We start from the raw sequence: 72,089 nt of genomic DNA, 5'->3' as shown, positions 1-72,089 counted from the left end.
ATAGACAAGCTCTCTGGTTGCTACACTACTGAGCATGTTGTTTTTGATAAAAGGTGGGTCAATTGTAAGTCTGTTTACCTCAGTTTTTCACAAGTTGAATACACCGCCTATGTTGTCCTTATCCTATGTTGTAAATTATATTACGTCTTACTCCATTGCAAATTCTAAATATTATATAAACTGTCAAACCAGCAGCCGAGTACAAAACTGAAGCTGTGCCTACACCATCACAGAAGATTCATTGTTACCCCATTTTAACCCATTTCAACCAATTGCACACCGGTCGTTGTGAACACGTTTTAACCCATTGAAGGCCAGTCATCATGAACATGTTTTAACCCATTGAACACCAATCATTGTGACCCTGTTTCAACCCATTGAACTCCCCCAACTCATGGAAATTAGCAAGACTGTCATCAGAATTGTGTTTGTGTGTATTCTATGATTTTAATAATGTTCTTCAGTTCTCTGTATGATTTTACCTACATCATGTATTTACACATTATACAGAAACAAGAGCTTACTCACACAAATAACCTTTAATTGTGATCAAACACAACATACAATTTTGACAACTGTTTGAATTTCCTAGCTATAAATACAACATTTTTTTTCTAAAAACTGGCCACCATACAATACATACATCATTACTGTGTGACCCTCCCCTATGCATATGGGAAATCTTCTGAACAAAAAAAATATTAAAAAAGGAAATAAACAAGTTTAAAATATTTAATTATAGTTAAAATTTACTTAACAAGTCAGTGTAAACATGATCCACATATTGTGTTTGGCATAATTGACAACAAAAGAACAAACATACCAAGTACAATGTATTACGACATCTCTTTGAACAAAGCATACATACATACATACATGGATGGATGGATGGATGGATGGATGTTTTTCTAATACTATTATTAACCAATCATTTCAAAACATCAGCAGGTGTGCAATTTTTAATTGTTAAACAATTTCTTAGTTAAAACTGAAATTTCCAGACAAACAATTAAAATTTCAAAAACAGATTATTTATTCATGATTTAAAGATATTTAGTTTCGAGAAAATTACTTTTTGGAATTACCTTTTCTTCAAACGAATCTCCAGTACATTAAATTAATGTTTTCTATTACTGTGTTTACACAACAACATTTTATCAAAGCCTAACAACTCGATGCGACTTGAGCCACAAAAAATGAGCATGTAAACGCCTTCAGCTCAAGTCAAGATAAATTCCTGTTAATTAGTGAGAGAAGCAATAGTTTTCTCATCGATAAAATTCTGTTATATAAATCTAGCACGTTTCACCATTACCGTACTTCAATAAATGAAGAATGTTAACACGTCACTTGAACCGCCATGACACTGATCCATAGTCTCTATTGATAAACAGATTTTACTGAAAATATGTGAACAGTTATCTTGATACATATAACATAAGCTAATGTTATTAGCACCAAAAATAAACACATACATTTGTATAATTGTCAGTAGCAAATTGTCAAACACTTTTATTGCTGCACACTTTGATAGCACCCTTTTTGGATAAATCATTGCTATAGAAGGTGCACTTGAACCCCCTAATAATTGGTGTCAAGAAACTGAACTTTCTGGTGTTTAAGAGCAAGATAGGTTTAGGATTTATTTTAGTACATTTATCACAAGACCCCTGAAATAGATGTAAAATACCTAGTTCATCAAGTTCCTTCCACTGCCAAATTCTGAACAAAACAGACATGATCTTTTTTCAGTCAAAATTACCAGCAAAAGGGTTGGTCCTTTCAATGACAATTTTCCGACAAAAGACTTTGGTACAACATTTGCCATGTTATCTAATCTAACTTGTTTTCAACCAGACAAACACAATTTCTCATTGTCTTAATAAAAAATGTTTGTTGCAAAAATTATGCAAGTTTGTTTTGTGAAAAAAGACAAAAGTGACTTGGCATTCAGAAAGTTAAAACTCAAAGGGGCTAATCTAAAACAATGACATCACAGTCATTACTCTTACCGATACTATGTAACGAACTCCTTCCAGATTTTCTTCTTTTCTTTCTAGCCTTTGTACGACCTTCAAAGATTATTTCAATATCTGATGTCTGATTGTCACTGTCATCAGAGTCAATCAAAATCAACAGTTCATGTTTTTGCTGTTTTTTAACCTGGGTCTTTGGTATGATTTTACTAGAAGAAAGTTGACACCAAGGTTTATGCAATCTTTTTTGAAATTCTAAATCACTAACATTCACAGCTCCCACATTTGTCATACCATTCTGCAATTTGATGGCATCAGGTTTATCTCCACTTGCAATTTGGTTTGTATTTTTATGTTTGCATTGAACAGAACTACTTGGAGATAAACATATCACGTCGTGTGTTTCTTCATGTAATGATTCTGATTCAACATCATTCTTTTTGTTGCTTCTTTTTTGTATATCTGCAGACACATCAGAAGAACCAAGCTTGGTGTCAGGTTCAACTGGCTTGGCAGTTGGTAGATCTGGGCTAGTGCCAGGTGTTGCTGGACTTGTTCCAGGTGTTACTATATGAGTATTGGGTGTCTGTGGACTAGAACCAAGTTGATCTATAATGGTAGCAGGGAGACATGTGCTGAAACAAGATAAACTGGGATACACACTTGGAGTCAATTGGGGACTAACATTTGGTGTTGTTGGAACAGAATTTTCATTTTTTTTTAAGATCAAACCATCACGATCCTTGTTTGAGAGAGGAGACTCTTCGAAAACAAGTTTTCTAAGACTCTTCACCTGCTGTTTTCTTGCTGTCAAATTATTCTCAGAATCTGCATTAAGCACATCAATGTAGGAATCAACACAAGTATTCAAATTTGATGATCTCCTGCTTTCTCTATTGTGGCTGTGAAAACTTTCTTTAGAAGTTTTTGATTTTAGCTTACTCAATGATGATTCAACATCTAGCTTTCTAAATGGCAATGATTCAACATCTAGCTTTCTCAAAGGCAATGATTCAACATCTAGCTTACTCAATGATGATTCATCATCTAGCTTTCTCAAAGGCGATGATTCATCATTTAGCTTTCTCAAAGGCGATGATTCATCATTTAGCCTACTTAATGACGATGATCTAACACCTTGCTTTCTCAATGGCGATGATTCAACATCTAGCTTTCTCAAAGGCGATGATTCATCATTTAGCCTACTTAATGGCGATGATTCAACACCTTGCTTTCTCAATGGCGATGATTCAACATCTAGCTTTCTCAAAGGCGATGATTCATCATTTAGCCTACTTAATGGCGATGATTCAACACCTTGCTTTCTCAATGGCGATGATTCAACATCTAGCTTTCTCAAAGGCGATGATTCATCATTTAGCCTACTTAATGGCGATGATTCAACACCTTGCTTTCTCAATGGCGATGATTCAACATCCAGCTTTCTTAATGGCGATGATTCAACACCTTGCTTTCTCAAAGGCGATGATTCAATACCTTGCTTTCTCAAAGGCGATGATTCAATATCTAGCTTTCTCAATGGCGATAATTCAACACTTTTCTTTCTTAGTGACGATGATTCAACACCTTTCTCTCTCAAAGGCGATGATTCAACACCAGTGTCTGGCTTTTTTGTCTGCAACTTTTTCACATTTGGTAAAGCTTGTGTATGTTCTTTGCACAACCGTGAGGGAGATGAGCACAACCCACTCTCCAGGTGCTGATGCTTGACATTTTTGCGAGGAGATGTATGCGATGAATCACAAATTTTACCAGGTGAACTTGTACCAGGTAGCAGGCCAAAATAATCACCTAATGTCTTCATGCGTTTCTTAGTTGATACTACTGACTTCAATGGCGATCTTTTTTGTGGAACGAATATCTTAAAACCTCCAAGTAATTTTTTGGGAGTTTGGTGAATATTATCAGCATGCTTAAGATCATGTTTAGCTGGAGTTGTTTTCAAAGAACGTAATTTCCGCTTTGATGTTAAAGAAAGTGTTGATGAAAAATGATCCACAGGAGTATGTAAGTGTAGTTGTATTTGTGCTTCTTTATGCAAAATTCCCTGTAATTTATTAGCTGAATTAGGTGTGCTGGTTAGTTGTGGATTGGTGTTATTGAAGATCTTTGCTCTGTTGAATTCTGATGAAGGCATACCTTGTGACGACTGCAGGGAAACATTTTTTTGTACATTAGCAGCATGTGCGCAAGAAGATGTATTTGTAGAAGAAGTAGGTTTGTCTTTTTTAGACAAGGGCTCTGTAGCTTTACTTGTTAATGCAGATGCACTAGGTATGTCATTCTTATTGGCTTTACATAATGAAGAAGTAACTTCATTTCGCAACAGAGAAGACCGACTCTTTTGTTGTGGTGTGGCATCATATGTACTTGCAGAAGAACCAAACTTGTTCTTTTCATCAAATTTAGTTGGTAGTTCAGACATATTTGCTGAAAACATGGTGTTGCATGTTGATGCTCCATCCTCATGTGATGTCATGTCTGAACAAGAAGCTTTATTAGCAACTGAACAGTTACCATTTCTATCAGATTTTTCAGAGTTCCAAAGACTTTCAGAGGAAGAGGCAATTCTATTAAGTTGTTTATAGTAGTCTGAAGATTGCAATCGTCTTTTCTTAGCGGACACAGACAGCCGTCGTGTTTGCCATATTTTCCATGTCAGTGGTGAAGGATTATCAGGCACTCTGTCTAAGACAACCAATGGTGAAATAGACATTGCCCGCAATTGTTGTTGCGGTGTTTGAGGTGACGATGAAGACATGCCTTTGTGAGGAGTAACAACATTATTCGATTTGTCTTCATTCTGGTTATCTGGGAAAAGAAAATAACATATAAAATGTTAATCCATTGAAACTGGAGAAGACTTATGTGATGTAACGTCTTTTGTAATAACATATGGACTGGCAATATATAGGCTCATTATGAATAATACAGCATTACCTTTTCCAACAACAGACTCACAGTCACAACATATCCAGTCATCTTCAGGGGTTTTCAAGTTTGAGCACCTCAAGTGACTACCAACAGATCCACACATATCACACAAAATAATATCCCATATACTGAAATAATGAAACAACCATACAGTTAATTCTGACATGCTCCACCACCTTTCAATCTATTCAACACAAGCAATGAGGTGATATGTATGCAAAAACAATAACAGTCCAGTTTATTTATTTTACACTTTACCAGAATTCTTCCTAGATAACATTTTTTTTTTTTTAAACTTGAATTAGCCCATTTATTTTTTGATATATCAGTAAACCATAAAACTCATGCATCTACTTTGTCATGTTACCTGATTTTAAATTAAAACCAATGGTATCAATAAAGTTCTTATCAAAATTATGCATATTAAAAGTCCAGCGCATGCTATTAACTGGAAACCTTATTTGTTCATCAACGATAGCTGCTGTCTACATCATGACAACTATACCTGGTTGTTCATCATGTGAAAATATAGTTCAAGTATTTGTGTGTTTTTAACCCTTAGAAAACTAAAGTTTGAATCTCAAGAAAATACAACATGATCCTGATACAACATTGAAATAAAATCGCCCTGTTCATCAATGAGAAATGGTTTCACAATTTACCACGTTTGTGGACCAAAATGGCTGCAAGTCATATTTGATTAAATGGTAAAGAAAATCAATTTGCAAATATTGTATTAAATATCAATGTTCAAACCATGTCTAAGAAATGGCTCCAGATGAACAGATACACAAATGAACAGACAGAAACCATATTAATAGTCTCTGATTTTAGACTTTGAGACTGATAACCATGGTTGATATAAAAGTCATGTTAAGAACTTGCTTTTCTTACTGCTCAAATAATGTTAAAATCTAGTTTTCAAGTAAAAATGAAAGTGGTGTTCATGCATATATGATAATACATTAAACTTCTTTGACTTTTTGGCAAATATTTGTATTCATATATTCCTGACAACAATTCTTTAACAATGTTTGGAGATCACCCTCAAATAAAGCTAAAAATCAAGAGCTAAGGGGTCTATTCCACCACAATGCTTACCTAGCCTCTTCCTTAATATGCCTGCCTTGTGGGCACAAGCAATCGGCCACATCACACTGGTTATGTCTTGCCAATAAGTCTTGAAATGCATTTTCTTCTAATTCCCAAGAGGCATCCCTGGTGAAAAAATAGTTATAGGGAAAAAATGTGTTAACTCCATATTGGATTTTGCTAGAGTTGTGGGATGAAAAATTGAATTCTAGAGGGCGTTGGGGGAGGGGGCTTGTATCATCTCAATAAAGCCCCATGTTAAAATCAGCTTTTTCCCTCTCCTGTATTCAAGCAACATGTTTTTTTTTTAAATTATTATGGTTATATTGTTAGACTTGTCGCTAATTTTACTGGAAAGATAGTTTTCATTTTTTTTTTCTAGATTTTACTGCTTTTGCCTGTAATTATAGGAACTGTAGTGACAGGTACATACGTATCCGATTTCTACTCATCTATAGGAACTGTAGTGACAGGTACATATGTATCCGATTTCTACTCATCTATAGGAACTGTAGTGACAGGTACATATGTATCTGATTTCTACTCATTCATTCATACATTCTTATTTATGTTTGATTATTTTCTGTGTCATAGTGGAAAAAAAACATGCATCTATCTTGTCTACTAAAAAGTTTTGGTTGAATTTAACAACAACACCAACAACGCTGACAGACATCCCCTTCAAACCCTTCACTTTAGTTTTAGATGTATTGTACTTTATTACTAACATTTTATTGCTGTTCAACCAATGGAAATTATTTCTAAGGATGCAATAAATTCATTATTATTATATTAATATATGACGGCAAGGAGAAAATGGCATATAATTACCATGGCTACACATTAACAGATTTTCTGAAGTGTGACATCTAAAACTATCAAGACATTGTATTGAACTTAACTGCATTTTTTTCTGAAATTCACAAACAAGATCAGCAAAATTTCACTCCTGGTGCATATTATTCCCACAATTTTATCAGGTGTGATAAACCATCACAGCACAAATCAGAAGATTACAAATTTTTATAACTTATTGGATTGGGGAATTGTGTATTCTGAAATTGCATTCATCTTTTGCTTTTTGGGCCTAAGAATCAACTTTAATGAGAACAAGTCATTGTCAATGACACGTCCCCGTTCCGTTCATATTTGAGTGACATATACATTCAAAGCAGATCATGACCGAAATGCACCTGCATATGTACAACACATTGTGCTAAATCTGAACAAAATCCATCCATGCATGACTGAGATCCGGTTCTGGAATTGTGAAAATACGTGATTTTGATGCATTTTCAGTCTTAAAATGGCCATCATTCAGCTATTATTAAGCAGATCATGAAACAAATGCACATATCTATTTGTGACATGATGTACCATGTGTGTGTGAAGTTTGAACTTGATCAATCCAGACATGTCTTGGATACGGATCCAGAACTGAATTCTTTAACAAAATGGCCGCCAGTCGGCCATTTCGAACTTGATCCGAAAAAAAAAAAGACGTGCATCAAGGTCCTATTATGTTTAATGTATGTACCAAATTTGAACAAAATCCATCCATGCATAACTGAGATACGGGTCCGAAATGGTGAAAATGTGCGATTTCAATGCATTTTTGGCCTTAAAGCGGCCCCCATTTGGCTATCGTTAATGAGATCATGAAACAAATGCACATACATATTTGTGACATGATGTACCTTGTGTGTGTGATGTTTGAACTCGATCAATCCAAGCATGTCTCAGATACGGATCCAGAACTGAATTCTTTAAAACAAAATGGCCGCCAGTCGGCCATTTCGAACCCGATCCAAAAAAAAAATGACGTGCATCAAGGTCCTATTATGTTTAATGTATGTACCAAATTTGAACAAAATCCGTCCATGCATAACTGAGATCCGGGTCCGGAATGGTGAAAATGTGAGATTTTGATGCATTTTCGGCCTTAAAATGGCCGCTATTCGGCTATCGTTAATCGGATCATGAAAAAAATGCATGTGCATATGTCCCATATAATGTGTGATGTATGAGTGAAGTTTGAACTTAATCGGTCCATGCATGTTCGAGATACAGGTGATCACGGACGCACGGACGGACGGACGCACACAGGGCAAAACATAAGTCCCCGTTTTTGGACTGCGTCCGAACGGGGACTAACAAACAATGTAACTCAAGGACATCATTTGTGTACACAACCATATTAGTCCATAGCCACACACACAAAGACATTAAACTGCGGTTCTGGGTATATAAGAGGAAACATAGCCGCCAATTTTCAGTATGCAAATGACACATACATGTCTGTGGTGTGTTATTTTCATGTCGCACACAACCATGAATACATCCATAATACAATTTTGATGTTAAATGACAAGTTCGGAGCGATGTCAGAGTGATTTTTCATAAAAGCGACAGGAAAGCATGATTCAGACAGTTGTTTTGACTGCTCAAAATGACTGTCAGTCATGGGTTTATGCAAAAGCAAGGTGTCAATCCTGGGTTGTTTGCTCAATCTCTAGGTATGTGTGTGTATGTACATGTAATTACGGAGTTGATGATGTACGTGATACCATGGAGCTAATAAGAAATGATATTTGTTTGACCACTTCAGAAGCATTGTCAACACTCCACGAAATGGTCTGGCCCGAGCAAGTGCAGATGGTATGAGAACGGGGAATGTTCAACGAAAATAGTGGCCCAGCCATGCACTTTAGTGAGAAATGTTGAAATGTCGACAACTTGGTCTCAATGCACAATAATAATAATAGTTATAAAAGTTATATGTGTTGATGTAACATGACACTGCATTTTTTTTATATTACATAAACATTCCAAAAACTTCTTTATTCTATTTACAAAGAAGACATTTGTTGTTACAAGGTTTGTAAACTTTCTCGCATATTATTTTACCAGCAGCAACAGAGGAGAACTAGGTCACCCCATTGTTGATGAAAAGACAAGCCGTGGGTACTGGCCGAGATCAGTTTATTAGTGGTTGTGATGGGCCTGGTTGACATTAGGTGGTAATAATAATCGAAGGTCTCATCACATCATGCAATCACGTGTGTGTCAGTCGCCCCAGTCAGACAAAAAATAAGTCCCTGACAATAAGTGAAGTATGATTCTAAAATCAATATATGACGTTACCAACAGTACAAATGTGTCTCTAAATAAACATAATTGGTGTCTGACAACATTACATTTATGCATTTATTCATTTATGTTCAAGACTTTTTTGTAACATACGAGCCGCGCATATATTCGTGTATATTGGGGCATTGGACAACAGTCTTATCACATAACTACATTGTGTAGGTCATTCAAATAAACCACAATTATTTATAACGATGTGCTGTTTTGTACAAGCACAGAAATAAATTACAAGGTTCCTGTCATGTTTTTAGTGACTTTGTCAAACAACAAGCAGCTTGTCGGCTGAGATAGCTCTGCTGTTAGAAATGCACATTTCAATTAAAGAACTGAAGATATCATTAGAAAATGAACAACATGTATAGTATTCAAAGCAATCATACTAGCGTTTTTTAACATGAAGTCGAAAATATCACTTTTTACAAAAATGACAAAAATATTCATCATGAGCTATGCATGGCACAGTCCCAGTTAGTTATCAAATTTAAGATATATAGTTATGTTTATAGTAATATAGCTGGAATATAACCATGTCAGGACTATTATTTGTTTAACATTAAAATGATTGACATTTGTATCTGATCGTCAAACAAGTACTTGTCCATATTGAGAGACATTGCTCTGGAACAGCATTCAGCCATTTTGAATACATATATATATATATATATATAACATGATGTATAAGGAATATATAAAATTTGAATATAATCAGTCAAAGCATTTAAGAGATATGGCTCTAGAAGCCCAATCATTAAAACAAAATGGCCGCCAGTCAGCTATTTTGAATCCAATCTGAAAAATAAAATGACATGCATCAGGAACCTGTAATGTCTAACATGTGTTATAAGTTTGAACAAAATCCATCCATAAATGCAAGAAATGTTTGATATTCGAGAATTTTTTCAGCACAAAAATAGCACACTTTGAAAAAGATCATCAAACCAATATATCCGTATATCTGTGACATGATGTATAATGAATATTAAAAATTTTAACATAATCAGACAAAACAAGTCAGACATATGGGTCTGGAAACCCATTCATTAAAACAAAATGGCCGCCAGACAGCCATTTTGAATCCAATCCGAAAAATAAATGATGTGCATTTTGAATCCAATCTGAAAAATAAAATGACGTGCATCAGGAACCTGTAATGTCTAATGTATGTACCAAGTTTGAACAAAATCCATCCATAAATGCCAGAAATGCTTGATATTTGATGATTTTTTAGTACAAAAATGACAACCATTCGGCCTATTTGAATAGGATCGTCAAACCAATATATCTATGACATGATGTATAATGAATATTTAAAATTTGAACATGCACACTGGTGCCATCAAGTTCACATCACTTTCACTGATTATGCAGACTGGTGCCATCAAGTTCACATCACTTTCACTGATCATGCACACTGGTGCCATCAAGTCAACATTACTTTCACTGATTATGCACACTGGTGCCATCAAGTCAACATTACTTTCACTGATCACGCACACTGGTGCCATCAAGTTCACATTACTTTCACTGATCATGCACACTGGTGCCATCAAGTCAACATTACTTTCACTGATCATGCACACTCGTGCCATCAAGTCAACATTACTTTCACTGATTATGCACACTGGTGCCATCAAGTCAACATTACTTTCACTGATTATGCACACTGCGGTGCCATCAAGTTTACATTACTTTCACTGATCATGCACACTGGTGCCATCAAGTTCACATCACTTTCACTGATCATGCACACTGGGCTGGGGCCATCAAGTCAACATTACTTTCACTGATCATGCACACTGGGGCCACCAAGTCAACATAACTTTCACTGATCATGCACACTGGGGCCATCAAGTCAACATAACTTTCACTGATCATGCACACTCGTGCCATCAAGTTCACATCACTTTCACTGATCATGCACACTGGTGCCATCAAGTCAACATTACTTTCACTGATCATGCACACTGGTGCCATCAAGTCAACATTACTTTCACTGATCATGCACACTGGTGCCATCAAGTTCACATCACTTTCACTGATCATGCAGACTAGTGCCATCAAGTTCACATTACTTTCACTGATTATGCACACTGGTGCCATCAAGTCAACATTACTTTCACTGATTATGCAGACTGGTGCCATCAAGTTCACATCACTTTCACTGATCATGCACACTAGTGCCATCAAGTTCACATTACTTTCACTGATCATGCATACTGGGGCCATCAAGTCAACATAACTTTCACTGATCATGCACACTCGTGCCATCAAGTTCACATCACTTTCACTGATCATGCAGACTGGTGCCATCAAGTCAACATTACTTTCACTGATTATGCAGACTGGGCTGGGGCCATCAAGTCAACATTACTTTCACTGTATATGCACACTGGTGCCATCAAGTTCACATCACTTTCACTGATTATGCACACTGGTGCCATCAAGTCAACATTACTTTCACTGATTATGCAGACTGGTGCCATCAAGTTCACATCACTTTCACTGATTATGCACACTGGTGCCATCAAGTCAACATTACTTTCACTGATTATGCAGACTGGTGCCATCAAGTTCACATCACTTTCACTGATCATGCACACTGGTGCCATCAAGTCAACATTACTTTCACTGTATATGCACACTGGTGCCATCAAGTTCACATCACTTTCACTGATTATGCACACTGGTGCCATCAAGTCAACATTACTTTCACTGATTATGCAGACTGGTGCCATCAAGTTCACATTACTTTCACTGATTATGCACACTGGTGCCATCAAGTCAACATTACTTTCACTGATTATGCAGACTGGTGCCATCAAGTTCACATCACTTTCACTGATCATGCACACTGGTGCCATCAAGTCAACATTACTTTCACTGTATATGCACACTGGTGCCATCAAGTTCACATCACTTTCACTGATCATGCATACTGGTGCCATCAAGTCAGCATTACTTTCACTGATCATGCACACTGCGGTGCCATCATTACTTTCATTGATTGGTTAATTACGATTCATAGAACATGATGCTTGATCAACCATCAACATGCACATTCATAAAAAATAAATGGCCACTAGTCGGCTATTTTGAATTGAATCACACACAAAAAATGATGTAATCAGTAACCCATGAGGACAATGTCAAGTTTGAATGAAATCGATCAAAGCATGTCCAAGAAATGGTTGATGACATGTCCAAATGTTGATTTTTGGTGTTTTTTTAGGACAAAACTGCCAGTCGGTTGGTCGGTCGGTCAAAGACGGATGCCTGGACACATGGACGGAACCCAAAACATGAGTCCCTGTTTCAGACTAAGTTTCCATGACACACTAGTACAATTCCTGATATTGTGTAGCCGTGCTTTAAGATGACACAGTCCCTGTCAGAACTGAAATTGAGTCAATCATTTTGAATCAGAATTTAACATTCATTTTCACTTGGATTACAAACCAAATATATAATGCACAAGTGTGATATATTGTTTATTTTGCACTGCAGTCCAATTTTGCAAGAGACGTCTTGATACTATTTGGCAAGAGACGTCTTGATACAGTTTTGCAAGAGACGTCTTGATACAGTTTTGCAAGAGACGTCTTGATACAGTTTTGCAAGAGACGTCTTGATACAATTTTGCAAGAGACGTCTTGATACAATTTTGCAAGAGACTCTTGATACTATTTGGCAAGAGACGTCTTGATACAATTTTGCAAGAGACGTCTTGATACAATTTTGCAAGAGACGTCTTGATACAATTTTGCAAGAGACTCTTGACACAATTTTGCAAGAGACTTTTGATACAATTTCAATTTTTGAGCATAATTAATATGTAATGTGAAATCTGTATTAGAAGCCATGGTTTCTATGTAACAGAGGGGATACAGCTTCTATTAAAGCATTTATACATATGAGAAATGTTGATTAGTTTGTTCTCAATTGTTCAAAAAGAAGGTGTGATTTCTATTGGGGATGCAACTTTTAATGCAAATTTTACGACAGTTGTAATGTTATTTATTTCCTGCAATTTTTTTAATTATCTGCAGGTCTACCTGCAATTCAGAACTATTTTCAATTGGTTTCATAACATGTGTATTATCGTCAGATGATGAGACACATAGCTTGTAACATTTAAACATGTGCACTTAAGATCAATAACAAAAGAGGTCCAACTACTGTACCCTGTTGCAACTGATCACAGAAGATTGCTGAGATGATAGGTTGTATACACCTTTTCTAGAAAGATATATATTTGGATGAATACAAAACAACATGGTTTCTGCTTTAGAAAATCTTGTCTATCCCAGCTCCTACAACATTAATATAGGACACTTGATGAAATTGAAGCCAATCACAATGTAAATGTAATCTATTTAGACTTTGCTTTTGCTAAAGTTGGCCATTTCATTGTAGTTTATTATTTTGTAATTCTTTGTTGGCATTTTATTGAAGACTGTGTACGATTTCTTAGGATATTGTCTAGCCATGCTCCAATTTTCCCACCTTTATTTATTTTCTGAGTTTATGGCACAGGATTCCATGGTTAACTTTAGCAAAAGTAACTCTCATGACAGAGCAAAGTGAACAGTTCTGTGCTACGTCAGACTGTCAACAGCCCTGTTGAACGAAAGACTGTCAATACTTCTGTGTTATACTCACTGCTCAGGAATAAAGATACCAAATTGTAACATCTCATTCTTGAACTTTTCTTGGTTGTTGCATATAGGACAACGAAAAAAGTGGGAGCCAGCATTCAGTGCTTGAGACTAATGAAAGATAGATACAATAACCATTACAAAGCCGACACTGGTTAGCATTAAAATCAACTCTTATTTACAAATGTATGTTGCAAAATAGACACCAGAAAATTAGTAACTCATCAATTGCAATTTTTATAGTCTTTTGGTAAGTTTGATGCATTCAGAGAAGGGCAGATATTTATTTTATTTCCTTATACATCACAGCATGTTCATATTTATTTACGCATGCAATGACAGCCGACAAATGTATGCACATCTAATAATTTAGTAAGATCACTTAAACATGCCTTTTAACAATAAAATATATGTGAAAAGTAGCAAATTAATTTATAGCCGAGGGAACGTCATCTGCACATGCTTGGGAATTGAGTCCCAAGCGATAACAATGCATGCTTAGAAAACGCAAAGGCTCTTGGCCAGATGTTTGTTTGTTAACAACGACATGCTATGGCTGTGCTTTAAACATTTTTAAACATAAAAGTACAACACACATAGGGGAAAAAAATATAAATATAAATAAAAATATAAATATGTACTTGTAACATACAAATTATTAGTATCGGTAAATAAACAACTCATTGTTAATGACGCAGTACCTGTTGCAATGGAAATGTTATTTATGCCTATGATCAAGTTATATGGGCAAAAAGCAAGATGGGTCCAAGTCTGTTACCTTCCTCTGATAACAACTTTAATTGTTATGGACATGTATTGCTACATGCATAATATATGCAGTCACATATGACCAGGTAAATTGTTTCTGACTGTAGTGTATGCTCAGTATCTGAGAAAGAATATTATACTAATCTAGTTTCAACAAAATCAGATTTATTACATAATCTGTGATCCACATTATCAAAATTTATAATACAGAAAATATATTTGATTTTACATCTGTGGTTTTCAGTCAAATTAATTCCAGAATACCTCTACCACAAATTCAATTTAAATCTGATTTTTTGAGATATCAGAAATGGGCTAATAATAATTAGATAATAAATATGTATGTTTTTCAACATTAAAACTAATCATGTCTGTGGATTACCCCAATGAACCAAATGAATTGTTATGCAAATTAAGAAAATATTATGCATAGATTTAGGTTTGTATATTGTTCCAGGGCGTACATGCAAGTTTTATTATAATGTGATGATTATTTCTAAAAGAATTGGTGGAAAGTTGAAAAGTAAATTATTATAGATGTATATAAACTTAAAAATAATTAGATCTTCACATTTATATACCAAAATTTCTTGAAATAAGGCAAGTACTTGAGATATTGATGGAAAAGCTGAAAACTGACCAATTATTATGCAAATCAGGTAATTTATATGCACAGATGTTAATGTAGAACTGATAAGGTCTGTGAGATGTCAGACCATCTATGTACCAAGTTGATTGAAATGTTATGATTAGTGCTTGAGATATCAGTGAAAAAGATGAAAATTGGTCAATTATGCAAATCAGGTAATTAATATGCATGGTATTACCCTAAAACCCATCAGGTCTGTGCATTGTCCTTTGACATCTACCTACAAAGTTTCATTGAAATGTAATGATTTGTAACCACATTTTCAACAAAAAAAAAAAAGATGGCTGATAGTCGCCCATCTTTGATTTAACAAACATAGTTGAACTCTGGTGACCTTTCCCTTTGTTATATAATATAATTCCCTTTATCCTAGTTTGTTTCAATATAAATATGCATTGTCATAATTAATTTTGAATACAAACAAGTTTTGGGGTTGAACCAATAGTGGGGAATCAGTCTACCGAATGTCCTTTGAAGATGTAAATATCTTACAAAAACATTGGTGCCTTATTTGTTTAATTATTTTAAGGGACATAATTTCCAGCTTTATTCAAAATAATTCTGATATTTTAGTATAAAAACAAATGCCCCATCTCAAAAAAAAAGGGGGGGCTGCATTTAGACGTGAATAGATTCATAGTGAATAGTTAGTTGGTGTCCAGTGGAGGGAGAAGTCAACAGTACTGTTGCCTCCTGAGAATCTACATCTTCAAACACTGCAATCTTTGAAGTGCGTTTTTAAACCAGTATTATAAAAACTACATCATTCTGTTCTAATAGCTGAAACATATTCCTGTGAGTTTTCATTTGTTGAATGAACTGTTTGTCAAATACAGAATACATACATTTTAGAACAATTTTCTTTTTAAAATGTGGATGAAATGTTTTGCTTTTTATGTATTGTTTTTGATTTGATAACTTTGAACTTAACAGATTTTCTATTAGCTTCAGATCTTGATCAAAGTTTGGCACCCAGTTCATAGGAGTGCTTATATTGATTTTCTGACATCTTGTTTTCTGTAAAGATTTTATTGGTAGGTTTGCAAATGTGTATCAGACTGTGCAATCTCTCCATGAGTTGGTTTTGAAACCCAGTATGTGATTCTGAGATAAATTACAAGATAAATCATTTGCTTCATTGAACACATACAACAATGCATATTTCCACTGACATCAGTGACCTTTGATGTGTATCACCAGTGATCAGTCAAGTAGAAACAGTCAAAATATTTTATCAGATTTTCTCAATTTTTGCATGATATTTTCATACAGAACATCTGTTGTTCTAACTCAGGGAAGACTTTATACTGATGAATAAGGTGACCAAGTTTGATGAAGTTTGGAATAGAATTAGTAAAGTTATTATGCACACAATAACAATTATTAACGACGACGACGACCACAATGACAACAACAACGACAACGCCGGACAAACATTTTCCCTTAATATACCTTTTCCTTCCATCTTTGATGGTACGGGCAAGGTAATAAAACAAACTGACATGGACATGTATTCCAACGTTAATGGCGTATGTGCCAAATATGAATAAAAATCGCCAAAACGTCCACGTCCGAAACTTCCTACTTGAGCAAACAGTCAGCTGGCACCCTGAATTTTAATAGTCACAGCTCTATAATTCTGCCAACGATGCTTCACAGCTCGGAGTGTATAGAAAGAAAGAAGTCGACCAGATTTCAGTAGGCAAATCACAAAATCATGTTAGTCGAAAAGTTCCACAAAAACTGATATTTTCCTAAATCAGAATACATGCAGTACTTAATTTTTCTGTCGCATACAGCAATGAATATTTGTAGAAAAAGATACTGAAGTTAGTTTCTAGTTTGGAAAGTTTAAGCATAATTTTTGTCTAAAATGTGGCTTATTCAAATCAAGTATTACACACTGAAGCCTCCACACCAGATTAGTTCATGACTATCAGAAAGTAGGATATACCTGTACACAATCTCTATGTAACCAATTGTCCTTACAACATGGAGTTTTCAGCACATCAATTCCTGGCGTAGAAGGCACTTCACAGATACATATAGGACAGATATGTTCTTTTTCAGATACTTTATGCACAGTCTGTTTTGGACGATGATCTTTGCAATACGAACTATATAAGTACACAGTGAATATATTATTATATGGTATTTCCACAAGTTGCTGTAATTTTATGGTAATGCATGTATTATCTACATCCTACCATATACCTTGTTTGAAAACAAGGTTTTTAGTGACAAAAATTTCACTAATTTTCAACATCTTGGTCATTTCTGACTGAACAGACAAAATACATTGAACGGTTGGGTATAGAAGATGTATAATACTAAGTAAGTATGCAAAAAAGTACACTGTCGTATACACAAAATGTACAGATCATAAAAGGCTCTCTCATTGCATTCATGTTTGGCCAATCAAATTTCACAGTCATCCTTCTATTAAAGTTGCATTTCCACTTTATATTATATGCAGAACACCTCCCACTGACTATTGTGATCACTATGAAAAACTATTATCGGTAGTTGGTATGGCAACAAATCCTGAAATAATGGAGCACTGCACTCGACAGAAAAAAGATTGTGGTAGCAATGTCAGCAAATCAAGGCCATTTACATGTGTGATATTATGATGTTTGCCCAGGGAAAAGGTAGATAAGATTTCTCATTCATTTTTCAATTTTTCTGGGTGTGAATTAATGTATGTCAAATATCAGTTTATAAAAGTAAAGATTCTTACCTAAATCCTCCAAAGAACTGTGACAAAACCCCAAAATCTTTACCACATGGATAGTGAAATTTATGTTTACATTTTGGAATACAACAGCCAGCAGCAGCACCTTTGCTATGACAGTAACTACATTTCAGCTTGGAGCCTCGTCTTGCTTCTTTCAATATATCTGCCGGTAGAAATCCCTGAATGCCTTCATTATCTTCTCCTCTTTGTATCAACCCACAAGCAAATAACTGAAACACAATATTATTATGTGCGAGGGCTCACTTCAATTTGATTTGTTTATAGATGAGCACTGAAGAACTGTGGATCTGGGAAACTGTTAGACACTACTAAACTGAAAATTTTTCTGAGGGGGTGGAGGGCTTCCATTCATTTTGTATATTGTACATGTAGGAGTTTGAGCTTGACAGACATGTGGCTTCAGCGAATTATAGAAAACAAGTCATTGAAAATGACACAGTCCCCGTTAAGTTCTCTTTGTGCTCGTCATATTAAAGCGGAGGGGTTGTCGCCAGTGTGTCCTTGAAACTTGAGTTCCAAGTGGCGTATACAACAGATTGTTTATTTACATCAAAATACGTGTTTCGTGTCATAGTAATATGGCCAAAATAAAAACAGCCGTTATTCGGCCATCTTTGATCTGATTATGAAACACACTGACATGTATGATGTGCCAAATACGAATGAAAATAGAACATAAATTGTGGAAATATAGTAGTAAGGCCAAAAAGTCAGATGGCTGTCAATCGGCCATCCTTGACCAGATTTTGAAACAAATTATAACAAATAATATATGTACATGTACCAAGTTTGAATGACAACTGACAAAGCATGTCCAAAATACAACATTTTCAAAAAACAAGATGGCTGCCAGTCGGTCATTTTGAATCGAATTGCTAAACTACTGCATGTGCATATGTCCCACATAAGGTACTAGGCACATGCAAAGAATGAACGGAATCGGTCCACAGCATTCTAAAATATGACGGACAGACTGACGCACGGACAGACAGACACACGGACGGTCGGACGGACGGACGGACAGACTCAGGAACTCACGGACGGTCGGGGACATGTATCCTAACATGTATGATCTATGTACTAAATTTGAATGAAAACTGACAAAGCATGTCCAAAATATTACATTTTCAAAAAACAAGATGGCTGCCAGTCGGCCATCTTTGATCCAATTGTGAAATAAATCATCATGGACATGTATCCTAACATGTATAATCTATGTACCAAGTTTGAATGAAAACTGACAAAGCATGTCCAAAATACAACATTTTCAAAAAACAAGATGGCTGCCAGTCGGCCATTTTTAATCAAATCGCTAAACCACTGCATGTGCATATGTCCCACATAAAGTACTAGGCACATGCAAAGAATGAACAGAATCGTCCAAGGGATTCTGAGATATGACTCCGGACGGACGCACGGACACACGGAGACCGAATTATAAGTCTCCGTTTTCGGACTTCGTCCGAACGGGGACTAATTACCATCACTGTAACATGTCATCTATTGAAATCTAATAGGTTTGAAACTTGCAGCTACTGGCATTCATTCAGGAAGTGATATACTCACCAAGCAGTAATGATGAACAGTAATTTGTGATTCTTGATGAAAAAATAATTCTCCATATAGCAGTTTATTGTCAACGTCTTTGTGACATAATAAGCACATGCCTGAAACACAAAATATATTGTGTAAAACAAATATGCTAAGAATATTCACCATTTGAGGATTTTATGTCATTCATGAAGATGAAATGCTACAATATTTTGTCAGGTTTTTTCCCAACATTTTTCTGCCAAGAATTGATTTATAGTGTATTACATGAGCTGATAGAGAAGGACATTGTACACTTTCTGCAAAAATCTGAAGACTCAATACATACTTGGGCTGAAATCTACATATGTGCATACATGGTCAAAAACTGAACTGATAATGTATCCAAAATTGCCAAAGAACACTTCGAGAAATTTATGAGAAAATATCTGCAAACCCAAATAGAAATTTCACCCACAAAACATAGATCTTCCTTAAAATCAAAAAGCATTTGTGTCGGAGTGTTTGTAAACAATATACATGAAGGACAAATGGTCAAGGTCAGAATTTTGTAGGAATGTTTAGTTTCTAGATCCTCCCTTACTTTAGGGGAGAACACACTTTGTACGGTTCAGAAGTTATTATAGAGTATACAAACCTTTTGGAACAATTGTAGTTTTCATTGCTTTCTTCCTGTTTCAGTGGCCACAAAATCTGAGGAGGTCAAAGGTCACAGATAAATAAATGACTACTTTCATAAGTTTGGAAAAGAAACTTCCCTTACATCAGTTGTTATCATCAGTGCAGAAATAAATACAAAATATTTTTTTTTTTTTGAATAAGCAAGATTAAAAATTGGTTTGCATTCACACGTTCAAAACATCATTATTTAGGCCAGTCTAAAGCATCCTTTTTTTTTTTTTTGTTAGGTCAGAAGTATCCAACATCATGGACCCCACCATGTTGTTTCTCCACTGTATTTACATAGCACATCATGATGAAGATGTAGTTTCCATCATCAGAATGGTGTCTTAAATCATCCTGGAGTTCTCCCAGCTAATTTGAGTCATGAATGGCAAGGGGAAGAGAAAGGAGAGATTTGTTTTGAACTGTTGAATGGAAAGTCAGCAACAGTGGTGAAACTTGACACCAGAACAGTTTTGTGGACACGGGAAAATAATCTCAAGACTTTCTCTTTCGGTCAGTACGATTGTCGTTGTCAAGATCACTTTAAAAACCACCCACTGAAGACTCAACTTTCTTTCCACTTGTGCTGTAGTTTTCTCTATTTCAGTATCTCTTAACCATCATTAAAATGTTAATAATATCGTACAGTGTTCTCCACAAATAAAATTTAAAGAGGGGCGCATATAATATAATTAGCATATTTAATTTGCATATAATTAGCATACTAATCAAACATTTCAAAGGTAATTCTTAGCACTTTTATATTTACATCACTTAAATACTGTGTACAAGTACTATATTAATGTTCTTGAATTATTTTGATGAATAAGTTAAACCACTTGATGTGTAAAAAAATATAAACTTTGACAAATGAAGAATATAAATTTTATTCTTTGTAAAAGTGTAATGGAACAAGTTGTGAAATTCTAGCCTTTCATTTATTTCTTTTAAATTTCTTTCAAATATTTCCATTTTCATAGGTTTTATAAATGCACTGAGATATTGTAATAGTTGAAAACCCCAAGTAATAAGAAGAAAAATATTTTCACATAACAAATTTAAAAGAAAAAATTGAATCCGATGACTGTAAATAAATTAATCATTATGTTGATTGCATTGTGGGTAATGAGGACAAAGGTCAAATCAGATACTGTGACATCCATGTTGTTTCAGTGTTTACCGTACGTTTTGTTTTGGTGATTTATTTGATGATTCTTTTTTACTTTTCGCCAATAAAAGGCAAGTAACAAGCAATTGGACCAATAAATTGTTGCTGGTTCTCCTGTTCTTAAGTATCTCAGCTAATTCAGGAATGATGAGAAAACTTGTTTTGACTATCCCATTGTGTGATTAACGCAATGCTTGTGACAATCAGTTCACGCATCCATTCATTGTTTTTTGATTATTTATTCAGCCAGTTTTTCCCCAGACATCAAATCTATTGTCCTAGTTGTCACCTATGCCACTATCTGTCTCTTAGTTCTTTGTTTTATCGCCTGTCAATTAATAAGAGGTCTCTCAATAACGTCGTCGGGACTTCTTCCGAGACTGTGAAACAGCCTGTCACCGAAAACAATGGAGGGTTCTGAAGATAAATAGAGGGGCGCTACAAATTGAAGAGGGGCGCAAATAAATTAAAGAGGGGAGCTTTGCCCCTCTTAAACCCCTCGTGGAGAACACTGAATACTCAACTAACAATAATGTATTTGATCTGGGCGGGAAATGTGAATGCAGGGCGCTTGTTGACCGATGCAGGGCACACGACTTCCTATGCAGGGCGCTGCGCCCTGCTAAAACCCCTCGTGGAGAACACTGCCGTAATTGCCCTGGTAAGCACCAATGTCCGGGCAAACGCCCACCCCACAATCCCCCAATTTTGATACAATAAAGAAATTGAGGTCATATCCGGGCATACGCCCAGATAGGGCTTTTTCTACACTTGTAATAAAAAAAATCGATTTTTGTTTGTTGTATTAACAGTTGACTTCCTTGCAGTCTGTTGTGATTCTGATAAAAAGTCTTGAAAAATAAATGTCAATTGCTTAAAGCAAGCCGTGACAGCAGAATAGGTAATTTCGCGTTCTGCCTTCAGGGCACCGCTGTTTATGAAATATATATTTCAAGATTTTTTTTATCAGAATCATACATTTTTTTTTAACTGTCAGCAAGTCAATGTATATTAAAGCAGAAACGGTAGTTCTCTTTTTGAAATACGTCATGGCTCTGAAAAAGGCTGTTTGGTTTGTGTTTTCTTAGAAACGATACAAGCAAATCTTACAGAGAGCCGCAAAGCAAGTTCGTACTCGCACTCGTTTGCCTTTAGCGTCACAGACAATGAAACCAATGTGGTAATATTGTAGGAACCTGTACCTGGGAGAGTGGTTGAAAGCATGTTGTTTGGCTTTATAAAATATTTGGTAGCAGCTTGCGAATCCATAACTGGGGCCAGCAATTTTGCAATGTTACGCTAATGACTTGACCTCTATGATGAAACACTAGTATTGATGTAATTCTTAACCAATCAGAAAAGCAGATGCTTAAAGTGTAACTGAATTGGGCCAATTGACTTTTTTGTGTGCAAAATTTATTTATAAACAACATTATGAAAAAAAATCAAGTGAAAAGGATATATAAATCGGGTAAACAGTCAATGATATTCCAAAACCAGGCCACGCCCCCCTCTCCCGTCACCTTCGAGTTTTTTCGGCATCATGAGTGCCACCAACGGGACCATAAAGCAGGAGATTGCTAGCAGACAAGATTGTTAACCATTTTCCATACGCAAGCGTTTAGTAAACGATCATGCAGTACAGCTCTCGCGAAAGCTTCGGCTTTTGTGGCATCATTGTTGCCTCAGCATCGCATCATTGTGGCATCAGCTTCGCGTCATTGAAAATTGAAGCTGTGCTCGCCTCGCCTATTTTGTGGCATCATCGTGGCCTCAGGTTCGCAGTCTCATAGCATCAACATGGCATCAGCTTCAAAGTATTGTGACATGAGTATGACCTCATTATTTGCACACAGTAGAGGAAAACACATGTAAAGAAGTTCGATATACATGTACAGTATAATCGATTTGAAATTCAAGGCGGTAAGGGGAATAAAATAATACTTATGATCAAGAGTAAAATGACATTTTACTAAAAAGATATCTTGTTGAATTATTTTAGTGTTGCGAGTATTGGACACCAACAACTTTATGAAGTACATTGCAATCGGCAAGGTGACGAGTGTCATATTGACTGCAAGGAAAATTGTGATAAATTGAAATCACACATGCAATCGTCGTTCGGATACAACAAAATTTGCTATGTACGAAATGAAACTGTTCTTGTTAAAAAATTACATTTTTTTCACTCATTTTATTTGCTGGTAAGAGAACCGATCCCATGCCCGGACTACTCATACATGCAAAACACATGTACGCCGCCTGGTGCGTCGGCGTTGTTGCCAGTCATCTTGATACAAAGTTCCAAAACAAGTGCGTACATTTCCACCTATGATTGGATGGTTGTGATGGCGTCGGTCTTTGGTAAAATTTGACATCCAATTTTCAAAATTAAGTCACGATCAGCATGGACGTATTTGGTGACCAGCCGATGAACAATTTGAAAATCATGATTCACACGGAAGTCCTTCGATACTGAAAATCGTCGACCCCAGTCTGGTTTACCTTATTTCCCCAACTTACAAAACTGATTTGTATCTCAGCCCTGTTTTTTTTCTTTTTTTGAACTTAGATCAAATCCCATCCGTTTGTCAAAACATGGAGCTCCATGGTCAAAATATGCCGATGTTTTTCAGTGAATAATTCTGAAGCCTGTCACAGCGCAAAAAAACTAATTGAATCGACGCCGGAGATTGGATGGTACGACAACCTTTCAATTTGCATCAAATATGCTTTGTTACAACATCATTGATTGGATGAGAGTCACCTGATCGGGGCACGACCTGGGTCACAGAACCATAATTGTTCATATATCGACAGAACTTTGCGAGAGAACCACACCCACATTTCATCCATTTTTAGCGCGGAAGTTGCCAACAAATGTCGAAAAACTCGTGAATTTTATGGATTCGAATAAAATAAAGCTAGCGATTGGCAAGACTGGTTAATAATATATCCCCCGATGTTCTTCGATTTTTTTTTATTTCAAGGTGAGAAATGGTTAGTTGAAGTTCCATCGATTTCAAGGCGACTATTCCACCGCGATAACTCTACGCACTGTTGTAGTTTCGAGAGGTAAAAAAATATATAATAAATAGTACTTGTTTCACTATTTGGTTTTACAGCCCGCAAATTACGGAACATGATCCCGGTGAATTGCTATAAATAAATGCTGATTGTGTTGAATGACGGACGTCGGGACTGTTTGGAGAAACCAACGGGGATCGATATTCCAAACAAATTATTGGGACACGGGGTGGACCTTTCAAACAAATGAAATTACTAACGAAAGACGAGATTTTTCTAGATATATACGAACATATATATACCAAATATATGCAAAATTGAAAAATACACAAAGAGGTGTAACATTAGGTTTTATTTTAGCCTTTATTTAATATTTTCTTTCACTCAGTCCATGCGTGGGACTTCTATTTAGCTTCATGGTCCTTCGGCTTGTCTTCTCCATGGGGGGAAAACGACAATAATTCGAATTTACGGCATCAGTGGACCAAAGCCATCAAGAACACCAGGAAATATTGGAATAGACCTTCTCCTCATAACATTATCTGCAGTGCCAATTTTTTACGCCCGAAAAATTTATCAGTACAATTTCATTTGTTTCGATCTTGCAGTTGTAGGTATTCGCGTCCTACCGGAAATAGAACACGCGATCTATCGGACGCACACAAATTTACATTTTAGAGTGCAGATTTTCTAACATTATTGATACATTGTTCAGGTGCAGTTTAATAAAAATAACAACGAGATTTTCGGTCACGATGTTCAAACTCTGTGCCTGTGCCTTAACCGGGTGCCTGAATCGTCATGGTCATTTTGGGGAGGTACACGGTCACCCACATCGCGTACTTTTCTCGCAGGTTCAAACCTGTATGGGCCACTTTGTCCCTGACACTCTAAAACAAAATCGTGACATCTCTCGTTGTCATCATATTCCTCGATCTCATAACTCTCGTCAGACGATGAAAAGATAGATTCCGGGTCGCTTTCCGAGCACTGCATGCGTATAGCGGCCATTGTGAAACGATGACAAGTTCCCCCCGTGACATCACAAATCACCCTTGTATGCTAATTAGGTTCTCTAGCTGAAGCCTCGTTCTGAGTTGGCCAAGAAATTAGACGTGGACGTTTCCTTATCCAGAACATTATTATTGATCGTTTATTTAATTTATGTACATTTTTCACTTGTTTTTTTTTCATAATGTTGTTTATAAATAAATTTTGCACACAAAAAAAGTAAATTGTCCCAATTCAGTTACACTTTAAAGGTCAAAGATGTTTACAACCCCATATTTCTTGTCTCTTCATTGTGATTAGACATGCCAAGCTGTCAAACAGCTAAATCAGTAGATTAAATATCCAAATTGTGTGCGACGACATCAATGAACTTCAAGACGAAATTGTAGGGATTTTGTTGGATGGCGACAGTGACACTGACTTGGACTTTTAGATTTTTGACTTTGATGAAGATGGCAATGAACATGGTTTTTTTTGAAATTTCAACTGTGTAAATTCGTGAATTATCATTGTCATGTATGACTGTTCATCCGGATATAATTTTACGTATTTTAACCCCTGACATTTGAGTTCATTTTGAGTTCGCGCATTTTGGGCATGTTTGCGACAGGGAAATCCTAATTCAAATGATTCCTAACAATTATTTCTGGTTTATTTGTCACATTATAAGCAACAAATTATTTTTGTTATACTTCCAATGTTGCATATTGTTCATTTATTTTTGTTGGATGTTTTTATTTGCCATTCAATTCCTTGCCACAATTCGATTTGCATGTTGAAAAAGTTTTGCAAATTTTCGTTTTTTGCAAGGGATGCTCGGGCATATGTTGCATGCCCACCCCTATTTTTTGGCAATTTTCCATGTTCAGGACCTTGGGCACTCACCCGGACAGCTACGGTATTAGGTGTGTTTTTATCAGTCATATTTTTTTGTTCTTTTAATTGAAACCACTAATTTAAAATCACTTCTGAGTAAAACAAGCAGCCTGTCGGCCAAGATTGCTCCGCTGTTAGCAATGCACATTTCAATTAAAGAACAGAAGATATCATTAGAAAATAAACAATATGTATAGTATCAAAGCAGTGTAGGAAATTTGTCCAGATTACATACCAGACATCAGGGCTGGTAACTTTCAAAAGTTACAAACCCTGCTAAAATGTTACCAGTCCCGCACATTTTTTCAATTATTTTCGCACACATACACACACAAATAAACACAAGTTGTATACAATATACTATGCACGGTTTATTTTAACAACAAAGTAGCTGTAGAGAAATGCATATTCAGAACATGATATATCAGACGTCTGTGTCACTGTTGCTCTCGGCTAGATCAGAAAAATCTGAACCATAGTCAGAATCTAATCCAGCTACCAAATGAGCATCACCATCACCATCTGTTTCAGCTTCTGCAACTTCCTCCTCATCAAGTGCTTCAGCAGCTCTCTGCTGCTCTACTGCTTCATCTACTGCCTGTATAGCACTCAACTTCTTTCTCCTCTGTCCTTCCATAAAACTTGTTTTTTTAAAAAAATTAGTATTTATTGATTTTCAGCCCCCAAGTGACTGTGGGTGGAGCATTCTTTGCGTCGAATATCGATTTGGCTTGTTTATGACAATTGACATTTCATGGCATGTGAGGGCATCATGTCTTAAATTGGTACAGCCGGTTACAAACGATCCCTTTCCGTACTTACGGAGTTTGTCTGGTATTTTGCGGTTTGATAACGGCCCGTAAATAGCCCGGCAGATACGGCAATACACCGCATGATTACCGGTGTCATCGGTGACCAGCCATTCTTTGAACTCCGTCTTCCAGCTTGGAACGATTTTGCGAGTACGTTTTGACTGGTCATACTCCTTATTTGCCGCAATTCTATCGATGCTCGACTTCTGTTTCTTTGTTGGAGGGTATCCCCAAAAAACGATACATGTTGTACGCGAAATGAAAACTTTGTAAACAAAATACTCAACGATAGAACTGGTCAGGGGTCACCGGAAGTGTCACTGCACCATGGGAGATAGGACCTGACCCGAGGTCACGTACTTATTATTATGTTAATAAGTCAATGGATTCCGTGTTGTGGGTTGAGAATGCGTGTCGGCAAGTCGCGATGTGCGACGGCAATGCAATATTTTCATAGTTTTGGCTGATCACGTTTCTGTTTAAAATGTTTAGAGCACATATAAAGAATGGTAGCTTGTTTTTATTTTAATTTCGGCGGAAGAATGTGGTAACATATTACCCGACCACCGGACAGGGAAGTTTGAAATTCAACCAGTCCGATACGAAAGTTACCCGTCTCGGGCGTGTGGACGGGCAGGAATTTCCTACACTGATCAAAGCAATCAGACTTCCCGTTTTCAACAAAACTTTGAAAATATGAGAGATATTTATCAAAATTAGATAATTGAAGATATCATCACAATATGAACAAATCTGAGAGAGGTCTACACCGACCGACCGACCGACCGACTTTATTATTATAAGTAACACTTAAAATTTACAAAGTTTAATGTCGAGTTGTTCAAAGTGTGTTTTGTCATTAAACAGACTTTGAATAAAATTGTCTTCAGTTATTTCGTTATTTTTTGTTTTAACAAGTTTGAAAGTAAAAGCCCCCCATATCTCGGATCCATATAATGAAATTGGTAGGATTGTACTGCGATATAACTGAATAGCATTTTTTGGCGAGACTATATAATTGTGTAGGCTAAGTGTTTGTTTAAATGCACCTATTGCACGCATTGCTTTCTTGACGAGATTATAGATAGCAATTGTAAAATTACCACTACTTTGAAAAGTAATACCTAAAGTGCCTGTGAAATGGCTGCTATTTTCACGCCTAAAATTATCATTTGATACATAAATATTAATAATTATGTTTCTAAGCATGAATTATTTTTTTTAAGTGAAAAAATGTGTTTTAAACTCAGTCTACGGCAACTTTATTTTTGTGTATTTTAAAACGAGGCTCCTCATTAGCTTCTCATTTGCATACAGAAATTCCCCTTGTGACGTCAGAAGGGGAAGTCGCATGGCAGCTTGCATTGCCGATACGTGTAAATAAGGCAAATATCTTGTGCAGTTTTCTCGTCTTTGACTAAATTATCACTTACGTACTTGTTTGTCGAGGAAGAATGAACCATAATGAACACATAGTATCAATTTTTGTTGCATGGGGTTGAGTTAGATGCGAAATATGTCCGTTCTGGTGTAGCTGGTAACCGTGATCGTCACCGACACCAGCACACGTTTGTACACTGTCGCTGAACAAATTAGAATTTGACGTCGGAATTATCTCGTTATTTAGCAGGTTACTAGGCACGTCACTACACTGTTTTATTTCATCGATCGTCTGAGTAAAAATATCAAAATTAAAATAAAAGAGAACATATTCTGACATTCTAAACATTAGACTATAGTGATCACTATAAAATAATTAAAAAAAACGACAAATCACAGTTACTAAATAAATGACAGCCGTGTGGAAATAAATTGACTTTTTGTTGAAATAGGTGAACGCGCCGGGTCAGGACGAGGGCAAGTGCGTTAAAAGCGGCGTTTAATTGGATAACAAAAATAATTGAGATCGGCACACATACAGATAAATTCAGAGTTGATTTGAGTTAGCGTGATCCATGGCGTGATTGTCATAATTATAATAATTCTTATTTCATAAATTATTACGCAGATCAAGCTGCAAGCATGGAGGTAAAAAAAGAACAGAGGTGTGAATTCGACATTCAACACCAATCACCAAACAATCAGAAACTTTTAGCCTTCGAAAATGAAAACAATTAGAAGTGTGTAAGGGCTGTGTAATTTCCTGTTTGTCCGACACTTCGTTTTCGTGTCACTGTCAAAATTATTGCTACCTTTTACCTGACAGGGACTAAACGATAATCACGATCGCAAAAAAAGTCAACTCATTTGAAACACTTGCCTGACGTCTCTTTCTCTCTTCTAAAATCCGCCTCGGTGATCATGGGCTGGTCCGGAATCTATTTCTTTCAAAAGTGTTGCGCCAGGTTTACGTTAAGTGGCTTTCGTCCACTGATGTTGCACCTTCGGATCGATTAGAAACGTGTGAATACATACACTATGACTATACGTTTCACTGCAACTGCCCACAACACAACACAACAACTAAAAACTCTCTCTCAAAAAAAAAATATACAAAAAAAAAGAAGAAAAAACTCCGACCGAAAAATGTATATCATTTAAAACTATACTGAATGACCAGTGTTCTTACGGCTCGGGGGTATGACTTCCTCTCACATTTTTGTCATTTGGTGGCGCACTATCGGTGAGAGTCGGAAATCCGGAAACAGTCGACCGTTTCATGATAGGTGGGCGTGGCTACAACACAAGAAATATCCCAAATTTATTTGGATACGAGTAATCATTTTCAGCAAAAAAATCAATAACTGCCCATTTCAGTGGGACACAGATCTAAAATAGGAAACGTGAGGGTGGGCATAATAATAAATAATAAAGATAATTTATTGCATCCTTAGAAATACAGTGTTTCCATCAGTTTATAGCAACAAAAGTAAAATATTAAAAAACAAAATAACAAAATAACTATAGCAAATAATAAATGATAGATTTTAGTGTTTTTGTTAAGTATCTTTCTCGTTTCTCATTAAGAACGAGCTGTGTATAAATTCTCCAACAAGTTTGATTACATTTGTGTTAGAATTTTTCATTAAGTATGTAAATTTCTGTTGGTCAGTTTTTGTTTCATCAGGAAACTGTATATTTGAGAATATATCCATTCGCAGTGTGTGATATTTTGGGCATTTGATGAGGAGATGCATTTCATCTTCTATGTCTGCTAAAGTACATTGTTTACAAATCCTGTTTTCCAAAGAAATTTTAGGTTGGGTATGTCTACCCTTTTCTATTGCTAGGCTGTGATTACTTGTTCGGAATCTAGAGACAGAAATTCTATGTTTTAGATTCAGTATAATTAAGTAACTTTCAAAGTTGTAGTTTGTTTTGAATTGAGTATATGTTCTCAACTTAGGTTTATCCATAATTGTCTCCTTCCAGAATTCAATATATTTTTGTTTAATATTGTTTCCTATTCTCTTTATATTTTGTTTTGTTGCATTCAATTTGTCATTGATATTCTTTATATCTAATGTGTTATCTTCCTTATTTAACTCTTTGTAAATTGACATAATCCATGGGAGTTTGCAGTTTATCTGTTCATGGTATGCCTGTTTTGTTAAATTACATTCTGGAAGTTCTTTGATCCGTGCCAAATACTTTATAAAATTTATTATGATGTCTACTAGTAATGGTAGTTCACCTATTTCTGCTCTACAAGCTAGATTTGATGAAAATTTATTCAATCCAAGCATTCTTTTACTAAATTTCAGATGGGTTTTCTCGATTGGTGTAATGTCCCATTTATTATTTTCTTGAATTTCGAAGCCCCATACATCTGATCCATATAATAGTATTGGTCTTATACATGTTTTGAATAGGTGTAACATTGTTTTGCATTGTTGTGCATTGCACAGGCACTTTAAGTAGGTATATGTTGAGACAACTTTTACCGGTTGGTCTCCTAAGTAAAATTTGCCATCTATCTTTCTTCCTCTGTTATTAAAAATAATAATTTTAGTTTTGTTAATATTAACTCCAAGTCTCCATTTGACCCAGGTGTATAAAACAATGCTCAACTTAGTTGGCAATATGGCTGTTTTGGCAGCATATAATGATATTAGTGAAAAAAAAGTTGAGTTGAAAAAAACAATTGTGGTGGCAAAAGTGTGTGATGTTAAATTCCATGTGTCAACTGAGCATGTATTTTGATTCTACGATTCTTTTGTGGAATTGAATGGGACGTTAAACAAAGAAATGGCAGATCATTACTTTCAGTGTTCCGCTCACAGATCTGCGGCCTCCATATTTTATCTCAGATCGGACGAGTGTAATGGTTTCATAAATTTGGTGCCTCCATGATTTTTTGTTGATAGCAACGGCAAAAAGATTGTTGAAAATGTTATTCATCTCAACCATTTAGGTCAGCGCTATAAAACTGGGGGGCGAGTTGGCAATAAAATGTCAAATTCGCGGGGATTTTTTTGAAACTGTGAGGTCAGATCACCATACCAACACAGTTTTAGGACGTTCACGGGCAGTTGGGTGAAACTAAATTGGTGTAGAAGTTCCCGGGAAACTACCTACCTTAGGTTGGCATCTGGAATGAAAGAATCAGTCAAACAGGACTTCAAAGCTTCTTTGAAAAAAAAACGCCAATCCAACAACACTTAACTTCCTGTGAAAATACGTGTCGATAGAGGGCGCTCGATCTGAACATTGACATTGTTTCATAAAAGTCCTATCTTTTTTATTTACCTCTTGTACGTTTGGCATTTTTATTCCATCGTATGTGGTGGCCATTTATTTATTCTACTGTATGATACAATAACGAACTTGAGATTATCGCAAAGTGTCAAATTCCATATGTTATTACATTCTATTGATTGTACTATTTTGCCACCTGTCTCGTGGGAATCTACCCAGTTCTCCATGAATACCCATAATGTGTTGTTACTCAACGAATGAACCACAAAGCGGAAGTTTGCCAGCACCCACGGCCCCTCTGTGCAGCACCTTATGTTAACAAACAAATAAATAAACTCTAACATTCCTGCAATTTGATTGGTACCGACAAAAATCGTCGGGGGGAAGTGAAAATCTACATGGTTCTAACAGACGTGTGTTGGGTTTGGAGCACCGCGGAGGGCGCAACTCACGCGATCTTGTCAGACGAGGAAGAAATGTGTTAAAGGGGAACCGCTCAATCCCATGGATTGCACCAAAGAATCATGGGACACTATTGTTTATGTTGTTTACAATGTTAATCTATCTTTTGTTATCCATTGTTATTTTAATCCAGAAAGTAAATTTGTTGTGAAATTAAGCCTAACTGGAAGGTGCCCCTTTAACTCCATATTGGATTTGCAAAGGAATATGGGACAGAAACGTAAACACACTAGAGGGCGGGGTTTTTTTTTGGGGGGGGGCTTAAATCTTCTCAATAGAGCCCCATGTTGAAACCAGCTTGTTATCTTCTCTGTTCTCAAGAAGCACGTTAGTTTTTTTTTTAATTATTATGGTTATATTTTTTGACTTTTTTTACTGGGAAGATTGTTTTGAATTTTTTTTACTGTTTTTGCCTGCAAGCTGTCCAACTATAGGAACTGTAGTGACAGGTACATATGTATCTGATTTCTACTCATTCATACATTCATACAGAATGTTAAAAAATGACTGCTCATATGAGGAGTATTTTTCAGTAATAAAAGACTTTAAACATAGATCAGCAGTAACAAAACTAAAAATTAGTGCTCATGTTCTACAAATAGAAATGGGTCACAACAATAAAATAGATGCATACAAAAGGTAATGCCCTGTGTGTGACCTAGACAAAATTGAAGATGAAAAACATCTTCTGCTTAACTGCAAATTATATGAAACGGAAAGAAACCAACTAAACACTAAGTCAAAAGTGTCACTCCCAAATACGACAGATGAAGAAAAAAGTATAGCTATGATGAACAACAATGAAAATAAAACAATTATAAAACTAGTTAAATACATATACGAATGTTTCAAAATTAGAGAAAATAACATGAAAAAGCCTTCATTCTCATCCAAATAAACAACAATATTAATATCAAGGCATATCTGGAAGTTTTTTTTCTGTTATCATCATTTTTATGATATTTTATCTTATTGTCTCTTGTTTTTTCTTTCATCCACACTTTATTGAAATTTAACTCAAGATCCTACAAAGGATACGATATCAATAAAGTTTATTATTATATTATTATTATTACATGCTTATTTTCGTTTGATTATTTACCGTGTCATAGTAAAAAAAACACATACATCTATCTTGTTTACTAACAATTTTTTTTTATATTGTGAAGTCCTCAGTTGTTTTAATTCTGTCAAACACTTATTAAAATGTCTTCTAAACCGATTTAAATTCAACCAAAGTAATAAAGGTTTGTTGAGTGAAAAAAATCGCTCAAAAAACGAATTGGAAAGTGCGAAAGGCGATAACCATCAAAATATAAAAAATAACTACATGAACTCTATAAGTCAAGAAAAAAATTACTACATGAACTCTACAAGTCAAGAAACGGAAATGCAAATGAATCAAATACACCAGATGAACGGTTGGTATATTATGAAAGGTTGTTGAATTCATAGTCAAAAGAGAATCCTAATTCAGTCTCAACCGAAAATGAAGTTGATTTAAAACTTTTAGAGTTAGAAAAACCTGACCACCAAGTGTACTAATTTAAAATTAGAAAAGCATTTAAACGATTAAACAATAACAAAAAACTGCAGAAGACAACATATCGTAATGAAATTCGTAAATATGGGCAATCTTGTCTCATTGATGACATAAATTGTACAATATCATTTTTAGTAATAATAATTTCCCAGAAACATTGGAACATGAGTTCCGGTATGATTGTGTCCATATTAAAATTAGTATCTAAATCCAATCCTTGAAATTACATAGCCATTTCAAGTTGCAATTGAAAAGTATTCACAAGTATAACCAATAAAAAATAGCACTCTTTCTAAACAGTTCGGATCATTAAAAGGGGTTGTCGCATAACAGACAATCTAATTATTTTAGTAACAATACATAAATACTTTATCTTCATTCCTCAATGTAACAGCAACTACCAAAACCAACTAAAACAAGTCATTGAAAATGTTAACATATGTGTGTAACGACCGAATTTGAGATTCTGGGATAGGGAATACAGCAATTGCAACTCTTTGTAATTGTATTGTTGCAAAAAAAAAAAAAATTGTCATGGACATGTATCCTAACAAGTATAATTTACGTACCAAGTTTGAATAAAAAACTTGGCAAAGCATGTCCAAAATACGACATTTAAAAAAAAATAAGATGGCTGCCAGTCGGCCATTTTGAATCGAATCGCTAAACCACTGCATGTGCATATGTCCCACATTAAGTACTAGGCACATGCAAAAAATGAACGGAATCGGTCCAAATGATTCAGAAATATGACTCCAGACGGACGCACTGGCGGTCGGGGGACACGTATCCTAACATGTATAATATATGTACATGTACCAAATTTGAATGAAAACTGACAAAGCATGTCTAAAATACAACATTTTCAAAAAACAAAATGCCTGCCAGTCAAACGGTAACTAAAAAAAACAAAACAAAAAAAAACTGTATGTATGCTTCATAGACAGTAAAAAGCACAAGGGAGTTTACTTATACCTTTACCCACATACTGTGCTGCATGAATAATTCAATTTTTCTTATATATTGCTATTAATGCCTGATTTTTTTCTTTCAGTTTTGTTTTTGTTTGATTTTCTCAATGTTGTTCTTTACTAGAAGGAGATGTAAATGATTTTATAATTTTTTAAAAATCGCAAGAATTTCCATAGAACTGGCAAAATGTATTAAAAACAGCCTCCTTCAAATACAGCAACACATTATTCCAACTTATAAATTTGAAAATGACGAAGAATAGCGCCCTCTTTGGAGGGTTTTGACAACCTGAAAACTAAGATGGCAGAACCGACAACGAAGAAGTCGAAAACTGATCACAGAATTGGGTAGGAAAACTGCGCTCTTTATAAATTACACAAACTGCGATTGTTATTGTATAGTGAATGACTGTTGTTCAGAGGCAGGAATGATTGAGTGATCTTTTATTGCACGTGGTCATATACCTCGGTATGCACTGGGTTGTTGTTGCCGGCCCCTGCTACTGCCCCAGCCTGTGCGAGTCGTCATGTGAACTGGTCTGTCGTGTTACAAATCAACTTACGTATTGACAAACAACCGACGGAATAATTACTATTTTCCAAATCATAGTATTTTGATAACGTAACCCACACTGATGATTATATGACCCCCGTGATATAATGGTACATCCTTGCAGTCATGTGACCAGCCTCCATGAGTGCCGGTGTCACCTTGATATGTGTCCATTTGCCACCAGGTCTTCGTGCTGCGTACTAGTGGGAAGGTGACTTTTCATTCAGAATTGATCTTCAGGTTTACTATCAGTGTAATTTTCTATAATGGCTGTTAGGTGAGATTAAGTTTATTACGAAATTTATTGTTGATTATTTTTGTTCAGCAATATTTGGTGCTGTGATTTCTATACAGACAGTGCAGCTGTTTGTAAGAATGCATGGGGGAATGTACCAGCACAATGTATACATTTACAATGTATATCATTTCCCCCTACAAAATGATGGTATAGCATTTTGTTTACTTTTCTGTCATTTCTTTGTTAATTTTGAACCAAATCAACACAATTCCCATTGCCTAGTAGTCATAAGTATGACAAATTATTTATTTTGATTTTACTATTCATGGTATGATTTCCATTGACTTGTATTGTGTACCTATATTAATGTGTGTGACATTGTTTCTATGTATATTTTCTCACTAATTAATCTCAGAAACATTGTTTGCTTGTAACACAATCTAGTTGGTTTTATTAAGTCCATTATAAGTTTGATGATCAGAGTACATGTATGATGAATATTCATTATGCTGAATATAGAAACCTGTTTGAACAAGTGAAGTAAATTCTTGCCTTCATTATTAAATATTTCTTGTATGCAGAGAAATACCTGATATTTTCCCCCAAATTCCATTTTCAGGACAGTTTTAATATTAGCTAATGCAATATTATTGTTTTTATTTTATTGCAGTGAAGGTGTATTATTGGGTCTTGGCAACCCACTGCTAGATATTTCAACTACCTGTGATAAAGATTTTCTTGAAAAGTAAGTTTAATATTTTGTACGTTTATGCAGTATTGAGAAAGTATACACATTGCTGTCTAACAATTTATATGCATATATGTTTAATATGTATCATGAGAAATTTAACAAATTCTAGCCAAGGCACGTTACTGCATTAACTGGAAACAATTCAAGAGTACAATATTACCAGTAGTTGTGATTAGCATGAATGTTTAGCAGAGTTTGTTTAGAGTTTTTAAATTTTTTGCCAAATAGTTTAAGGTTTATACTCCTCTTTAATGTTTTTTTAAACAATTTAAAAATATTGAAGTCACCGATCATCTGTTTTGAACATTATGACAATAATTGCTGTTAGGTAGATGCAGACAAAATGTTATTTGGCAGGTGCAACAAAGTTTTTTTCAGTCTGGCCTAACTATGTATTGGCAACGAGACATTATGATCGGGAAATATTATATTTTGGGTGCAAGTTCATTTCAAGCATAGTGTTAATTTTGTTGAACTTGAACACTGTTGCCTGTTGCAGAAGAACCTTCTCGAGCACATTGGGGACTATCAGAACTGGTGAACTTAAACTTTCAGAATTTTGATTGGTCAATTTTGTTTGGCAGCCAACATAGATTTTCATCAAAAATGGCAAAATTTGGGCATTAACCGATCAACTGGATATTTTGTTTCTCAGGAGTGCATTAACCGATCAACTGGATATTTTGAAAAATGACATGTATAATACCTGTATGGATACATATTTAGGCATATTAACTTTAACTCAACAAAGCTGCTCTGTAGCTTTAATCTTTGTTAGTGCTTGCTCAAAACTGCTACTGTGTTTGCTCCACTTTATAAGCTTATCTCTTGTCTTGCCTTGTTTGTGTGCTTGATCATTAAAATGACTTGGTTTGACTGTTTATGCCCCTGTTATTTATGTAAGTGTGTGCTATGAATAGAGCATTTAAGGTATTCTCTATTGGTCTATCCGTTATTGGTTATTTAAGGTAGAGATGCAGTTTACCTGACAGGTATTTTAATTAGTTAATTAGGAAACCAAGATGACCACCCTTGTCCACAAAACTATATATTTCCGGAAAGCTTATTGTATGAATTTTAAAGTTTTGTCAGTATTTTATTTTTATGGACAATGTAGTCTGAAATATGCACAAAAATGTGCTTTTTTGGTCAAAAGTGATTTGAAAAAAATTAGCTTCTAAACCATGCTTCTGTTTCCTGTCAAAATTGGTTTATGGGTACATCTGTTTACTATGAAGAAAGCACCGTCTTGAAAACTGTCTACCAGTTGCCAATTTTGTAGGGCAGCAGCTTAAATTTCACTACTTCAAGTTTATGCATAAATTAACACCCAGGCTAGTCTGAGTCTGTATGATTGCTGTAACACTATTCAACTAAAAACAATGCCCCGACAGCGTTTTGAAGATAAACACATTGTCAATCATTTGTGAAAATTTCAAAATAAAAGGTCAAAGCGTCTAGGAGCTATTTTTTTTTAAAGTTTTGGAATGTGCACTAAAAAGAAGCGGAGATAATTTGCATAACAATTCACTCAGTAAGAAGTTTGCCAATGCTCATAATTAAAATGGCTGTTACAGTTTCAAATTTAAATGTATTACAGTTTTGTAAAAAGTTAAATACAGTGCATAATATGGAGATCCCGTCATTTCTTTTTTTTACCATGTTTTTTTTTTATTATTTATGTACAGCCTTACTAAATCTTGCTAAGCATTCAAAAGAGATAATTTTGCACCTGTTATCTATATTTTAAAATCGTTTTTTGAGTATGTTCCACTATTCACAATTCTACACAATTTCAACAGTCTATAGCCAAGACTTTTTGGATAATAAAAAGCAAAAAAAAAAAAAATTCACTCCCAAGTGTCCACGAACCTGCATCTCTACCTTAAATAAGCCATTTATGTCATTTATATGTAATATACACCATTTATTCACATCAAGTTTCAAACTTTGATGAAAGACACTAGTTGCCACAAATGGTGATCTTAAATTTCCCAGTAACTCAAATGAAAATCTAAATTACACATCAAGTTTGTTGTATTTTAGTGTGAAAGTCGTTATCTGACAAATTTACTGGCCAGTTTCCATGCCATAAAATTTGTGTAATGTTCTTCCAGAAAATTCCTTCCAAAATTGCTAGATAAATTATTACTCTGCATGGCAAAATTTGTCTGAACCAATCAAGTTACAGAAGTCAAGAAAACAATAACCTGCCTCCAATGATAGATTTGTTGACATTCAACCAGATAACATTTTTTTATTTTCTCATTTTGAAAAATCATGATTTCATCAAAAAATGTGCCAGTTTTTTTTCTGTAGCCATCAGCTGAAGATGCAATTCTTGTTAGGCTCTATCATATAGATAACACCCAATACAATGTAAGGTTTGGTGATAGTAATAAACGATGGAGGGTTGTGTATTTAACACCTTTATTAATAATTATAAATGTATGTAATGATGAAGAGTATTGTTTTGCTCTGTTTTGTAGGTATGGATTGAAGCCAAATGATGCCATTTTAGCTGAAGAGAAACATCACAAGATGTACACTGAAATGGTGGAAAAATTTGATGTAGAATACATTGCTGGTGGTGCGACACAAAACACAATCAGAGTGGCCCAGGTAATGATTTTACAGAGAAAAGAGAAATATGATGGTATAACACAAAAGAATGGCCAAAGTAATGAGTTGTTGAGCAATAAAGAATCACTGCCACCCTAGGCAAGTGTGCCATGGACTCAAATAGAAGGCCAAATTGACTAGCAAATTTATTCCCTAACACAGTAATACTTTCTGATTCTAAACATTTTGTGGAGTATTGGTAAGTTTTGACCCTTGTGCGTCCGTGCGTCCGGACCTGTGTCTTAGAAATGCCTGGATGAATCATAATCAAACTTCACACATACATCATATACATATGCACATCAATTTGTTTCACGATCTGATTCAAGATGGCCGAATGGCGGCCATTTTTGTGCTAAAAATCATCAAAAACAAGCATTTCTCAGCTGTTAACAGATGGATTTTGTTCAAACTTGGTATATACATTAGACATTATAGGACCTTGCTGCACATTATTTTGTTTTACGATCTGATTCAAGACGGCCGAATGGCGGCCATTTTTGTGCTAAAAAATCATCAAAATCAAGCATTTCTCGGCTGTTTACAGATGGATTTTGTTCAAACTTGGTATATACATTAGACAAATAATTTAGTTTTTTAGATAAGATTCAAAATAGCCGACTGGCAGCTATTTTGTTTTAATGAGTGTGGTTCTCGTGCCATATCTCTGACTTGCTTTCACTGATTATGTTCAAATTTTAAATGTTCATTATACATCATGTCATAGATAGACAGATATATTGGTTTGACGATCCTATTCAAAATGGCCAAATGGTGGCCATTTTTGTGCTAAAAAATCATCAAATATCAAGCATTTATGGATGGATTTCGTTCAAACTTGGTACATATGTTAGACATTACAGGTTCCTGATGCACATCATTTATTTTTCAGATCGGATTCAAAATGGCTGTCTGGTGGCCATTTTGTTTTAGAGCCATATCTCTTAAATGCTTTCATTGATTACATTCAAATTTTATATATTCGTTATACATCATGTTATATATATACATGTATTTAAAATGGCTGATTCTGAATGCTGTTCCAAAGCAATATCTCTCAATATGGACAAGTACTTTTTTGACGATCAGATACAAATGTCAATCATTTTAATGTTAAAAAATCATATTCTTGACATGGTTATATTCCAGCTATATTACTATAAACAAAGCTATATATCTTAAATTTGATAACTAACGGGGACTGTGCCATGCATGGCTTGTGTATATTAATATTTATATTTTACAAGTACAGTAATGAATATGCAAACAAAATTTACACTCTGCTTTTATTACTCCCCCTTCGGACACAGTCCGAAAACGGGGACTTATGTTTTGACCCTTGTGCGTCCGTGTGTGCATGCGTGCGTCCGGACCTGTGTCTTAGAAATGCCTGGATGAATCATAATCAAACTTCACACATACATCATACATACAAATATATTGGTTTGACCACCATATTCAAAATGACCAAATGGTGGCCATTTTTGTGCTAAAAAATCGTCAAATATCAAGCATTTCTGGCATTTATGGATGGATTTCTTTCAAACTTATTACATATATTAGACATTCCAGATTCCTGATGCACATCATTTTTAGCCCCCGTTTGGACGAAATCCGAAAACGGGGACTTATAATTCGGTCTCCGTTCGTCTGTGCATCCGTGCGTCCGTCCGGAGTCATATCTCAGAATCCCTTGGACCTATTCTGTTCATTCTTTGCATGTGCCTAGTACCTTATGTGGGACATATGCACATGCAGTGGTTGAGCGATTCGATTCAAAATGGCTGACTGGCAGTCATCTTGTTTTTTTTGAAAATGTTGTATTTTGGACATGCTTTGCCAGTTTTCATTCAAACTTGGTACATAGATTATACATGTCCGGATACATGTCCGGATACATGTCCATGGCGATTTATTTCGCAATTGGATCAAAGATGGTCGACTGGCAGGCATCTTGTTTTTGTTTTTTAATGCGGTATCTTGGACGTGCTCAGTCAGTTTTCATTCAAATTTGGCACATACATGTACTTTATACATGTTAGGATGCATGTCCATGACAATTTGTTTCAAAATCTGTTCAAGGATGGCCGATGGACAGCCATCTGACTTTTTGGCCTTACTACTATATTTCCACAATTTATGTACTATTTTCATTCGTATTTGGCACATACATCATACATATCAGTGTGTTTCATAATCAGATCAAAGATGGCCGAATAACGGCTGTTTTTATTTTGGCCATATTACTATGACACGAAACGCATGTTTTGATGTAAATAAACAATCTGTTGTATACGCCACTTGGAACTCAAGTTTCAAGGACACGCTCGCGACAACTCTCCGCTTTAATATGACGAGCACAAAGAGAACTTAACGGGGACTGTGTCATTTTCAATGACTTGTATTTTTCAAATCAGATTCAAAATGGCTGACTGGCGGCCATTTTGTTTTAATGATTGGGCTTCTAGAGCCATATCTCTGTTATACATCATGTTATAGATATACATTTGTATACATGTATTCAAAATGGCTGATTTTGTTTTAAATGATGCAGTTCCAGAGCAATGTTTCCCCATATGGACAAATACAAATGTCAATCATTTTAATGTTAAACAATCATTATAATCATATTCCTGATATGGTGTGCCATGCTTGGCTTGTTTATATTTAATTTCTTCACCAATTTGACACAAATTAGCAGTGCACATGAGAGTTGTAAAAAATATTTACCATACTTCCCCGATCATGAGCCCTTCTCTGAGTATATTTTTAGACATTTAACGAGTTGAGGGCATCCACGATTATAAGCCCAGGTTGTTTTTACCCAGCATTGAAAAAGTGTAAAAGTGTTTCATTGTGCTTAGTGCGGTAGTTTGGTCCATGAAACCTTGTCATTGGACATAGTTTTACTTTTCTTAATAATTGTGTCGATTGAGACTATCATGAATGGGGTGTGAACAAGTAAACTATTCTTCGGTGTGACCTGCTGGCGACCGTGAAAGGTGTTTAAATACTTACCTCCACATTCATTTTTTTCTTTTTTTTCATTGAAATCTGTGTTAACAGATCGCATTTCATGGAAATTCACTTCTGCATTGCGTTAAAAAAATGACATCATCAGTAATCAGAAAACTACGTCAGATGACACAGCACTTTGATTGGGTATTGAAAGACATGACCTGTTATGTTCAAAGGACATAGTTTCGGGTTAAATCGTGCTGAAAAACATCATGGCAGACATTGCTTTGTGTGTTTGTGTACGATCGAAAACATCCCACATCAGAAAATTAAACGATATGCAAATCATATTGTAATAAAATGTGTGTATTTTATTGTGATGACTTGTTTCGCTTGTCTTTTTCTTCAAAAAGACGTAGTATAATTTTTCGTGGGTGGTAAGATTGGGTAGCGGTAAACCAAAAAAAAAATGTTCTTTTTTGAGGTGGTCCTAGAGTATAAGACCACCCCTTACTTTCTCCATCCGTTTTTACATGTTGAGGCCCCTGGGCTTATGATCCGGGAAGTATGGTAATAGCGTCACCACCGAAAAGGACGGTTGTACTTCCCCTCCACTATTGTTTGGGTGTTTACGTTTGTGTTCCCCTATCCCCTGAAGGACTATAAAATAGACAGGGTATAACACAAAATATTTTTGGACACACTGCGTACCAAACTTTTCATAAGTGAACATTATTTAAAGTATCCATAGCAGACAGTTGAATACCAAATAATCAATTTCTCATTATTTTATTTTAGTGTAAAATGGTACGTAATTTTCAACTGCCAGTTTTGAGAAATCTTCATGAAATAAACCAAACTTACCATGTACATAATGTAACTTTTTTTATATTATGATACATTCTTTAAACTTTTCACACTGTTGTCATAAAAACCAACAAAACATTCTTTTTCTTCAGTGGATATTAGGTGTTCCAAATGCTACATCATATTTTGGTTGTGTTGGTAAAGATAAATTTGGTGATACGTTGAAAGCAAAGGCAGAAGAAGCAGGAGTGCGGGTTCATTATCAGTATGATGAGAAGGAACCTACAGGAACTTGTGCTGTTCTCTTGACCGGTCATGACAGGTATGAAAAACATTTACAATTCTCAATAAAGATGTTGATCTAAATCATCTTGTATTCGGAGTGTATGATTCAAAATTACTGTAGAAACATTTAATTTCACGGTTTTGATCTGTCCAAGCTTTTCATGGTGTTTAAATTTTGCGGGTGTCGAAAAATAAAATAAAGGGTCAAACCACATGAAGCAGTCAGTCAATGTCTTGTTGATGCCTGACACATGCAGCCTTCAATAGAATGGGTATTTCCAGCACACCTATCAGTATTACACAACAACTATTTGCAGCTCATTACAGTCTGACAATTGATCACTGTATCCAGACAGTCTAAAAATGGTATACAAAAAGTATCTTCCCTTAGAAAACATAATTAGTGTTTTCACTGCTTTACATACTTTAAACATAATAGGACCTTGATGAATTTAATTTTTTTTTTGAATTGGGTTTGAAATGGCCGACTGGCGGCCATTTCGTTTTAAAGAATTCAGTTCTGGATCCGTATCCGAGACATGTCTGGATTGATCAAGTTCAAACTTCACACACACATGGTACATCATGTCACAAATAGATATGTGCATTTGTTTCATGATCCGCTTAACAATAGCGGATGAAGAAACAAAGAAACAAACAAGAAATGTCATGAAGAAAATAATGCATATTATATTATATTCATAACATATTCCCCTCCCTCTTAATTATATCGCCGACAACTTTAGAGAAAGACGTAGCATGGATAACAAAGCAAAAACTAACACTAACAAATTTGGTAGAAAATTAATTGAGCTTTGCATGGACAGTAACTTGATTATTCTCAATGGGCGCACCATTGGTGATTCATCTGGTAAATACACCTGCTACACAGCAAATGGGTGCAGTACCGTTGATTATGCAATCACATCTACTTTTATTTTTGAAAATGTTCAGTATCTCAAAGTGCATGACTTAACCTGCATCACAGACCACTGACCCATATCACTGTCACTGTCTCTGTCTTTTAAAATTGATATTAACAATATTAACATAAAAAAACGTGAAGGCAAAATGGACATGAAACCACTACCAGCAAAATACATCTGGGACAGTGAAGCAAAACTAAAATATAGGCAACTTCTTGAAATTGCTAAAGAAAACGAAATTAGCGACATTATAAACAAAATTGATTCAAACAATTGTGATGATGTTGTTACAGAATTTAGTGCTTTGCTGTCATCAGTCTCGGACAAAACTGTCAAAAAAATAACACCCACAATTAGAAAAAAGAAAAAAAGAGAAACCAAATTATGGTTTGATAGAGAATGCTGGGAAATTCGAAATGAACTTAAATCTGCTGGCAAGTTGTTTCAGCAATATCCCATTGATCCGTTCACCAGGGGAAAATACTTTGTCATAAAAAAAAAATATAAAAAATTAATTAAAAGGAAAAAATATGACTTAAAACAGCACCAGTTATCAAAGCTAAGTGATTCGGAAGGTGAACCATCAAAATTTTGTAAGCTGTTACGAGACTTAAACTCAGATTGTTTAGATAACAATAACAATTCAATTGAGCCCAATGAATGGCTGTCTTACTTTAAAAAGCTTTTAATCAATAACAGCCTATCAACTGATTTAGAAACAAATTGCCCTAATAAAAACAATTTAAATGAAATTAGTCAAACTGATTGGACTGTTGAAAACAAAACAAACAGCAAAAATGATTTAAATGCCCAAATCACTATACCTGAAATAAAAAAAAAAGCAATTAATCAACTTAAACTAAATAAAACATCAGGGGAGGATGAGCTCTGTAATGAAATGTTTAAATATGGAGAATTCTACATTCTTGAAGGGCTTCAAAAATTGTTCAGTCATATATATAATTCAGGCATTTTTCCAGCCAGTTGGAACACGAGCTTAGTCGTTCCTATTCACAAGTCAGGGTCCAAGACAATTCCTAATAACTACAGAGGGATTGCAGTATAAAGCTGCTTAGGAAAACTGTTTACCAGTATCCTGAACACTAGGCTAATAGCATACTTGGACAAACAAAATATTATTTCAAAGCATAAGTTCGGTTTTAGGAAAAACTGCAGGACCACAGACAATCTCTTTATATTAAAAACAATTGTACAAAAATATCTCTATAATAATAGCCATTCAAAAGATATCACAACCTCAAAGTCTAACAAAATCTATGCTTGCTTCATAGATTTTAGAAAGGCGTTTGACAGTGTGTGGCATAAACAAACTCCATAAAAATGGCATATCAGGTAAAATGTTTGATATAATAAAAAACATGTATGAAAACAACAGATACAGAATTAAAACAAAGGAGGGTTTAACTGAGAGCTTTAAATCAACAGTTGGAGTCAGACAAGGGTGCAATCTTAGCCCTACTCTTTTCAACATTTTCTTAAATGATCTACCTGACTGTTTCAACTCTGAAAACTGTGACTCCCCGGTTCTTGATAATTTAAAAGTAAGTTGTCTTCTATATGCAGATGATGTTGTCATTTTATCTAAATCTGCTAGGGGGCTACAAAACTGTTTAGACAACTTAAAAATATATACGTCAAAATGGCGCCTGGCTGTTAATACAGAGAAAACAAAGGTTATTGTATTCAATAAATCAAACAGAGCCCTGAGCAATAATATATTCTTCTTCGCTGAAAAAGAAATTGCCATAGTTAAGCAAATTAATTACCTGGGTATAACTATAAGTGCTAATGGCAAACATAAAGAGGGTATCAATAATTTAAAAAATAAAGGGATGAAAGCTCTCTTTGCTTTGAAATGCAAACTCTGTTATGACAACTCACTAAACATACCCCTCCAACTATCTTTATTTGACAAACTGATAAGACCAATTATTGTATATGGTAGTGATGTTTGGGGTGATGAAAGCACAACTAAGTCTGCAATTGAGGATGTTCATCTTTCATTTTGTCGGTTCATTCTTGGTCTCTCAAAATTCACACCGAAAATGGCTGTTTATGGTGAGCTAGGAAGGTACCCCATTGACTGTTTTATCAAGAAAAATATTTCAACCGGGTAACAAACTCTGATAACACATTACTAAGAGAAGCCTACTTAGTAAATAAGAATGTAAAAAGTAAATGGTTTACAAGTGTAGAAACCCTCATGCAAGATATAGATGTTGTCACCATTGTAAACTCAAGTGAAAAAAGAAAAATTTAGACTTTATTCATAAAAAAATAAACAAATCATTTGAGAACCAATGGATCTTAGACATGCATAATGATAATAGAAAACAAACCTTGGCTAAAAACAAACTAAGAACATACAGACTTTTCAAACAAGATTTAAAAATTGAAAATTACCTAATTAATATGCAGAACCATGATAGTCTTAGATGGTTAATTGCAAAATTCAGGACAAGCAACCATGACCTTAAAATTGAGAAAGGCAGACATAATAATGTGCCGCTGGATAAAAGAACATGTGATATGTGCAGCCAAAATATAATTGAGGATGAGCAACATTTTGTAATGAAATGTCCAGCTCACAGTCACCATAGGGACAAATTATTCCTGACTGCCCAAAATAGTGTTCCAAATTTTGATAAAGAAAATAGTCAGAATAAATTCATTTTGATTATGGCAAACCATACTCTAGCACCAGCCTTAGCAGTCTTCCTAAAAAACATCTATGGAACAAAACAGCAACAACTATCAGTGTATTAGGCTACATTTTGTGTTCATTCTATATTCTGTATTCACCATTGGCTGCAAATTGTCTTTATTGTTTTTGATTTGTTTTATTTTTTGAGAAAAGTTTTTATTTTTTGTTTTATTTTTTAGATTGTAGTTTTTTTTTTAATTTCTTTCTGTAAGACCCTTTTTATCCTTTCCTAAGGATTTCATGCGTCTAATAAAAAATAAATAAAAATAGCTGAATGATGGCCATTTACAGGCCGAAAATGCATCAAAACCACGTGAAAGTGGTCTGAGATTTCGGTCATGATCTGCTTTGAATGTACAGTAAAACCTGTCAAAACCGACCCCTGGATAAACCGACCTACTGTCAGAACCGACCGATTTATGTAGCCCCGAAATTTCTCCATAGACGCCTATGTTAAAACAACCTGTGAAATCCGATCACTGTTTACTCCGAACACCGACCGCATTGATCGGTCCCAAGTTCAATATTCACACTGAATACATCGACCATCCGACCAGTTGCACCACATCCGCTGTCTAGTAATTCGGTCTGCCCAACCTAAAAAGTGTGCTTTGTGTCCAAATTCCGCAAACGTCACAGAAACAATACCAAATCTCACACTACAAGTAACGTCCCGTGTAAAACAATGGCAACTGATTACATTTTTCACACCACACGCCCACGCATCGCGTGGTGTCTGGACAGTATAATGACCCCGGATATAAACAAATGATCGGGGTCATCACCTTCAATTGCGGTGAAGCACACTGCATTATCACTTCTTCAACGCTCAAAAGACATTGAGTTTTCTTCTTTCCATAACGATTCTGATCGACAATTTTGTGCTTTCGAATGTTTCTGTAAAGGGGGCTTCAAGATTGAAATTTATGATGACGAAGAAGCAGACAACAAAGAATTCGGAAACCTTATTTAGCAAGTTGCAGACCCGCAAACACAGTGTAGCGTTGTAGAATACCTCCACTTTGATGAACGTATACTGACTGAAGCAATGTATGATGGCGAATGGGAGCAACAGATTGTTGAGAATTTTATTGCAGACAAAGAAAACCATGAATCTATAGACAACAATGACATAAATTGCAACGACAGTCAAATTATTGACCCCCACAACGACAGTGACTTGACGCATGGCGATGTGCTAGACATGTTGACAAGATTACAGAACAAAGACTCCAGTTACTTGACAGATATCCAAAATTTCATAATTCGAACGGAAAACAAAATCGTTGAAAAAAAGATGTTCTTTAAAGTAGTCAAAACTTGATGATTTTTTACATCATAATTTGATTCATTGACTCACAGTTGAGGGACTGTGATTGACTTAACAGCAAAATCGACTGTCTGCATAAATTATGATAATTACATGTAGCTCACGTGAACTTACGTAGTGATGTCATCCAAAATAGACGCCTTCAGTTACGATACGCAATACTTACCCGGTCTGTTCGAATAGTTATTTTAATGTTAATTGATGTCATGTACATACCATAATATTTTTGTCTTGTTTGGTAAATTATTTTATTGAAACAATACAATAAATGCACATTGTAAATACATGTAGAATCACCGGAGGCAAACTCCGATGTCTTTCATTTGTCCCGTATTTACAGCACATGTAATTGTTGTTTCAATCAAAGTCACGCCCACCCTGAATAAACCGACTCCCTCTGAAAACCGACCATAGATCCCAGTCCCAGTCATGGTCGGTTTTGACAGGTTTTACTGTATATGTCATTCAAATATGAACAGAACGGGGACGTGTCATTGACAATGACTTGTTTTTTAAATTTTATTGGTAACAAAAGTATATTCTAAAAGAACTGCATTGCTTAGTAGCAAATGATCATGGTAGCCCTATCGGGTCATGCTGCGTTCTACAATTGTTTATTATTATTCAGTAATAATGTACAAAAAATAAATTTGTTATGAAATGCAAATAAAGATCAACTTGGTTTTAGATGCGAATGATTCTGGTCACATGTAAACGCTTGAAGTGATACGATAGCCACCATGTTTTTACTCTTTCACCAGTTGACCTGATAGATCACATCGTTAATTAACCAATCAAAATGCTGGATGATGCCAACGTGTTCAAATTACCATGGAAGAAATTTGCCGATGTTGTAGTACAATTTTTTGGCATTGATTTTGATGGGAAAACTACATGATTTTTTTCAAAAGATTAACTGAGCATTTGGAGAAGAATTTAACAATTGTTTACGGTGATAACATCTAATTGTCGAAACGAAGCTTACCCATTCACACTAACCACAATAAACATTGTACTCTTGAATAGGTGGCAATGAAAGATTGAAATGTTCGAAAAATTATGCCTAAATTAGAGATTTTACTTTAATCAGTCATTGTATTAAACTAGTCTGTGTGTACTTTATTATTTATTGTTTGATCCTTGGTCAGGAGTGAGTGTTGTTTTGACTGGGAATTTTGTTTTACATTCCATTCTAAGTTTCAATTTCGCGCTTTTGGACTTAGCACGCAATTTACGAAATTAAAACGCAATTAAAACCACGCAAATATTTTCTACTTTACAGTAATATGAAACAAGAGAAATTTAAGAAAAGGTCAATTCATTAAAACTTTTGCTTGAAATTTATAGGAAGCAACAGTTTCAAGTTTTTGTTCAGGTTTTTGTTTTGACATTTATGCATACATGCATGTGCGTCTCCACCTGCATTTATGACATGTATGCGTGTCTCCACCTGCATTTCTGACATGTATGTGCGTCTCCCTACCTGCCTTTCTGACATGTATGTGCGTCTCCCTACCTGCCTTTCTGACATGTATGTGCGTCTCCACCTGCATTTCTGACATGTATGTGCGTCTCCCTACCTGCCTTTCTGCCATGTATGTGTCTCCACCTGCATTTCTGACATGCATGTACGTCTCCACCTGCTTTTCTGACATGTATGTGCGTCTCCACCTGCATTTCTGACATGTATGTGCGTCTCCACCTGCATTTCTGACATGTATGTGCGTCTCCACCTGCATTTCTGACATGCATGTGCATCTCCACCTGCATTTCTGACATGCATGTGCGTCTCCACCTGCATTTCTGATATGTATGTGCGTCTCCCTACCTGCATTTCTGACATGTATGTGCGTCTCCACCTGCATTTCCACCTGCATTTCTGACATGTATGTGTGTCTCCACCTGCATTTCTGACATGCATGTGCGTCTCCACCTGCATTTCTGACATGCATGTGCGTTTCCACCTGCATTTCTGACATGCATGTGCGTCTCCACCTGCATTTCTGACATGCATGTGCGTTTCCACCTGCATTTCTGACATGCATGTGCGTCTCCACCTGCATTTCTGACATGTATGTGCGTCTCCACCTGCATTTCCACCTGCATTTCTGACATGTATGTGTGTCTCCACCTGCATTTCTGACATGCATGTGCGTCTCCACCTGCATTTCTGACATTCATGTGCGTCTCCACCTGCATTTCTGACATTCATGTGCGTCTCCACCTGCATTTCTGACATTCATGTGCGTCTCCACCTGCATTTCTGACATGCATGTGCGTCTCCACCTGCATTTCTGACATGCATGTGCATCTCCACCTGCATTTCTGATATGTATGTGTGTCTCCACCTGCATTTCTGACATTTATGTGCGTCTCCACCTGCATTTCTGACATTCATGTGTCTTCACCTGCATTTCTGACATTCATGTGCGTCTCCCCACCTGCCTTTCTGACATGTATGTGAGTCTCCACCTGCATTTATGACATTCATGTGAGTCTCCACCTGCATTTCTGACATGTATGTGCGTCTCCACCTGCATTTCTGACATGTATGTGCGTCTCCACCTGCATTTCTGACATGTATGTGCGTCTCCACCTGCATTTCTGACATGTATGTGCGTCTCCACCTGCATTTCTGACATGTATGTGCGTCTCCACCTGCATTTCTGACATGTATGTGTGTCTCCACCTGCATTTCTGACATGTATGTGTGTCGCCACCTGCATTTCTGACATGTATGTGTGTCTCCACCTGCATTTCTGACATTCATGTGCGTCTCCACCTGCATTTCTGACATTCATGTGCGTCTCCACCTGCATTTCTGACATTCATGTGCGTCTCCACCTGCATTTCTGACATGTATGTGCGTCTCCACCTGCATTTCTGACATGTATGTGCGTCTCCACCTGCATTTCTGACATTCATGTGTGTCTCCACCTGCATTTCTGACATGCATGTGCGTTTCCACTTGCATTTCTGACATGCATGTGCATCTCCACCTGCATTTCTGACATGCATGTGCATCTCCACCTGCATTTCTGACATGCATGTGTATCTCCACCTGCATTTCTGACATGCATGTGTGTCTCCCCACCTGCCTTTCTGACATTCATGTGCGTCTCCCCACCTGCCTTTCTGACATGTATGTGCGTCTCCACCTGCATTTCTGACATGCATGTGCGTCTCCACCTGCATTTCTGACATGCATGTGTATCTCCACCTGCATTTCTGACATGTATGTGCGTCTCCACCTGCATTTCTGACATGTATGTGCGTCTCCACCTGCATTTCTGACATGCATGTGCGTCTCCACCTGCATTTCTGACATGTATGTGCGTCTCCACCTGCATTTCTGACATGTATGTGCGTCTCCACCTGCATTTCTGACATGCATGTGTGTCTCCACCTGCATTTCTGACATTCATGTGCGTCTCCACCTGCATTTCTGACATGCATGTGCGTCTCCTCCACCTGCATTTCTGACATGTATGTGCGTCTCCACCTGCATTTCTGACATGTATGTGCGTCTCCACCTGCATTTCTGACATGCATGTGTGTCTCCACCTGCATTTCTGACATTCATGTGCGTCTCCACCTGCATTTCTGACATGCATGTGCGTCTCCTCCACCTGCATTTCTGCCATGTATGTGTGTCTCGACCTGCATTTCTGACATGCATGTGCGTCTCCTCCACCTGCATTTCTGACATGCATGTGCGTCTCCACCTGCATTTCTGACATGCATGTGCGTCTCCACCTGCATTTCTGGCATGTATGTGCGTCTCCACCTGCATTTCTGACATGCATGTGCGTCTCCTCCACCTGCATTTCTGACATGTATGTGCGTCTCCACCTGCATTTCTGACATGTATGTGCGTCTCCACCTGCATTTCTGAGATGTATGTCCGTCTCCACCTGCATTTCTGACATGTATGTGCGTCTCCACCTGCATTTCTGACATGCATGTGCGTCGTCTCCACCTGCATTTCTGGCATGTGCGTCGTCTCCACCTGCATTTCTGACATGTATGTGCGTCTCCACCTGCATTTCTGACATGTATGTGCGTCTCCACCTGCATTTCTGACATGTATGTGCGTCTCCACCTGCATTTCTGACATGCATGTGTGTCTCCACCTGCATTTCTGACATTCATGTGCGTCTCCACCTGCATTTCTGACATGCATGTGCGTCTCCTCCACCTGCATTTCTGCCATGTATGTGTGTCTCCACCTGCATTTCTGACATGCATGTGCATCTCCTCCACCTGCATTTCTGACATGTATGTGCGTCTCCACCTGCATTTCTGGCATGTATGTGCGTCTCCACCTGCATTTCTGACATGCATGTGCGTCTCCTCCACCTGCATTTCTGACATGTATGTGCGTCTCCACCTGCATTTCTGACATGTATGTGCGTCTCCACCTGCATTTCTGAGATGTATGTCCGTCTCCACCTGCATTTCTGACATGTATGTGCGTCTCCACCTGCATTTCTGACATGCATGTGCGTCGTCTCCACCTGCATTTCTGGCATGTGCGTCGTCTCCACCTGCATTTCTGACATGTATGTGTGTCTCCACCTGCATTTCTGACATGTATGTGCGTCTCCACCTGCATTTCTGACATGTATGTGCGTCTCCACCTGCATTTCTGACATGTATGTGCCAATTATACATTTAAACGTCACGCATACATCATGCATCTTTGAAAATGTATGCATGTGGCGACCAGTTTTGTGGTAAAAATTCATTAAAATCAAGCATTTCTGCCATTCCAGACCACATCTTAGTCATATATGGACAGATTTCATTAAAATTTTTTAACCACAAAAACCACAAAGGTGGTTCTTGAGCTATATCTTGGTCATTCCCTGACCAATCATATTCAAACTTTATCTATACATCATGTATTATGTTGGTATCCAATTCAAGATGGTTGAATGGTGGCTGTATTGATGTATTCATTTAAATCAAGAATTTCAGCAATTCTGTCATGCATGAACAGATTTTGTTCAAACTTAGTATTTACAAAGCATCGATCCCAAGTAGTAGTCAGTCCATCATTGGGTGTCATTGAATCATGAATGCCCGGTTGGTTGTCTACTCATTCAGCAAGTTATTATTAAACCTAAATCCACCCAAACTTAGAATGATTAATTTCATGTGAATGTTGTTACGACAGTCTAGCAAATAATTAAAGAACTTAGTTTTGGTAAACATAAAATTCTGTTTTATATTCTCAAGGTCCTTATGTGCATACTTAGCTGCTGCAAACTGCTATAACAAAGATCATCTTGTGCTTCCAGAAAATTGGGAATTTGTAAAAGCAGCCAAAGTCATCTATGTAGGGGTGAGTTTCATATTGTACTCAGACATACTATCCCACGTGATATGGTGTCTTCATCTTGAACAGTGTAACAGTATTGTTGTAGTGTTCAATGTGTCAATATGGTATCCTCATCCCACCATTTTTTAACAGCACTACCATGTTGTGTTGTAGTGTCCAATGTGTCAATCCTGAACAGTGCCTCCATGTAATGACATCAATATTTGTATATTTTTTTCAGGGTTTTCACTTGACAGTTGCTCCTCCAGCTATTCAAGCTCTTGGACAACATGCTTTTGAGGAAAATAAGACTTTTTGCCTTAACTTATCTGCACCATTTTTATGCCAATTCTTCAAAGAACCAATGATGGCGGCCATGCCATATGTAGATGTATTATTTGGAAATGAAACGGTAAGTACGAATATATAAATTCACTGGTTGCTATGTTACTGACTGCACGTAAAAGACTACCCCAGGCGCTTGAGGTTGTAATGTTCCACCCGCCCGCCAGACCACCCAGCTCGACAGCCCGCCCGGTAGGATAATGCTACACAAACAACACTCCAGTCTGACTGCTATCAGAACTGAGTTCTGCCCACTCACTAATGAATTGCATGCGACCTTTGCACTTTGAATGAATGATAGCCAATCACACGCGACTCTTGACGTAGCTGTTAATAAACAACTGAATATATTAACTAACCATATAGAGTCCCGAGGAAGGTGATGGAGTGGGCAATGCGGAAGAGAGGTATACCAGAGACAATGGTAAGAGCAGTGATGAGTTTGTATATAGGAGCAAAGACAAGAGTTAGAGTAGGATCGGAGTTGTCAGAGGAGTTTGAGGTGAAGGTGGGGTGTATCAAGGCTCTGTACTATCACCATTGATATTTGCAGTTATCATTGATGTAGTTACAGAGAGTGCAAGAGAAGGGTTGATGAGAGAGATGTTGTATGCTGATGACTTGGTCTTGATGGATGACACAATGGAGAGATTGAGGGAGAAGTTTCTGAAATGGAAAAAAGCATTTGAGAGTAAGGGTTTGAAGGTAAATCTGGGAAAGACAAAAGTGATGGTGAGTGGGACAGAGGAGAAAGCCTTGGTGAGTAAGGTTGACCCATGTGGCATGTGTGGAAAGAGGGTAAAGGCAAATTCAGTGCGGTGTGTGAAATGTGGGAAGTGGATACATGGGAGATGTGCAAAGATAAAGAGGGTGACCCAAAGATTGGCAAGGGATTTTGCGTGTGGAAGATGTAAGAATGGAGTTGGAAGGGTGGTGGAACAGGAAGAAAAGTTGTGTGATGAGGTTGAGTCAGTGAAGGAGTTTACATACCTGGGGGACAAGGCTGTGACAGCTAGAGCAAGGTTTGCTTGGGTCAAGTTTAGGGAATGTGGAGAGCTACTATATGGGAAGAGATTTCCCTTGGAGATGAAAGGAATAGTTTATAAGAGTTGTGTGAGATCAGCATTGCTGTATGGGAGCGAGACATGGTGTTTGAGTGAAAATGAGCTGGGTATTTTAAGGAGGACAGAGAGAGCGATGATGAGAGTGATGTGTGGGGTGAAGTTGATGGACAGAAAGTTAACTAAGAACTTGATGCAGATGTTGGGTTTGAATGAAGCGGTAGATGGGTTGGCGAAGGCAAATGGGGTACGTTGGTATGGGCATGTGCTGAGGGAGGATGGGCATGTATTAAGAAGGGCCCTTGATTTAGAGGTGAGTGGTCCAAGGAAAAGGGGAAGGCCAAAGAAGACGTGGAAGATGCAAGTGGAGGAGGAGAGTGGGAAGGTTGGGATGAGGATGAGGGATGTTTTAAATCGTGCAAAGTGGAGGGAGGGGGTAAGAGCGATTGCCACTAGTTTAAGGTGAATCCGGCCACCCTCGTCTTCGGGGACCAAACCGGATTTAAAACTCTGGACTACTACTACTATACTACTATATGGGAGATGGCGGGGGAAATCAACATTGATCATGTTGGTGTTTTTATCCCAGTTTCCTTAGCGCTGTCATTGATCGTAAGTGGTTGAATTCATTTGAGAGTTATTTTTGTGTCATACAGTTTTCTACCACGATCTGGATTTAGTTCATGACAAACTTGTTTGAAGTTTCTCGTGTCAGACTGGAGTTATTTTATGGACCAGCGTAATTAATCGCGTGCATTGGATATTATTTTGCTTTTATCATTATTAATTTGCTCTTGTGATAATCTTAAAAAAATACGAAATCACGGTTTTGGCGGATTGACGGCAATTTTGTCAAAGGAAATTGATATATGTTGCAAAACAGAATAAACATGATTACTAGTCAGCAAAAACGCAACAGTGTCACAGCGGTTTACAATCTTTTCAATTGCCATAAACTGTTCATCTTTGAGAGATGGCACACCAGGAATGTCTTCTAAAATAGTCTTTAAGGCTAATTTCAGCTTTTCCCTAGCAATCATGGCCAAATTTTCACGTTATGAACAGTTACACACAAGAGTCTAAACAGAGACGCATGCTGACCCCGAGAACTGAAAATGGCGCCAGTCAGGTGATTTTGTTTACGACATTTGCTATAGAGTGGGCGTTTGATTGACACTCGCGTCACCCAATCAGCGCTACATTTATTTTATGAATGGCGCACTCAGTTTCGATAGCAGTCAGACTGGAGTGTTGTTTGTATAGCATTATCCTACCGGGCGAGTGGAACATTACAACCTCCAGCGCCTGGGGTAGTAAAAGACGTACTTTGGTGTGAATGTTTTGTCTTATTTCATTATACGTGTTTGTGTGTATCAAAATTTTACATCACTTTAAAGTTTCAAAAGTAATGTGAACATGTTTATTAGGCCTCGCAAAAAAAAAAGTTTCTGGTCAGATTGTTTTTTTTTTCTCAAAAAGAGGCTTGTGTGTTTCTTTCCCTAAAATACTTGACGGCACACATATTTTGCAGATTTATACAATTCTTCAACAGAGGGCGCTGTGCAATGACGAATTTGAAAAAAAGTTTGTCCTGCACCTGAACAGAATAATTTTTTTAGGCCTACAAAACTGAAGTGTAGTAAAAAAAAAATCTGTTTTTATTGCCCAAATTGAGTAACAAAAATATTGAATACATGTTTAATATATAATGACTACATTTATTAAGGTAGTTCTTAGTATATTGAATATAAATAATTAACAGTTTCTCAAAGGGGGTATGCTCATACCTTTTTTTTGTATGTTGACCACATTTTGAACTTGTAAACAGCTTTGGCAGAGAAGCTACAACTATATTTACTTTCAAATAAATATTATTTTCTAAATTGTTAACATTATCATAATTTTTCTGTCTGAAAAACTTTTGGAATATAAAATCTATCAATGTTAAAATATTCAAACTTCAAATGTGTTCAAATTCAAGAAGTAACAGATGTCTAGATTGCTCTTTCCAAACATGTTAGACATGTTCTAATATTCATTATAAAAATGTTCAAGCAACGTTTGAAAATGTTCACTTTGGTGTTTCAGTGTTTCCCGCCTCACCTGTCTCTCGGACATAAACTGATATATCATATAATTCACTTACTCTTTACACACTTTGTGTGTGTTAAAAACATCAATATCCTTGCACGAATATGAAATCCTTGGGTACTCTCAATTCTATTTAATTTATAGGAAGCAGCAACTTTTTCTAAAGAACAAAATTTTGAGGTGAGTATTTTGAATGTATAACACCAATATGTTGACAACTAACTTGTGTTCTATCTTTGCTAATCAACTGCAAAATGTTAGCCAGCTGAAAGTGTCTTCAAATTTACCAGGTGTGAGCCTCTTTTTTTTGCCCATCTAAAGCATAATAAATGTGGTAAAATTAAAGTGAACTGGAAAACAGACTACCTTATTTGTCTTCAGTTAAGCACCACTTTCAAGTAGGCGCCAATGCCACAAAAACATCGTATTTTACACCCCAATTAAGCACTAGACAGAGTTGAAATTTTGGCATGCATTGATCGTGAATTGGGTGCTGGCGGATCTACTACCAGTTACCGGTTAGTAGTGATAGACACCATCACAGAAGTCCCTCACTGCTACTGTAGGAGAATAAAGAAGAACAATGGCTTGGGGAACAGGTTACTAGAGCGTGCTTGAAATAAGCGTCATTTGAAACAAAGTTGCCCAAATTTAACCACAAATAAGCGCCACCATGAAATGAAAGTGTAACGAAGTGGAGTCTAATTGAAGAAAAATACGGTATGTGAAATATCTGTATTCTAATTTAGGCATCATGAATCCTAATCAAAAAATATAATGTTCTATTGAACGTCATTTGGACAATTTGCATTTAAATGCATAGTGCATCTTCCAATAATGACTAATTTTATGTCATGTTACAGCAGATTTTCAGTCAATGCCCCAAAGATTATAAAATGTTTCTGTGGTGTGTTCGGCATCATCCGCATTCAAAATTCTGGGATACTTTGGCTGCACTACAAAACATGTGCATGTTTTTATCATTGGAAACTGTTTGTGAAGCAGAATATTAAGCATTTAGGCCATATCGACATTAATGATACATAGACTGGAAAACTTTAACCACTGAAATAACAATAAGAAACTTAATTTTGATGTGCCTGCTTCCTGAGGAAGGTAGACTTTCAAAAAAACATAAGCATTACATATATCTAAGTGCTCAACTCTTTATTTCTGGTATAATCTGCATGTATCTGTTGCATTGTTCATGTCAGGTATTGGGCATTTATCTATGACATTTGTCCACGATTCTCTATGCATCGTTTTCTATCAAAGTTTTAGGTCAATATTAAAGAGTGGTATTCAGGTCTGATGTTTGTTTCCCAAGTAGACTTGAATTCATTAATTCAGCTGTTGCCACACCATTATACCTTGGCAGAATTCCCACTACAAACCTGTATTCACTGTCTATAATTTCAAACACAGCAGTGCATGCTCTGTGTTTCCATGGTAAATATTGTTATAGGAATGCTGAATAATGGATCCAGCTTCTTGGCTCAGTCAAAGACAGCTTTCCCTAACATGGGTTTGAAGGGGATGGCCGTATATGGTCGGCCTTGAGACCACATGAATTATTACCTGATAATGAAAAAAATGATATTCAGCTTTCATGTGAATGCAAGTGTGATCTGAAATATACTATTCTATTTGAGTACATCTTATAAACCAAAAATTGGAAAATATTACTTACTTTTACCAATGTGCAAGATTCTAATAGAACAAATAAGGTATTTGCGCAAGAGTGATAATATCACAGGTGTCTCAAACTGTTGCCCCAATTATGAATTACAACCATTTTTCCAAACCACCAAAATATCAAGGATCATATTGAAGGCCTGAATATATAATAACACAGTGGGTGAGTAATGTTATATTTTATACTTCTAGACGGAGAACGTTAAGGAGATAGCTCTGAAAATGTGTTCCCTCCCAAAGAAGAATGACAAGAAATCACGTATTGTTGTTATAACTCAGGGAACAGATCCAGTATTGGTTGCAAAAGGTGATACAATTATGTTGACTGTAAATGAGTGGGTTTTGTGTGAAACAATGTTTATTATATTTTGTGTTTTTTCTAGCATTCTGCATTGCTGATACAGTCTGTAGTTGAATTAATTACAGCACTGTGTTACTAACTCGCCTATGGTGGTGCATGTAGCTGTTTGTTTGCTGCTCTGGAATAAACGTGATTGACGTTTCTATCTCACAATAGCATAGAATATCGCTTTTTTGGTTTCTACATTTTTAAAAATTTGTTCATAAAATCTCAGACCACTAATGAACAGATTGGTTTTGATCTAACATGTGTATCGGGTTTAATTTTGCGATAATGTTTTAATCTTATAAACAATGAAGTCACACAACTTCACAAGAAACATATTTTCCTTACGTTAGTGATTTTCGCCCACAGACATTCATAAAACAGGTCTGGGTAAAAATAAAACAGAAAGTATAAAATTCAATATCAGTGGAAATAATTCAGGTGGAAGTAAGTAATGAGCATTCTCTTGACGCAGCATTGCTACACACATGTGCAAAATCAAAACATCACGTCGGTACTATTTCAAGACCGAATTTATATGAATTTTGGTTTAGTTGACTGGTACAGTTTAGCCCTAATGTATCACATTTTCAAAGGCTTTTTAATACATGATCAGCGAAATATAATAACATAAGACCAGCTTTGTTGTAAACATGGTGACATGAACTATCTTAGAAAAATCGAACTATATGCAAGTCAACGTAAAACTCTTTCATGATCTGAACTCAACTTAACACAGAAAATGACTAAAATGCACACAAGGCTAAGGATTTCCGATGTGTATACTCGCCATTCAGCAAAGCGTGAGTCACCAGCATAACAGAGAAACACGTTTGCCGGGATTAGGCAGATTGACACCTCTAAACTATAGCATTGCCAGGCTGTTTATTAGTGGTCTGAGATGAAATACAAAACATTATCATATAATTCTCAGGACCTCAAATACTGAAGTAGACAAGTACAAACCACGCAAAGTTCGCAATGTTTTGTGTAGAATGGCAAAAACACGCAATGAACCATCAGTTTCACCAACAAAGAAGTGAAGTCTAATCTGCCATTCTGTGTTTGTGCATTTTCACTGAATAATTAACAAATGCAGTTTTCAACGTCTTTTTGGTGTTAAATTTGTCATCTCTATCCACTGATATCTCAAGAAACCATACATTTATTTTTGATGAAACTTGGTGCTCTGGGCCAATGCCCAGATTTGATTAGGTTTTGGTAAAAATCCATACATATCAATTACCTAATTTGCATGATAATTAGCTGATTTTTAGCTGTTCTATGACTGTTCCACTGATATCTAAAGAACCACTCATTGGATTTTGATGAAACCTGGCACATGGATGCTCCAAACTAATGCGCAGATTTGATTAGTTTGGGGTGAAAATCTGCGCAATATTAATTACCTAATTTGCATAATGATTAATCAATTTTTGGCTTTTCCACTGATATCTCAAGTACTAATCATCACATTTCAATAAAACTTGGTACATAGATGTCATAGGACACTGCACAAACCTGATAGTTTTTAGGGTAATATCAGTACATATGAATTAATTAATTTTCAGCTTTTGATATTTCAAGTAGTAACCATCACATTTCAATGACACTTGATACATAGATATCATAGGAAACCACTGTGCAGACCTGATAGTTTTTAGGGTAATATCAGTATATATTAATCACCTAATTTGCATAATTAATTAATTTTCAGCTTTTGATATTTCAAGTAGCAATCATCACATTTCAATGAACTTGGTACACAGTTAAGGACTGTGGAGACCCCTGATTGCTGGGAAAGAATTGACCAGCTTTTTTTAGTTTTTGGGTAAATATTTGTGCATATTAATTACCTTATTAGCATAATTAGTTAATTTTTTGCCTGATATCTCTAGTACTAATCATCATATTTCAATAAAACTTAGTACATAGATGTCATAGGACACTGCACAAACCTGATTAGTTTTAATTGGATATTAATTACCTAATTTGCATAATGTTCCACTGATATGTAAAGAACCATGACTTGGATTTTAGCAGGGTTTTAGTGAAACTTTTAAAGAGAACTATGCAGAGAACCAATTAGTTTTTGGTAAATATTTATGCTTATTAATCACCTACCGTATTACCCCAGGCATGCACCCCTCCCTGGGCAAGCGCCCACCCCTGTTTTCACAAAATTTACATGTTGGGGACATCCTCGGTTAAACGCCCAGGGTGATTTTTAGCCAAGAACAGGGTCAACAATAAAGTTTTATTTGTCAAAAACGAACGCGTTCGATTTATTTAAATAGTGTGTTTGTTATGGTAGTTCTCTTTTTGGAGTGTGTGGTGGCCCTGAAAAGGGCCGCTTTGTTTGTGTTTTTACGTAAAAACTCATTGGAACTTAACGACGTAAGATGAACCACGCAGCATGTGGCGCACGCGTTCTGCTTTCTCTTCATTCACGATGAATCCAATATTGCAATATTGCAACGATCCATACCTTGGTGAGTGGTTTGAAGCACTTAGCCTTGGTTTCAAAACGTAGTATTTCGCTGACTGTGAATCCATAACGGGAGCTAGCACTTCTGAGGCATCACGTCGTAAACTTGCTACTTTCTTTCCATCCTTCATCACAGCTATGGCATTACTGTCATGTGGATTATTTTTCTGTCGTTGAAGAAAAAACATTTTGCCGACCTCAAGTCTATTACGATAACCACGATGAGGCATGCCGACGATGGGAACTTGTTGCATCATCGTTATTTTTATAATTTTGTCACGTGTCTGGGTGCGTGAATAAATCATGTTAATGAGGTCGACCAGAGTTTATTTTCAGTCTGTTTTTTATGTATGGCCGAGTCTAGGTAAACGTAGTGTTCCAAGTTCCCAACACCGGAGGGCGTACAAAGGTTCCGTCAATGGTTGGACTTCACATTTTCGTATAAAATGCGGGAATTGAAATTATTTCTGACAACGACACCACTGTGAAAGTATTTTATTCAAACACCGATGGTAAAACAAGTGAAAAATCTGTATATGACGACCGAAACTACACATAGAACGTCGGTACGTTTACTTCCGGGACGTGGCAATAGCCACATTGTCTCCTGCCACGCCCGTGGCAGTAGCCATATTGTCTCCTGCCACGGGCGTGGCACGAGACACTCCGTTTATGTATCGCCATTTGGATATGTTTATGTATTCACAATAAAATACAAAACATTATCAATAGTTTGTAAACATTTCACATCAGTAATAAAAGGTTTATTTGTTTCATAACCCTGTCTGCTATTATTCAGTAATTACATGCGATGTATCAGTACGTGCGTGAACACAATTATGCTAATGAGGTCATCGCCATCTTGGATTACAAGCGGTAGTTTTTCCCGGCCATTTCGACTTGTATGCACTGATCACGGTTACTAAAAAAAGTAACCGTGCATTGATTACAATACTTACCATACTTTGTAGCCAATTTCAGTGAGTAATACAACTTCATTCGCCGACATAAAACAAGTTTTATTCTTGAAATTCGACCCCGTGTCTTAGTGTTCCCACAGTTCTTGACCAATTGCTCACGCTTATTGAAACCTCGCATAAATTAAGAAATAAGTACGTGTACAAAGTGTACGAAAGCATTCCTTTATTTGACCTTGTCATACGATCACCAAAACAACTTTTTAAAATCTGTTTTGGGGTGGTCCTCGGGTAAGCGCCCACCCCCATTTTTCCCGATTTTGTATGTTCAGGCCCCTGGGCGCGTGCCCGGGGTAATACGGTAATTAACATAAACAATTAACAATGATATCTCAATTACTGATCATCACATTTGAATAAAATTTGTCTGTACAAGTAATTTTGAATTAATTTTTAATGCGTCTTCAATACTCTCAGCACATGGGAGTTCTTTTTAAGCTTTCTTTGATTGTAATTTGACTCAATATGACTGCCCATGTCCAACTCTCATGTAAAAGCACTAAATCATATTTTTTTACAAATCCATCTCCTATTAATGGTTTCAATCTAATCTCAATGATTTCATCAGCATCAAATTGATATGTCAGATCACAAAATTTTGGACGGGGACTGTCATTAACAATGACTTGTTGATTCACGTTTTTTATTGACTAAACAGTGGAACGCTTTCTAAGTTATAAGATTAAAATTTGTACTTGCCCAAACATTTCAACACATTTTTATCAACCTCTAACAAGTTGCATTGATATCTGATAAAATACACTCAAAAGAATGTCAGTCAGTTCTTTGATTTTCCTTTGTGAAACAGTGAAAACTTTCAAAACAATGTGCACGTTTTGTATTCAAGGTACTAAGAATTGGTTATTATAGAAATTTTCTTGGCAAATTAAGTCTTCTTATTTCACTATTGGGTACAGCTTTAGAGGTTTGGGGGGGGCTGATATGATCAGAAATAAATTAATTAATTTAATAAGTTATTTTCATTTTCACCTGCATCAGACGGGAATGTGACAGAGTATGAAATCAATAAAATTCCAGCCAAAGATATTGAAGACACAAATGGTGCTGGGGACGCATTTGCTGGAGGTAAACCTTCATATTACCTAGTATTAGTAGCTTCTGAACAATGTGAGAAGCGTTTACACAGATATAATCATTTTCTATATACTACCCAGTTGTAGTTTATTTTCTTACTTGTTAAGCATTATGTTGTAAACAAACACTAGAGTCACTGCACTGAAATGAAATGAAATGAAACATCAATGTCATTACAATTTTATTCATGTCATGATGTGAAAATTGAATATATTTGGAAACAACAAATACTATTTCATGGGCACATTTTGGTTGCAAAATATGATTTGATTAATTTCTTTCAAACTTAGAGTAAAGACAATATCTGATGTCATACGCAATGTTTTGATTTAATCCAATATACTTTTTGCTAATTAAAAACTGGTATAACAGTATAAATTGAAAGACACTATACAAGATAAAAAGAAAATGATATGCTTTGAACAATAGGCATGCGACATAGAAAACATGTTAAATTTTTCTCTCCACTAGGTTTTCTGGCACAGTTGGTCCAAGGAAAACCAATAGAAGAATGTGTTCGATGTGGAAACTATGCTGCCAACTATATCATCAAACAATCTGGTGTTAAAACACCTGACAAATGTGATTTTAAGTGAATTTTCAAATCTGTCGGTTGGTTGCAGTAGTACGAACTTGAGGCCAATATGTGCCATACTTGCAACAAATCTGAATGATTTTCTCCAATCATGGGCATGTAGTTTTAATTAATAAATAATTAACATGTTTATTAACTGTGCTGAATATCAACAAAAGAATGTCATAAATAAACTTTCAAGAGAGAAATGTTATTCTGATTTTGTTGTTATTTTTAAATTACAAACATGCTAATGTTTCTGAAAATGTTAAGTTAGTATTTTTCAGATCCTTAAATTCAAGTGGATAAAATGAGAAACAAATCTTCTGATCACAACACCTTAAGGATGTAGTAGTTTTCAGGAAGAATTGTTTTAAACCATGTAACACTATATATTTCCTGAAATCTCATAAATAACACTAATTAAAAATTGATGTTATGCAAGATGTGGTCAAGTGACTGCAAAGTAAATAAATGCTTTATTAAGATTCAAATGAGTACTGTGATAAAATTTAAAGGAATAACAAGTATTTTTATTGGAAAAAATATAGAATACAACATAAGTCGTCAATTTTCTTTTAAAATTTAGTTTTTGCATTTTCTTGAGAAAATTGTTTATATTTTACATTCCGATAGTGAAATCTTTTGAATGTGTGAATTAAACAAAATCACTGACTTTTGTTCAGTGCCTGCTCTCAGACAATTTCATTCAACACCGAATTACTCGGGACATGTAGGTTTGTTCCCTGCACTTTGTAGAAGGGCCACTGCGAGAGGCATTCAATGTTGTATATTTGAAGTAAACTTTTCAGAAATCGCTGTACTGCATGTCAACCACAAGCCCATCGCAACATAATTTAACATCTTTGTACGTCATAGTCGGATCAATGACACATTTAATAGCACTGTTAGTGATAGGACATGACATGCTCATTCTACCTTAAACAAATGCCTGTTTGGAACCCGCACATGTGTTGCCATTAATGTCTTGATTGTGTTGGGGACTCTGGGTATTGCCTAGAGGGTCTCTGCGATCAATGGGATCCTAAAACGTGGTTGCATTGCGAGGTGAGGTGGAAAGCTGAAGGCAAGCAATTAAAAGCTGGTAGAAGTCGTGATAAAAAGGGGAAATCCCTAGCTGCAGCTAGCGATGAAATGTCTGATTCAATGAGTGAAAAATCTCTCCCTCCACTTGGTAATTGCGACGAGGCATGACTTTGATTGTTGGAGAGTTGTCACGATCTGACTAACTGCTCGAGGTAGTGGGGTAGTCGAGGATTGAGACAAGACCTTCAAAATAGTTTCTCTGAGTTGATAGACGATGGTTGATAACATGGAGTTAGTTTCCCCGTTTGATGTTTCCACGACGGACAAACACCATTCAACCACTTTTGCTGGGGGATCGGAGTTTTTAGTCACTATGTTACCGATGTTGGTAAACAGCGTATTCCCACTGGGGCACTGACATCGACACAGAGTACAGAGGTGGAATCGGTATGGCCTTTAGGGACTGAACTGCTTCAATCCACAGAGACTTAATTGGTACCAACGCAGCCAGAGTTGCTTGCGCAATTATAGGGAATGGCCCTGTTGCCTTCCCTTACCGTTACTAATCAAGGTGACCAGCTCTCTCATGGTGAAGAGATGGCTTGGAAGGCCTGGATGCACAATCTGGCTTCAAAGTCAACTCCTTCTACAGTCTGAGGATACGACGCAGGAGGACCTAGGGGGCAAGTCAGGTGAGGGGGGCACGGGCTGAGATAGTGCCTGTCTCTCTGCCACCAGGGCTAGGGTCAGGTGTGTTCCATCCCCCCAGTGATCTCTCCATTAGAGGATCAGTGGGGGGACAACTCGCATCAGTGGGAAAGAGAGCGTCTACTTCTTTTATAGAAGGGGCCCTCTCCCTGGAGCGGATCGCCTTACGCGTCCTCTACCGTATTCCCCACACCCTCCCATGGCTCGGGCTGACCAGGCATCGCTTCCTGCGTCTCGCCAAGCCGCACAGAGTGCCCCCACTTGTGACTGCAAGGGGATGGAACTTGAGTGTTGGTACCCCTGTACAGGGTGGTGAACGGTTTGGCGGTTGCTGAGGATCAGCGTATCCAATTGAAGCAATTGTTCCTGTTGGCCAAGGTAGTTCAAATCAAAACCGCAAGGTGGCTCAGGTAGTAAGTCCTCCGCTCGGGGCCACAACCAGCGAGGATCAAAGCGCACTTGGTCTAGACTAGTAGCGGGAAGCATCAGAAAAAGCCCAAGAAATGTGGTTTTGGTGGTGGGCTTTCGTGGGATCACGCCTTTTGCAGCACATACCAGCTTTCCGATCTCTGGACGCTTACAGTAGTGTTGTGCGGGTATTGGATTCCTCTTCAGTCTCCTCGTCTGACTCCTCATCCTCCTTCAGGTCCTTTCCCTAGGGACGAGGTCAAGGCGGGGACAATCCGACAGGAAGTAGCCAGCCTTCTGGAGAAAAGGGCTATAAACCTAGGGAAGAACCCCATTTATTCTCGGGGTTCTATTCCCACATCTTGGGTGGCATCCAGTCCTAGACCACAGTCATTTTGTGGAACTCAAATGCTTCCGGATGGATACACCAGCTTCGGTACTTCTGTTAGTGCACTCAGGCGATTGGCTTGCCTCACTGGACTTGAGCCACGCTTACATGTACTTCCACATTCCCCATTGACCACTCATGCAGCCTGTATCTCAGATTCCTATCAGAGGGCAACGTTTACGAGTTTACCACCCTCCCTTTCAGTCTGTGCATGACACCGTACATGTTCACCAAAGTGCTAAAACAGGTGATGCAGCTGTTACACCGGTCGTCAGTCTATCTGAACCCATATCGCGACGACTGGTTATTACACAACTGAGACAGGGAGGTGTCCACGAGTTGGGCTTTTTACTAAATATAGCCCAATACTGTCCTACAGCCTGGTTTTTCTGGGTATGCAGTTTGATACGAAGCAAGGGCTTGTTTGCCCCTCTCAGGAGAGATGCGACTCCCTTGCAGAGCTCGCCAGCCAGCACTGGTCGTCTGGTTCGGCGTTTATGCACGAACTGATGCGGCTTATTGGCAAAATGAATTCAGTTTGTAGTCTGGTTCTGTTAGCAGCTCTCCGGTCTCGTCCGATTCAGAGGTGCTTACTGGACTACAGGGTCCACATGCGGAACCTGACGTTCAGAGTTCAATTGTTGAACCAAGCGATGGCGGCCCTCCTTTGGTGGAAGGACGCATGGAACTTGGAAACGGAAATACCCCTAGATCTCTTGCTGACTCTCATTACAGATGTGTCACTCCCGACGTGCATGTCACTCGTCCCGGAGACGAGCACTTCCTCCATGAACGCTCTATTGATCTCTTGGAGTCTCGTGGATGCTTACGCTTTTCCACCCTTCCAACTGGTGTATCAAGTGTTGGGGAAGTTGCAATTTGAGCCCACCTGCCTTCTGAATTTGGTGGCGCCCAATTGGCCAGTGAAGGTCTGGTTCCCAATGTTGTTGGAACTTCTCGTTGAGTCACCCGTAGAGTTGCAGGATCTTCCGGATCTGGTTTCCCAGCCCTATTCCATCTTCACACGTGGAGGCTGTCAATAAACTCGTGCAAGCGCAAGGTTTTTCTGCAGAGTTGTCCAAGTTCTCGCTTTGGCACAGTCGGACGACACCAGACATTTGTACGAATCCAGATGGAGACTGTACATTGATTGGTGTGACGGAAGGGAGATTGATCATCTCAGTCCTTCTATTAGTGAGGTAGCCGATTTTTTTTCCTATATTTATTCAATCAAGGTAAATCTATATAAACAATTCTTGGATATCGGCCAGTTTTATTCCCAGTTTTATCTAAATCTGCTGGAATGAAACTTGCTTTGAGTTTGATTATGATACAACTGTTTAAGTTTTCCGCGCCAAGGGTGTAGCGAATCCTCCTGACTGGGACTTGTCATTGGTTCTAACGGCGTTATGACACCTCCCCTTTGAGCCTATGGATAAGTCGGACATGAAGTATGAAGTATGAAAACAGTTTTCTTTTGGCTCTGGCATCAGGTAGACGGCGGCACTGTCCTTTAGTGACGGATATGCCTCCTTTATGCACTCACAAGATATTTTGAAGACTCTTGGGTTTTTTTGCCAAGAATCAAATCCCAGGGCATGACCCTGAGCCGATCGTCATCCCAAGCCTCTCTGACTTAGTGGGCAAGTAGGACCATCAGGAACAGATTCTATGTCATGTCCGAGCTCTGAGCAGGTACTGCGATTGCACCGAGGTGTCTAGGGGCAGTGAGAAGCGCATGTTTGTCTGTTATGGGCGGGGCAAACAAAGCCACCCTGCTTCCAATATCACCATTTCATGGTTGATTGTTGATACGATCGTGGAAGCGTATAACTTAACTGCTTCTTCATTGGCTCGTTTGGAGCATCACCAGGTGAAGGCACACAAAGTGCGCGGGGTAGCCAACTCATTGGCTTTGATGTCTGGGGCCTTGTTCAAGCAGGTGCTCCGAGCAGGGTTCTGGAGATCTCAGAATGTCTTCATTAACTATTACCTGAGAGACCTCAAAGCACTGGAGGAGGGTCTCTACAGGTTGGGTCCAGTGGTGACAGGTCAGACAGTGTTCGTTGACCCAGCCTGCACCACCAACTGGCTCTATGCGCGAAAGTGTTAGTGTGATAGTGTCTTCAGCCAAAACCAGCCTTCTTTGCTTGACGCTGCAGGTTTCGATCAGCGCCATCGAACCCCAGCAATACTGTTTTTCATGCATTAGAATGGTATGAGCCCTATTTTATTGTTCAGTCGGCCGGCTTTAGTAAGCCTCCTTAAATTGGGGGGGTCTACTTTTTAGGCACCCGGCCCCTGAAGAGTCGCCTAAGTGGTTTTATCCCGGGACAAGACTCTTTGTTAGTGAGTAGTTTTAGATTTCTCTCAGTTTTTTGACCTTTCTTCTTTGTGTCGAAAAATGTACATTTCAGTCGTCGGGGCTTTCCCACCTCCGGTGAGCGTGCTACTCTGCCTAACGAGTGATAAATGACATTTATTATTTCCAGGGACTTTCTGGTAGGTGATGTAGTAAACTATTAGGGTTGTACAAACCTATTTGTGTACCTAATCATACCTACCAGAAAGTCTGTGCAGCAGAAAGGAGTTGATCACCAACATTAGATTCCTAGATAATCTCGGTCATAAAACTGTAACTGTCGTGCGTAGCAGCGAAGCTGAAAGATATCTGCACCTGTTGGTAGTGGAAACAAGAGAGAATGAACAGATCAGGCCTCACACGCATGAGCACCCCGAGGGTGACTCCTCAGGAGAGGCCTTTTTGACTCCCATGTGCGAAGCACAAAATGGGAGTCTTTGCAGTTAGTGTGTCTGTATGTGTGTATGTGTGTGTGTATATGTGTGTATGTGTGTGTGTGTGTGTATGTGTGTCCGACTGTTCCACTGCTATCTCAAGAACCATACATCGGTTTTTGATGAAACTTGGTGCATAGATGCTCTGGGCCAATGCGCAGATTTGATTAGGTTTTGGTAAAAATCCATGCTCGTTAATTACCTAATTTGCATGATAATTAGCTATCAATTGACGTAAACTTCCTCATGTTTCACGGTAAAAGCAAAGGTCGTGGCAGAGTTGTAACTCAAAATCTAAACAAAGTCATCAATCAGTGAGTATTATGACAAGCAAAACAAAACATCAAGACGCGGAGAAGAGGTCAGCACAAAACTAATAGGTCAAAAGACAAAGCTGTCTCGCACTACCTAGGAAAACTTGCGAATGTTCGAAGTACAGGTACCCATTGGACAAAAGATGCATGGAAGTTTAGCAAACGATCTCCCCGACCCAGTGCAATGTATCCGGTTAGAATCAAAGCTCACGTGTCCCTTATTTGAGGGACCAAATTCTGCCGTAAATTCGCCCTTGGATTAAAAAATAAAATGGGATTTAAGAAAATAAAATGGGACTTTTAAGGTGTATTTTGGCATCATTTTTCGTACATTTCAATCAATCCTGCCGGCTAAAATAGAGTCTAAGTTTTACCGTAGTCATTGACGTCTGTCTATTCAAGAGTACATATGTATGATTTTTATCGTGACTAGCGTGAGCGGGTAAGCTTCCTTTCGAGAATGAGCTGTTATCACTGTGAACAATGTTAAATTATTCTTCAGATGACCAGTTTATTTTTTAAAAACAACTAATTTTTTTATTTAAAAAAAATCATGCCGTTTTCGCATCAAAATCCAAGCCAAAATATCGTACTACAACATCAATCTCTTCCGCATTGCATTCAATAACATTAACATATTTAAATAAGCTATGGTAATTTGAACACGTTGGCATCATCCAGCTTTTTGATTGGTTAATTAGCGATTTGACCTATTTGACCTAAGAGAACATGGCGGATATCCTACAGCATCAAACGTTTATACGAGACCGGAATCATTCGCTTACGATGAAACTAAGTTGACTTTTATTTGTATTTCATAACCATTCAACAAATTTATTTTGTGTACATTATTATAATCACTACTGAGTACAGTAATAATCAACAATTCAGAAACGCAGCATGCCGAGATTTTTGTGTTCGTTTTTATTTGAAACTTCGTTTATTTAGAATATATTTTCGTTACCAATAAAATAAAAATCTCTCAGTCAATCAGAAACCCGGATTCATGCCTTTGAGGAAGGTCCCGTTTGAACGCTCACATCGTTTTTTTTTTCGTTTGGGGGAAAACTAAAACTGGTCGCAATTTTCGAATAAGAATGAGTCGGCAATTTTTAGTGGAGTCGAAAATTTGGAGGTAAATAAAACACCGAAACCCGGCAAATAAATAGGCGGCCGAATTTTTAGAGGGGTCGAAATTTTGGAGTTTTTACGGTACTAATTATTCCATTTCAATGAAACTTAGTACAAAGATGCTCTAGGACAATGTACAAACCTAATTAGTTTGGGGTAAAAATCTGTTCATATTAATTCCCTAATAAGCATAATAATTCATAATTTTTTGGTTCTAATCACATTTCAATTAAACTTGGAGACATAGATTTTCTGTTACATTGCGCAGACCTCATTAGTTTTACACTCAAATCTGGTCATATTAATTTTCTGATTTGCATAATTAGTTTTCAGCTAAGTAATTTCGAATTATATTTAATGTGTTTCCAATACTCTCAGCACATGGGAGTTCTTTCTAAGCTTTCTTTGATTTTCTATAGGGAATGCTACTCTATGGTGTTTTTTGTTGACCAGGGTATATTCCCTAATTGTTTCCGTTCGGGGCTGTAATCTGTAATTAATAAATTAAATTTATTATTTCCACAGACTTTCTGGTAGATATAATTAGATAAACAAACGGGTTTGTACAACCCTAATATTTACGGAGAAAGTCTTCGAGCTTTGGCACAGTCATTGGGTCATTCAAAAATGTGAGATGTAAGAAATCACTTTATGCTCAATTTATGCACAACACTCGGCACACTCAGGATTTAGTGTCATTTTGAATCTAAGCTTGACCTGTACTTGACAAACAACCAGTTGCTAGGCAAATTTAATAGTCTAGATCTTGTAGGATGGGGAAAATAGGTTATTAAAACAAAGATACACTAATTAGCTCCGCTGTCGACTTTGACGAGCGAAGCTTATTATATGAGTGATTGTTCGTCGTCCACGTCAATGTTTTACTTTTTCAACTTCTTCTTGAAAACTACAAGCCTGAATGCTTTGATACTTGGCGTATATGTACTTTGGGTAGACCTCTCTTAGGTTTGTTATTTCATGTTGATATCTTCAATTCTCTAATTTTGGTGAATATTTTTATCATTTTTGGTAAAAAGTGATATTTTCGACTTGTTAAAAACCGCAAGTCCGATTGCTTTGATATTACATATATAGGTACTACATGTGGACCTCTCTCAGATTTGTTCATTTTGTGATGATATCTTCAATTCTCTAATTTTGGGGAATATTTTTGTCATTTTTGGTAGAAAGTGATATTTTCGACTTCTTGTTAAAAACTGTAAGTCCGATTGCTTTGATACTGTACATATTGTTCATTTTCTAATGATGTCTTCAGTTCTTTAATTGAAATGTGCATTGCTAACAGCGAAGCTATCTCGGCCGATAGGCTGCTTGTTTGTATATCAATAGATGAATAGTGGAGTTGCTGTACATTTTTG

The 72,089-nt window shown here is 36.9% G+C and overlaps 1 protein-coding gene across 2 annotated transcripts; it reads left to right on the top strand.

Moving 5' to 3' along the window:
- The first annotated feature begins 35,011 nt into the window (after positions 1-35,011).
- LOC100371695 (uncharacterized) lies at positions 35,012-64,412 on the top strand. Of its 2 annotated transcripts, none has more exons than XM_078005751.2 (10): positions 35,012-35,076; positions 36,190-36,264; positions 38,760-38,892; positions 42,810-42,979; positions 53,165-53,270; positions 53,488-53,658; positions 56,888-56,923; positions 58,631-58,745; positions 63,249-63,335; positions 63,816-64,412. In XM_078005751.2, exons 1-10 carry the CDS (start codon positions 35,030-35,032, stop codon positions 63,938-63,940), a joined length of 1,065 nt encoding a protein of 354 aa, XP_077861877.1. In that variant the 5' UTR covers positions 35,012-35,029; the 3' UTR covers positions 63,941-64,412. The 2 variants fall into 2 exon arrangements, with proteins under 2 accessions (XP_077861877.1, XP_006824957.1); XM_006824894.3 differs by lacking the exon at positions 35,012-35,076 and adding an exon at positions 35,421-35,558.
- The last annotated feature ends 7,677 nt before the right edge of the window (positions 64,413-72,089 follow it).

The sequence above is a fragment of the Saccoglossus kowalevskii genome, chromosome 19, assembly GCF_978046115.1.
Source record: "Saccoglossus kowalevskii chromosome 19, keSacKowa6.1, whole genome shotgun sequence".
In the NCBI taxonomy this organism is placed as follows: Eukaryota; Metazoa; Hemichordata; class Enteropneusta; family Harrimaniidae; genus Saccoglossus; species Saccoglossus kowalevskii.
Note: the sequence above shows the minus strand (reverse complement) of the source record. Positions and strands in the feature narration are given on the sequence as shown.

Bases quoted from the DNA above. Each gene is read 5' to 3' on its own strand.
- LOC100371695 (XM_078005751.2), top strand. From the start codon at position 35,030: ATGGCAGAACCGACAACGAAGAAGTCGAAAACTGATCACAGAATTGG. The intron at 36,265-38,759 runs GTAAGTTTAATA...TCTGTTTTGTAG, and splicing joins GATAAAGATTTTCTTGAAAA to GTATGGATTGAAGCCAAATG. The intron at 38,893-42,809 runs GTAATGATTTTA...CTTTTTCTTCAG, and splicing joins ACACAATCAGAGTGGCCCAG to TGGATATTAGGTGTTCCAAA.